Source organism: Cenococcum geophilum (genome assembly GCF_001692895.1).
Source record: "Cenococcum geophilum 1.58 unplaced genomic scaffold K441scaffold_3, whole genome shotgun sequence".
Classification (NCBI taxonomy): domain Eukaryota; kingdom Fungi; phylum Ascomycota; class Dothideomycetes; order Gloniales; family Gloniaceae; genus Cenococcum; species Cenococcum geophilum.
In genome coordinates, this window is record NW_027137561.1 from 4,449,958 (window position 1) to 4,522,046 (window position 72,089).

General features: G+C 36.1%; 4 protein-coding genes across 4 annotated transcripts; 2 read left to right on the forward strand and 2 right to left on the reverse strand.

Annotated features, from left to right (window-relative positions):
- Positions 1 to 23,817: 23,817 nt before the first annotated feature.
- K441DRAFT_652315 (kinase-like protein) lies at positions 23,818 to 26,534 on the reverse strand. Its single transcript, XM_067647350.1, has one exon. It carries the CDS (start codon positions 26,503 to 26,505, stop codon positions 24,145 to 24,147), a length of 2,361 nt encoding a protein of 786 aa, XP_067509496.1. The 5' UTR covers positions 26,506 to 26,534; the 3' UTR covers positions 23,818 to 24,144.
- Positions 26,535 to 27,371: 837 nt separating this feature from the next.
- K441DRAFT_165358 (uncharacterized protein) lies at positions 27,372 to 29,219 on the forward strand. Its single transcript, XM_067640284.1, has 6 exons — positions 27,372 to 27,664; positions 27,730 to 27,814; positions 27,865 to 28,052; positions 28,105 to 28,406; positions 28,460 to 28,897; positions 28,951 to 29,219. Exons 1-6 carry the CDS (start codon positions 27,526 to 27,528, stop codon positions 29,158 to 29,160), a joined length of 1,362 nt encoding a protein of 453 aa, XP_067509497.1. The 5' UTR covers positions 27,372 to 27,525; the 3' UTR covers positions 29,161 to 29,219.
- On the reverse strand, positions 28,997 to 32,710 carry K441DRAFT_652316 (MFS general substrate transporter). Its single transcript, XM_067647351.1, has 19 exons — positions 32,549 to 32,710; positions 32,183 to 32,488; positions 32,073 to 32,098; positions 31,832 to 31,979; positions 31,694 to 31,743; positions 31,607 to 31,628; positions 31,510 to 31,548; positions 31,429 to 31,451; positions 31,334 to 31,375; positions 31,107 to 31,277; positions 30,574 to 31,024; positions 30,473 to 30,521; positions 30,282 to 30,415; positions 30,193 to 30,229; positions 29,979 to 30,146; positions 29,832 to 29,921; positions 29,683 to 29,780; positions 29,536 to 29,621; positions 28,997 to 29,483 (listed from the first exon to the last, which is right to left on the reverse strand). The coding sequence occupies exons 1-19, from the start codon at positions 32,599 to 32,601 to the stop codon at positions 29,278 to 29,280; spliced, it is 2,199 nt and encodes a 732-aa protein (XP_067509498.1). The 5' UTR covers positions 32,602 to 32,710; the 3' UTR covers positions 28,997 to 29,277.
- A 14,653-nt stretch (positions 32,711 to 47,363) lies between these two features.
- On the forward strand, positions 47,364 to 47,513 carry K441DRAFT_435756 (uncharacterized protein; the record flags this gene model as incomplete). The annotated part of the gene is made up of 1 exon (XM_067641654.1): positions 47,364 to 47,513. A coding segment is annotated over one exon (150 nt), but the record flags the coding sequence as incomplete, so codon positions are not given.
- Between the last annotated feature and the right edge of the window lie 24,576 nt (positions 47,514 to 72,089).

The following is a 72,089-nucleotide window of genomic DNA, read 5'->3' on the forward strand; positions in this document are numbered from 1 at the left end:
AGGATTAAAAAACTTAAGGGGTTAAGAATTCGGAGTGCGAATTAGAACACCTATAGATAAGAGGCAAGAAGCTTCTTTATAGATTAGAGAATCTATGGTATAAATAGTAATTAAACTAGGAGACAAATATATAGACCTAGAAGATTTACTAGTTAAACAAAGTATTCGGACTAAAGGTTAAAAAATTAATACTAAAATTAAGAAGTAAGACGACTTTAAGGATTAGAGCGCAAGGCGTAAACTAAAAAAAACTATAGAAGAGTTTAGATAAAGAATTATTATATAGTAAGAATAGAAACTAAATAAGAGATCTAGCATATTGGGACGTATAAAGGATAAAGCACTAGTATAAAGAATTACTAATAGACTAAAAGCAGGCACACTAAGAGCTAAGTGGCTTACTAAATTAGAAGATAAAGAGGATCTAGGGATTTTAACTAGGTTTAAGAAACGATATATAAAGGGCTATTATAATATAGTAATAAGAAGATACTTCCTTACGGACAGACCGTATATACTCTAGCAGCTATACTAAAAGTAATATAGGCAAAGGCACAATAATAAGTGGGAAGATTTCTATATATAGTTAGATAAAAAAGTTATTTAAAACTACCTGATTATAGAGAAGGCTATAACGTATATTAAAGGAGCCTTAATTATAACGTTAAAGGATCTAGAGAAATGTTTAGAGGACTAGAGAAGTAAGAGACGCATTTTAGTACCTGTAAATAAAGTTATAACATTTAAATTAGCATGATAAAGGTTTAAACTTAAGGATAAAGATAAGCTAAGAGTTAACCTAAAGCACCTAGTATACTACACGTTATTATAGATTATATATATGGACAATATATACAAAATGTATAAGAATCTAAAAGAAAAGAATCGGAAATACCCTATAAGGATATACTGGATAACGGACGAGCAATAGTATAGGAATGCTAAATATATATATAGATGGCATTTAGTAAAGGTCTAAGAGGAAGGAAGTTTAGTACTTTAACTAGGAAGATTCCTTATAAAAGAATACTTAGATAAATAATAGTGGTGGGAATACTTAGAAAATACGTGTCTATAGTATATAGAAGATAAAAAGCGAACTAGGTATTAGCTAAAGAGCGAGCTAAGTGTACTAGGATTAAGCAGCTAATAGTTAGAAAAAGTAGAGGCTTATAGGACTAAAGGGAGCCAGTAGTAAAGCCTTAGACCCTTAAAGGAATTTAAAGATAATACCTAAATTTATAAATTAATTAGTAAGATTAGCAGTTTAAAGCGCTAATAGATAGTAGAGTAACGCGAAACTATATCTTACTAGCAATAGTTAAGAGAATAGGACTACTTTATAGATAAAAGGAGCAACCTTACCTATTAGTTATAATTTTAGGAGATCTAATAACCTATAGAGGAGGGATTATTAATCTTAAAACAGGACCTATTTAGATAACTATTAAAGGGAGATAAATTAAGATGTCTTTTAATATCCTACTATTGGGACGGGACGAGGCAGTATTAGATATACCTTAGTTATAGGAATATAATCTAAGGATTAATTAGATTATAGGTTAGGTTAATATTAAAGATACTTAACGCTATAAGATGCAATAATAAGCTAAGTTAGTATAGTACTAAGTAGGAGCAACCTATAAAGAAATAGAAAAAGGACTAAGCTATATACTAAAGAGATACCATAAGTACGGTAAGAAACTATAGTTATTAAAAAGTAAGAAACTATTAGAATATATAATATAGGATTATAAAATAGAGTTAGAACTAGGAATAAGTCTAAGGTTTTTTCCAATCTATAAGCTTACCGAAGAAGAAGGTAGAGCGTTAAAAGAGTTTATCTAGGAAAATCTATAAAAGGGATATATTAGACCATTATAGTTATTAGCGGGTTATCTAGTACTATTTATATTAAAGAAGAATAGTAAACTAAGGCTGTATATTAACTATAGATAGTTAAACAGTATTACTAAAAAGGATAGGTATTCTTTACCCTTAATTAGCGAAATCTAAGATAGGATAGGTAATGCGTAAATCTTTATAAAGATAGATCTAAGATAGGCGTACTATTAGATTAGGATTAAGGAAGGTAATAAATAAAAGGCAGCCTTTAGGTTAAAGGAAGAACTATATAAACTATTAGTTATACAATTCGGGCTTATAAATATACTAGCAACGTTCTAAAAGCGTATTAATAATATATTAGGAGAATACTTAGATGAATTTATTATAGTATATCTTAATAATATTATTATCTACTTAATAACTAAGGAAGAATACGGGGAATATATTAAATGGGTTTTAAAGAGACTATAAGAAGAACAGATGCTAGTAGCAATTAAGAAATACGAGTTCTTTACTAGGAAGACCGATTTTATTAGATTTATTATTAAACTAGGCTAACTTAGTATAGATCTAAAGAAGATTAAGGCTATAGTGAATTGGTAGGAACTAGAGAATGTTATATAGTTAAGATTATTTCTAGGGTTTTATAATTACTGTAGAAGGTTTATAGTGTAGTAGTTAAAGGATATTAAGCCATTTATAAGGTTAATAAAGAAAAAAGAACTATAGGTATAGGGAGAGGAGTAAAAAGAACTTTTTAAGAAAGTTAAAGAGTTGTTTACCTAGGAGCTAGTTCTTAAGATCTATTAACTAAGACTAAAGACGGTTATAAAGACGGATATATTAGACTATATACTAGGGGTATACTTTATATAAAGGCATTAAGATAAATGGCACCTAGTAGCATACTATAGTTGAAAGATAACACCACCGGAGTTAAACTATAATATCTATAATAAAGAGTTATTAGGTATAGTTATAGCATTAAAGAAATAAAGAGTATTCTTATAAGGTATAGAGAAACTATTTATAGTTAAGACGGATTATAACAACCTAATAGGATTTCTAATAATAAAGGAACTTAACTAAAGATAGGTTAGATAGGTAGAGATGCTTATAGAATACTATTTTAAGATTTAGTATACTAAAGGTACAGATAATACGCAGGTAGATGCTCTAAGCTATAAAGCTAAACTATAAAATAAGGAAAAGCTATTAGGGGCTTTATTGTAAAAAGATATAGACAGATTAATTAGGTACAATTATTTAAAAATCGCAGTAACTTAAGAAAATAATGAACTAGAGAAAGTTTACGAGACACTAAAAAGCTTTTAGGTATAAAGAATTCTAGAAGTATAGCTAAAAAATCTACAGACGGATATATACGAAAATTAAGAAGTAAAGTATATCCTAAGAAGCATAGCAGAGCAGTTTATAGAAGACTTCTATAAGGGACTAATTTAAGGACATAATGGAGCTATAGGCTTAGTGTTAAGACTTTAAAAGGAGTACATTATTAACGGAATCTAAAGGATAGCTAGAAAGGTTATAAAGGAATATCTAAATTATTAAAGGAATAAACTAATAAGGTATAAGCCATATAGAGGGCTATAACCTATTAAAATACTAAAAAGACCATAGGAGGTTATATTATGGGACTTTATTATTAAGTTACTAAAATTAAAAGATCCTATTACCGGATAAGATTATAATATAATTTTAGTAATAATAGACAAGCTTATAAAGTGGGGATACTTTATAGTATATATAGAAGAAATCTTAGTAGAAGATATCGCTAGAATCTATATTAAAGAAGTGTTTATAAGATATAGAGTACTAAGTAAGATTATATTAGATAGAGATCTAAGATTTATAGTAGTATTTTAGAAAGTATTCTTAGCAGAGTAAGGAGTTTAAGTAGCAACTTCTACCGTATACTATCCGTAGACAGATAGCTAAATAGAAAGATTAAATTAAACACTAGAGCAGTATCTAAGGCATTATATTAATTATATATAAAATAATTAGGTATTACTGTTACTAGTTATATAGTTTATATATAATATAACACCTTAAGAAGGAATAGGTATATTACTATTTAAGGCAAATTACGGATATAAGCTAAGAATATTATTATTACTATAGTAAGTAAAGAAAATAAGTAGTATAGCTAAAGAAAGAATAAAGACGTTAATAAATCTTTATATAAACCTTATAGAATTAGTAAAGAAAGTATAAAAAAAAATAAAAAAGTACTATAATGCTAAGAGATCTAAGGGACTAGATCTTAAGGAGGGAGATAAAGTATAGTTACTACACAAAAATTTTAAAAGTTAACGACTAAGTAAGAAGTTAGACTATGTTAAACTAAAACCTTTTAAAATTACATAGAAGATTTTACTAGTTATATTTAAGTTAAACTTACTAGCTAAAATAAAGATCTACCCTATATAGCATATTATAATGTTAGAGCCAGTATATAGAAATATTAAGCTATTAGTCTATAAAGCAGACACGTATAGAGGATAAGAAGAAGATAAATAGTAAGTATTAAAGATCGTTAATTATAAGGATATTAACGACAAAATATAGTATAAGGTTAAGTAGATAGGCTACACTAAGACTACCTAGAAGCTATTAGAGAATTTAAAAAACGTTATAGAAAAGGTATAGGAGTATTAGAAGAAATTAGGTTAGGTAGTATTAATAAAAAAAGATTACTAAAGAATAAGTCACCTAAGGGGGACCTAAGAAGAGCAGTTGCTGAACTACTTAGATCTATTTCCTTCTTTATTAAAGGAGAGTCCATTTTTTTATCGCCTAGTTTCTATAAACCTTATTTTATAAGTTTTTACTCCTTAGAACGAACCTTTTTATAAACCTTCTTAAGACAAAGTAGATAAGTAGATGCCGTAATTTAAGCATTTAGGGCCTTCTATTCCGCGTTATAGGAACGTTTTAACTTAGCAAGGGCTTATAACAGTTTACTATCTAGCTGTATAGTAGCAGATTAAATATAAAACCCTAAGATAAATTAATTAGGGAACTAGACGACTATTAAGAGTAATAGGTTACGTATATTTAGTATTAGAAGTAGAGCGAACGTTATAGGATAAATAAATATTCGCTTTAATACACTCTAAGTAAGAGGACGGTTATTATAAAGATGGGTTCGCTAACGTAATATAAATTAACCCCTCTTTTAAATAACGAGAATATAGAGACGGTATAATCTTACTAAGAGATAATATTACAGTAATAGTGCAAGCACGACGTTAGGCGTGTAAAGAAGAAATTACTTTAGGCATAATAAGCAATAATATTAACTAAATTAATTAGACGGATATTATACCTCTAGTAAATAACTTAGAGATATTTTAAATCTTTAAGGATAAAGATAAAGAGGAGAGAGATAGTATTACGGACGCTTTAAGTATAATATTATAACTACTTAAAGAAAAGATAAAAGAAGCTAGTTAGTTAATTTAGGTATGGTCTAGGATAAAGCCAATAAAACTATATAATAAGGAATAGTAACTAAGGTTATATAATATACTACGTATTAAACGGGAGGAATAAGAGAAACTTACGTACCTTACGTATAAGACGTATATTATATATAAGAAGGATTTTATAAAAGTACGGTTGTGTATTTAAGGACCCTTAGTCCCTACCTAGATAGTTTCTTCCTTATAGTAATTCTTAGAATATAATTGGAGTTAATCTATTAGGCAACTACTCCACTAGTTGTTATTACGTTGTTAACTTTTATACTTACATTTCCTACACACCTAGCCTATTGATGAGCCTATTGTAGTTCTTGCTATAAGGTTCCGTTATACAAAGCCCTAGGGGCTTAAGAAGCAACTAAGATTAATTAACGATTAAGACAAAACCAAGATTAATTAATGATTAAGACAAGATCAAGATTATAATCAACCCATTTCATCAATGAACTGCTCTATATGCACTTTCTGACAGTTATGAGCCCGGTCCGCCGACTCAAGAAGCTATTCAGCTATTACTCAATCATTTAAAGAAATTCTACCTCATCGTCAGACTCTGACACCTCATCGTCAAGGACGCAGACTCTGACAGAAATTCTACCTCAATTGTCACAGGACGATTCTGACACGAGACTCCACGAGATTCCACGAGATTCCACCTCAATCGTCACAGGACGATCCTGATAACAAGAACGATCCTAATGACAAGGACGATCCTAATGATAAGGACGATCCTAACGACAAAAATACCATCTCAATTCCTCCTTTGCCTATTAGTCAAATAACTCCACCGCCGAGTTCATCGACTACAATCATCCTCAATAAGCCAGAAGACTGGGAATAATGGCTATAGCAACTCCGAGCCCTCATAGATTAGCAAATTTGGGCCCACGTTAACCCAGCCACAGAAGCACCTTAAGAAGGTTTACTTAAAAAACTACTTTATCTAAAGGTTATAGATTTTAATAAGAATATAACCTTATATACACAGCTCTTAATAAATTAATAGAAAGCGTATAAGAATAGTAGATAATACTATAACTAGAATATAAAGTATTTCCTAAGATAGGAAGATTATCTTTAATAGATCTATACCTAGATTATATCTACAGTATTAATTTAGAAGAAGCTACTACTTAACCCTTCCTTAACTATTAAAGAATAGCTATCTTAGTTAAAGAAGAACACAAAACCTACCTTATTATTTATTAGAAAGAAGGTATAATACTAGTATATAGAAGCTCTTAAGGGGTTTAAATACTTATTAAAGTTAAACTAATAGCTAGATTAGTAAAAATATATAATAATATTAAAAGAGAAGTATAAGATCCCTTAAATATTAGATAGAATCTAGCTTTAAGATTTAGTAGAAGTTATTTAACCTTTTAGTAACGCCTACTATATAAAGTATACTACCGAGTTAAATAACTCTTAAAAATTAAGATCTTCTAAATACTATAGGGTAGTAAAGGAGCTATAAGAAGGACTTAAAATACCCTTAAAGAAAGCTAATACTACTATAAGAGAAAGTACCTTTAATATAGACTTTATAGAGTAAGCTATTAAGGATCACTTTAATACTACTAATAGTTTATAAAGAGGAAAGGCCTTAGTATATAATAGACGCTAAAAGAAAGCTAGGATACTAGTAGATAAGGAGATGTCCTATAAAAAGCCAACGCTTAAGTACTTAGCGTATAGAATATGAGGACACTCCCTTTAAAACTATTAGTGTTTATTTAAAGATAAAAAACCTATAGAAGTTATAATAGGAGATACTCGCATTAATAGGGCACTAAAGAAGGTAGAAAAGAATAACATTTTTACTAACTAAGTTATAAAGATCAGACTTAAAGAATAAGAAGATAAGGCTTAATAATAATAGGATAAGAGCTAAGAGATAGTTAAGATTAAGGGAGAAGCTAACGTGATATTCCTAGAATTATATTATACTAGTTAACTTTATCTACTAAAGCTATTAACTATTCTTAACTTAGGAACTACTCTCTATATCTTTAATAACCTTTTTCATTTTTATAATTTTAGAAAAGCTTTAAGATATAAATATATTATTGCCAGCAGCTTAGAAGTGCCTATACTAGGCTACGGCAATATTATTATCTAAGTTATAAAACTAAATAAGAGCAAAGGAATCCTACGTCTTAAGGACGTTGCCTTTTATATAGACTTTAATACAAACCTAGTGTTGTTCTATCTACTTTAAAAATAAGGGTTCTACTAGGATAATAAAGGAGATAACAATCTTCTAGTTCGGAAGGATAATACAATCTTATATTAAATAGAAGAACGTTACGGATAATAGACTATTAAGTATGTCCAATTAGAAAGCCTAAAATCAGCTTTTAATTTAAGCCGACTGCTATACCGCTAACGGAAGCGCAGAGTATCGTTAAGAGACGCTCGTCTAGATTTAAAAGGTAATGTATATCTATAGCATCTGCGTCTAGGTTATTTAGGACATATAAGCCTTTACTATTTAGGTTTTAACGCCTTAGGAGTTAAGCTTTAAGGCCCAAAAACGACAGAATATTAATATTACAGTTTTGCTAAAATTAAGCGTTAGGTCTTATATTCTCGCTTATAAAAAGGTTTGGATTTTTTGGGGGCTTAGCGCCCCCAAAAAAAAAGTCGAAGTTAACTAATTTGAAGTTTACCACCTACAATAAGCTACTATACCTATATTATGCTCTAGCAAAGTGTCGCAGGGCTTAAATAAGCTTGAAACTTAAATAACGTGGCTCCCGGGGTTTTGCACGAGCCCTGAGTTTTGCACGATTTGAACATCAAAATTCACCAAAATGCCAACTTGGTAGTAAATAACTAGTTAAAGCCATCACAAGTTATTACATTGTTAGTAAGGAGTCTTAAAATAATTAAAAGATAGATAAGTCTATTTAAAGTCGATTTCTAGGTATTTTAATACCTTAGCTGCATTTTAAAGTTGCTTGATGGTAACTTGCTATCGGTCGCAAAAATTAGAAGCTCGTCTAAAGCCAAACGTCGCGCATTGCCCACCCCATTAAAACAATACACCTACTATAACTCTACTAATACGGCTTTATATTTTATAAATTAGGGCTAGTTTTATAGCTTTAGTAAAGGGCTATAAAATAAGGCCCTATTTATAAAATATAAAGCTGTATTGGTAAAGTTATAGTAGGTGTATTGTTTTGATAGGGGGTAATACGCGACATTCGGCTTTGGGCGAGCTTCTGATTTTTTGCGACCAATAGTAAAAAAAAAGGACTTTATAGGCCTTTACGCAGGCTTCTAGGCTATAATAAAAGCCGCCAGTTTACTAGGCTATTTAAGCAGCTTATAAGTAGTCTTTTATATTTAATATATAAGGTTTAAACGGCATAGCTGTTGTTTAATAATAAATTTAAAAGTTAATGTTTAATGTTCAAAGTTCAGATGCGGCAATATTCTACTTTAGGAAACCCATTAGCTTAAAAAGGGAAGCGGTCTACTAGTTCGTGCAAAACTCAGGGCTCGTGCAAAACCCCGGGAGCCACGTTATCTAAGCATTAGAATAAGGGCAAAGCGTTAATGCAGAAGGTAGTAAAGCCTTTGGCCGATTGAGTCCCTCCTAATAGCCTACCTAATATTATACCCTATATTACTACCAAACAGCTTCCTAATATAACCCGTATTATAAAGGCTCTACTACATACCTAATTCTTATTTACACGAACACCTGCCTGCCGAAAAAGTGGCCGCTAATTAACTCTATGGCCGAACTCCCTTACTAATGCAAATAAGAAGGCTTTAAACTTCTCTATATATTAATCCTCTCTATATATAGGTGATATAGAGGCATGGCGGCGTTGCCACTGCTTTAATAAGTGGAAAGACGGCTTAATTAGATTATAATCGGGGGGGAGGTATAGAAGAAGGATGTTAAACTTATTGTAAGCTTTAAGGACGCCCTAAATATAAATTAGGTAAAGCTCTATAGAGACTAAATCTATACTTACCGCAATGTGATGCGTACGGTAGTTATCCATCACTATAACTAATTAGGGCCCTGGAAAAGGTGTATACTAAGGAAAAACTACCTCCCTAAGCTACTATAAGAATATATCGCCGGTAACTAAGCCTTGAACAATAAGCGTCCTATTAAGGTAGCCCGTGATAGTAAGTGCTGGCAGTATGCTCTAGCGGGTGCTACGCCTAAGTAGCTATACGTTGATTGCTAGTAGGCCTCTTAGTGTAAAGCCGTACTTCCTTAATAAGGTCCTTTTGTTTACAGCGCTCTTATCTACGTATACTAGCTAGTCCTTAGTAAAAGCAGCTATATTAATATAGTACTACAAGCGTTTTCCTTTATCGCGCTAGCTTATAACTCACTAAGCGACCTTTTAGGTAAAATCTATACGCTTAATTGTATAACAGATAGTTAATTCTAATACCTATTGTCTAAATAAGGTTTCGCAATACAGTTGCACGCGATTACGTGAGCTAAGCGAGCTTAGGAATTCCACTAAATTCCACCTATAGAATAGGAGAATCAATTAAGTATTAATTAAATCAGTTACTACCCCTATACTATTGCAATAGCAATACGTATCACTGGAAGTAATACTGACACTAATCAGTAATTATAGATTAGAAGACGTACTACCTACAAAAAAAGACAAGCTTAATTAGTCTCTGCTATAGGCCTCTACCGACCCCGTTTGCTAAGGAGTATTAGTCGACATATATTTAAAAAGTCAACCCCTCTTCTTAAGAGGCCCTTAATTCTTTATATACAGCCTTTAGGTACTTAAAGAACCAACCCCTATCTAATAGGCCCTTAGTTCGCGTCTATTACGCACTCTAAAGGTATTAGGTACTTAAGGAACCAACCCCTATTTAATAGGCCCTTAGTCCGTATCTACTACGCGTTTAGAACCCAAAATTAAACCTAATAAGGAGTATTAGGCCCTCTAAAAGGCTTTAGGTACTTAAGGAACTAACCCTTTTAATAGGCCCTTAGTTCGCGTCTATTACGCATTTATATTAATTCGCGTTTATTACGCGTTTAGAACCTAAAATTAAACTTAATAAGAGTTACAAGACAAGAATTAATATATTAAACGTTAGGGCACAAGTTAGAGAAGGATAGAGGAGATAGAGCAAAGGGCTTAATGTATAGTCTAAAGATATTAATAAAGGAGAAATTAGTAAATTTATATAGCATAAGATTATAGAATATGGATTTTATAATATAACAGATAATAACCTATAGGAGCTCTACCGTAATAACTTTAATACCTTTATACTAGAAGTCTTTAAGAATTGCAACTAAACAACTATTTATAACCTCCAATACTTCCTTTAAGTTTATAGAGTATAGGTTAAGAAGAACAGATATATTACAGTCCTATAGTTACTCTTTAATACCTTACAAGAAGAGGATCCTAAAGAATAGACTAAGCTTAAGATTAAGGAGTATATAGTAACTAAAGGGAAGTTTAATTTAGGATAAATTAACTACCTTCTTAAGAATAACTTTACTAGTACTAGTACTATTAAAACCCTAACCTTAACCTCACTAACTATAAACCCTACCCTACTTACGATACCACCTATAAACCCTGTCCTACCTATAATACTACCTATATAACCTACCTCGCTAATATAATAAAACCAACCTTATATTAATCTACCAACAATAATAGGACTATCCGGATAGAACTAAAACTAGGGTTTTGGCAAGGAGTTAATAAACCTTATAAAAATATATACGGAAGACAACAAGTACAGTAGAGAAGATAATAATTTTAACTTTAAACTTACCATCTTCTATAACCTCTATAGTAGAGCTGATGTACCCTAAGAAGCCAAAGTTAAAGCCTACCCTATAATGTTACGCGGCCTAGCACTTAACCACTACTATACTAACCTTAAGAATGTTAGTCTAGCCCTTTTATTTAACCAAATCTATAACGCCATACGCAACTACTTTAAGGGACCTAAGTATAGGCGTGGTATACTAGGGTAATAGAACTTAATAACCCTAAGGTCTATAATAAGCAAAGGCAAGAATACTAGAAAACCAACCCTAGACTGCCTATAATTGCTTATTAAAGAACTAAGACACCTCTAGTATAGTCTTAACCTAGACTTATATACTAATAAGTTCCTCGATAATAAACTTATTAACGCTTGTTAGGAGCTACTAGCTTATTAATATACCTGCTTTAAACCTTCTAATAGCCTAACTGGCTTAATTAATAACCTATAATCTTCTATTACAACTTTTAAAAAGTTAAATAATAAGAACCCCTAAGCCTTCTTTACTAACTGCTGTTACTATAAGCAGTACCCCCAACTACTATTTTAACTATATAATAGACCACTTAACTAATATATACTACCTAAAAAGCGCTACTTTATCTGCTATAAGGAAGGTTACTAGTTATCTAAACACTTAAGAGAAGAACGCGATAAATTAAAGAAGAAGTTTAAGGATAGATTTAACTGCTGCTTTAATAGACACGCTAAGTAATATATTACTAAGTATAAGGGAATAGATTATAATAATAAACTTAATTTAGAATCTATTAATAACGTAATAAAAGCTCTTATAATTAATATTAAGTTACTACTAGTATCCCTAATTTAGGAATAAACTAAATTATTCCTTACCTCTTTTAAAATAATATAGCACGAAGGAGCTATTAATACTATAACTAACTTAGCGGACTAATCCTTTACCTATATAATTACCGGCACTAACCTAACTACTTACTACAACGACTTAGACCTATTTGCCTATGTTACTACTAGCTAATATACCTCTAACGAGTTCTATAGAGTAATAATTAACACTAGAGCTTTAAAGAGATTAATAGTAGGTTACGGATAATACCTCGTATATAGAAAGACCTATAATACCATTATTAATACCTTAAAGGCCGGCGCTATTAACGTCTAGTTTAGTATTAGCTCTACCCCTTCTATTAGCTCCGTTATAGTTAATACACTAGTTAGCAATATTAAGTTTTATATTATAAAGGCTAATATACCCTTCCTACTATATCTTGTAGATATGGATATACTAAAGGTCTATTATAATAACCTTAAAAACGTCCTAGTTACCCCAATAAAATTAGTACTAATAGTTCGCTAATTTAGTTACCCCTTCTTATTATAAAAAGAGTTACTACGGTTATTTATAACCTACTTATTTAATTAAAACCCCTGCTACCTAACTACTACTAAACTCCGCTAACTCTACCGCCGCTTTGGATATCCATTGGTAGATAAACTATATAAAGTACTAGAACGCTCTAGCTATAATAATATTAATAAGCAGGTTATTAACTACCTTACTAAGTACTATTCCTACTGCTAGAAACACAGCAAATCCCCTAGATGGTTTAAGTTTATATTATAAAAAGACCAAGATTCTAACTTTAACTATTCTATTTTTATTAATATTATGTATATTAATAGAAACCCTATCCTCTATATTATTAATAAAGCTACCAGATTTTAAGCCGCGAGATAGCTATATAATGTCTCTGTAAAGTATACCTAGGATACCCTACAACTATGCTAAATTAATACCTATATTAGACCACCTAACTATATTACCTATAATGCCGGGAAGAACTTTATAAGTAAGGAGTTCTAATAACACGCTATAGTAATAGCTATATTAACTAAGAGTGTTCTAGTAAAAGCTTACTAGTTTATTAGAATAATAGAAAGAGCTTATCTAACCCTACGCTAAGTATACTAGATAATTATAGAGGAGCTATAAAACTTAGGAATAGCTAAGGAATTAGCTCTGCAAATAGTAGTAAAAGCCGCCAATAATATAGCTAGCCTAGACGGCTTAGTCCTAATACTACTTATCTTTAGTACCTACCCTTAAATAAGCAAACTTAACCTACTAGCACCCTCTATTACACAATAAGCGGTAGCTATAAAGAAGGCAATAGAGGAGATTATAAGGATTAGGGTAAAGAAGTAAGTTAATAATATACTAAACTAATAAAACGGTCCATCTATTACTATAATCCACAACCTCCCCCTTAACTTAAAAGTACTTGTATAGCGCAAAGGTAATACTAGATAGAGCGGTAGATGGACTAGCCTATTTAAGTTACTTAGAATTAACGGAGAAATATGTAAGGTATAGCTCTCTAGTAGACCTACCGATTTTAGAACTATAGCAGTAAAGCTATACCTATAATCTAAACTAGAAGAACCTAATAAGGAACTAAAGGAAGAACTAACTAAAGAACTAACTAAGGAACTAACTAAGGAACTAACTAAGGAACTAGCAGCTAGTATACCCCTCTAAAGATTAAAATAGATATAATGATCGCTAATAAAGTCCTAGCAAAACATTGCAAATATATTAATATTTATTAACAACAGCCTAACGAAACCTTTAAGTGTACCTTACCGCCATTTATAGAGTCTTAACGTAAGGAGATAAACGGTTTACTTAAAAAAGGCGTCTTTAAGTTTATTAATACAGCAGACGTCCTAGAAGGAGTTAAAATCTTTAACTCCTAATTTATTAATAAGATTAAGAACGCCGGAATAAATAAGGCCTTTAAGAAGTCTAGACTAGTTATATAAGCCTATAATAACTCTAGCAAAGACCTAGTTTTAATATAATTACTAACTATTTAATATATTAGCTAGAGAATTATCCTAGTACTTATAGCAACCCTATAGGGAAATAAAAGAAGACTAGCTTCTTTATACTTATGTAATATCTTATAAGCTTACGTATAGTCCAGTACCCACCTAAATAGAGACTTCTTTATACGCCCGCTACTAGAACTTAGACTAAAGAATAGATTAATTTTAAGAGTTATTAAACTACTTTATAGTATCCCGGAAGCGGGTAACTATTAGTTTAATATATACTACTATTACTACCTTAACAAGCTATGGATAAACCAGTTAATATATAACCCCTACTTATTATATATAACTAACAACGGCTTTAGAATTATAGGATTATAGACTAATAATATACTATTCCTTACTAATAAAACCTTTATAGAGGCTAAAGAAGTTAGGCTTTAGGAGGCAAAGTTCCTAATAAAAAAAAGAGAGAAGCTTATACTAAATACCCCAATTAAGTTTAATAGAGGCTATATTAAGTAAGAAAAGGATTTAATAGCCCTTACCTAGGAACATTAATACTAGAACCTAAAGTTAATTACTATAAAGGCTATAGACCTAACTAGCTCTAGAGGGGAAGTCCGTAAGGCAGTTACACTAAAGGACTAGTACGTTGCTTAGAGAGTAAGAGGAGCCTATATCGCTATAGTCTACTAACTAGAAGCTGCCTTTAATTTCTTATTTATAACATAAGTTATTAATCTAAAAGAGGAGCACGCGAAGCAGCTTAATAAGCGGCTATAGTGGCAGATTAATAACCCCTTAAGAGGGCTTTATTTTATATAACTTAATACTAGTAAAGACTCTCTTAAACTAATAATTTTTATAGACTTATCCTTTGCTAATAACTATAACCTCTTATCCTAAATTGGCTTTGTTATTACACTTATAAATAAAGATAATAAGGCTAATATCCTCCACTGGTTATCTATTAAATGTAAGCGGGTTATATAAAGTATCTTAGCATCTAAACTATATAGAATAGCATACAGATTTGACACTAAAGCTGCGATTAAAGCAACTATTAAGAAAATCCTATAACTTAAATAACTACCGGTTATCCTTTATACTAATTTAAAATCTCTATATAATTGCTTAGTTAAACTTAGGATAATATAAGAAAAACGACTTATAGTTAACCTAATATATCTACAACAATTATATAAAAGAAGAGAGATAGTAGAAATTAAATGGATTAATAAAGGCAGTAATCCTATAGACGCTATAATAAAATTAAAGCCTTACTAGGCGTTAAAGGACCTAATTAATACGAATATAATTAAGCTACAGGTCACCAAGTAGGTAAAGAAAGGAGAAGATGCAAAGATATAAGGCTAATTGCTAAGGCGCTAGTAGTAAGCGAGCCAATAGCAATTTTCCATCCCGGGGATAGAAAATCGTAATTAGTCACTTCAGCAACATAGCAGAATTTAGCAGAATTTGGCAGAACATGATAGAATTTAGTGGAATATGGCAGAATTTAGCAGAACTTAATGGAACCTGGCAGAATCTGGCAGAATTTAGCAGGTAGTGCGCTTAAGCACCATCACAAAACTAAATGCCCCCAGTGTCTGAACAAGGTTTCGCAATACAGTTGCACGCGATCACGTGAGCTAAGCGAGCTCAGGAAATCCACCAAATTCCACCTATAGAATAGGAGAATCAATCAAGCATCAATTAAATTAGTTACCACCCCTACACTATTGCAATAGCAATACGTATCACCGGAAGTGATACCGACACCTATATATTATGATTCATAAGGATCTGGTGTCGTATTTCGTCAAGGTAGTAAGTAGGCGCACGCATAAGCAACTTAACGACGTCGTCCTCTATAGCAGGTGTAATTAATCGAGTTCTTCCAGATAGAGGTAGTGCTTATACAGTGAGATAGGCAGCTCCGTGCTCTTTTAAATTTTTACAAAGCAAATAGACAGTAGATCGAGCAACTTCTGGATGGCTAGTGACTATATAAATAGGTTTTATAAAGCTAAAGTAGTTGCTTTCGATACTGTGAGCAATATCGGCAGGAACGCGTGACGGCATAACGGCGGCGGTAAGGTACGGTAAAATGAGACCTGCAACACGACAGCCTTAGTATATATTACTATTCTAGATATTATCTAGACCTACCAAAGACTTCGTGGTTGATCTATAGGTAGTTAGCTTCAAATTAATTAAATTTGGGTTTTTTTTTGTGGGCGCCAAGCCCCTAAAAAATCCGAACCTTTCTGCAAGTGAGAATAAAGGTTCTTAGAACGGAATATTAATAAACCTCGTCTTAACCTCTATATTAACTAGACTAACCTTAAGGAAGCGCAAAGCCTGCCTAGTAGAGGAGGCTTGCCAGCATAAATACCACCAGGTTTAAATGGCTTAATTACAGTTAGGCTTAGCCGCTTTGGCCTTACAAGCTACCGTAATAGCTACTACAACTAATGACCTTAGTAAGCCTCTCCCCCTTAGCGTAAAGTTGTTTAAACTCTACCTTCCTAGCGTTACAAAAAGGGATTACCTAGATATTTTTAAAGGCACTTTTAATCTAGTAAACCTTGCCTACCTTTAAGTCTATACTGTTTGGATTAAGATTGCTAATAAGATATAGATTAAGAATAGTACCCTAGTTATAAGGAAGGTAAAAATTAATAGGAAGCTATTTACAGATAAAGGTGTCTGGTTTAAAGGCTTTACTAACTATATAGTTATTACTGGCACCCTCTATATATGCCCGCCAGACCTTATTGCTAGCATGCTTCTTTAGATAAAAATAATTTGCACCTTATCTATTTAGTATATCTAAGTAGGTTATATACTCGATCTAGTACTTAACTATTATACCTTTATAATAACTAATAGCCAATTAAAGTCTGCCAATTGGCAAATGCTAGCCTAATATACAGTACTATATCTTATAATATCTAGTACTATTAGCTTTGCCGCCTTAAAGAGACCTAGGTTAAATACCTCCTATACCTCCTATACCTATTATAAGTTTAATAGTAAAGGCTGTAATAATACAGCTTATAAATACCTGTATAAGTGCTTAAAGTGTAGTAAAGATCACGCCGTATTATTTAAAGCTTGTACCTAGGAATAGCAAGGCAAACCTTATAAAGTAGGGTCTAGCCTAATTATAATATTAACTTTAATTACACGCCTAGGACCTAGGCTTAATATGTCACTATTATTCCCTACTTTTATAAAGGTAAAGACTTTTTACCACTCTCTATTACCCCTAAGGATCTTAGTATAGTACTCTCTTTTATCTAACTACTTAGGCAATCTACTAGCCATTTTAGTAGGCATCCTAACCTATAGCTATAAGATAGGAGCTAAATCTATCCTTACCCTAAAATCTTATAGGAACTATAACTTCTCTTAGGGTAATGCTGACCTTATCTTTATAAAGATAATATTAGACCTTATAAAAGGACATATTAGAATCGCGATAGGGCCTATTATAGTTTTACCTCTTAGCCTAGTGCCAAAATCAGACAGAAGATACTACTAAATTTATAATCTCTTTTTTTTTTTAGTATCTTTAGTTAATAACGCAATCTTAAAAGAATATAGAGTACTAATATACACTACAGTTACCGCTATTTAGGCCTATGTTATTTTTGCAGGCCGTGGATATTTACTACTTAAGAGAAATATTAAAGACATGTTCTATATAGTCCCCCTATCCTATAGGGCAAGAACATTAATAGGCTTTTCCTAGGAAGGTATTACTTACTAAAAATACTGCCTATCCTTTAGTCTTTAAACTGCACCGCTTATATTTAACCTCTTTATAAAAGGCCTGTATTAGATACTTTATTTACAACTACTTTATAAGTTAAAACACTACCTAAATGACTTTATTTTTATTCTTACCAACCTAAATAATTTAGCGGCTGTTACCCAGACTTATATCTCTATTACTAACTCTCTAGATATCCTTTAAAATAGCTTTAAAAATACAGCGGGAACTATTGTTAAAGTTTTAAAATATACTATTAACACTGTATAAATGCAAACTTAATTATCACCACAGAAACAATTATATATTATTAAGAAGGTCACTACCGTACTTTAATACGGCTTATTATTATTCCTTTAAGCCTAGCAGCTTATAGGCTACCTTGTATAGTACACCTATATAATTAAGCTTAGTTGATCTTACTCTAGATCCCTCTAGGTCTTTATTACTACTTAGCTAAAGACTTTAGTAAATAAGTATAAACCTAGGCAATTCAGCACTAAGTTGTAAAATAACTTATATGTTTGGCTTAACCTACTTACTATAAGCAATAGGGTATTGTTTTTTAACAATATTAGGCGTGCCTATATTTATATCTTTACTAATACCTCTACCCAGTTTTGGTTTGGCGGCTTTTACTTCTTTAAGGAATTTAAATATAAAAATAACTGGCAGTGGTATATTACCAATCTCCCTTAATCTTAGGTATTTAGCATATTGCCTAAGCCTAGTTAATAAGTAGATTATATCAATCCAAAAGAGATATATGCTATTGCTTACGCATTTAATCTATAGTCTATTAACTGGCAGCATAGCACGCTATCTATTTACACTAATAGTATAGTGGTTTACTAGGGTATTAAAAAGACTATTCTTTATAGTATAGCAAACAAATCAATTTATAAGATTATGCTAGCTGCTATAGCTTATAATACTATAATATCCGCAAAGTAAATCCTAAGTGATTTAATTAGCTTAGCTAATATACTATCTTAATTCCAGGCTGTAGCTATCCATTAGTTCTGCCCATATTAGGCCTTTAATTTACTACTACTAAAGCTAATAAGTTTTAACTAGGTGCTATAAACCCAATAAACTACTTACAACCGCCTATAAACTTTAAAGATAATATTAATGCGCCATTTAACCTCTACGCACTCCTTCTCTAGTATGGCCTTATATTAGTAATCTATAAAAACTATTCCTTAGCAGTTAACAGCTAGGAGTTATACTATATATTTAAAGGAGTCTTTCCCTACCTGGCTAAGCTATATAAATTAGGTAAATGGATTACCTGCTACGTGTTTAGCACCTCCTAGCTATAAATAGGCAGGCTTAAGGCTAAAACCTTATAAGCCTATATCTCTGCAATTTACTTACATTGTATAGATTATAGCATCTTAATTATAGTATTGAAGGATCCTATAGTACACTAATTACTTACTAAAGCAGCCGCTATCTCTCCCTTAGTAAAAAAGGATAAGCAGCCTATTACTAGGGATATTTTTGCCCAGGTAGTAATATATAACCTATTACTACTAAATATTAATACCAATGCCGCATTCACCCTTGCATTTGCTAGATTTTTATAGATAGGTAAGATTATATATGTTATAGCGGAGCTTAAGAACCAAATGACCTTCCTAGCGAGAAAGGCCACCTAACACGATATTACTTTTACGCCTAGTGGGATAATATTCTGCCTTAAATAGAGTAAAGCCGACAAGTAACACCAGGGCGTTAATGTCACTATTTTAGTAGTAGGCGGCCTATTATACTTAGTTGCTGCTATAATAAAGCTGTTTAATAGGGACTTTTAACCCCTTAACTCCCCCTTATTTAGTCTTAATAGTAAACCCTTTACCTCTTTAGGGATTTATAAGATCCTTTTCTCCTATCTAATAGCTACTAATATTAACCTAAGTAGGTACTTAAACCACTCTTTTTACTAGGGCGCTGCCCAGTTTACTAAAGATTTAGGGTGTTTATATTAGTAAATTTAGTAACTAGGTTAGTAGTTATTAGAAGCCTTTTGCCTATATATTAAAACTAAGACTGCTAACCCCCATTGCCTTAACTCTTACTTCTAGCATAGTGTACCACTCTTAGCATAAGGATTACTAGGTAGTAGGTTAAGATAAGGCATTAATAGGTCTGCAGATTATAGCAAAATGCAATAATATAATAGAATATAGAAGAATGCAATAAGGTAGCAAAATATAATAGAATCTGGTAATATAACAGAAGATGGCAGAATCTGGTAATGTAGCAGAATCTAGTAGAATCTAGTAATATGGCAGAATATAGCAGAATCTAGTAATGTGGCAAAATATGGCAAAATATAGCAGAATTTAGTAATATCTTATTAGGTATAGGAGCTTCGCTTAGGGGCATCTAGTTACTTTAAAGTAAATCCTTAACAGGTTTAAGTACTAGGTACTAGCAAAACTGCTAAAAATTAGCCCTAGAGTGACCTTATAGCCCTATACCTCCCAATTATATAATAAAAATTAAAATATCCCCTTACGTGACTATAATAGATAGATACTAGTGTCTATATATTGCTTAGCAGTGTCTATCTTAGTAATATATAATGCTAAGACCTCTTACAATATTCGCGAATATTAAACGCAGTCACTATCCCTTGCAACGTCAGGGTCCTCAGAGTAAGTGGTCCGTGCGGGAAAACCCACAAATTTCTAAGTACAGGCACCGAATCCAGCTAATTTGATTGGTTAGTTCTTATCGATAACCTGAGGACCTATTTTGACGTTGCAAGGGATATAGCTAATTTACTTTTCCTACCCACTATCCCTTGTACTTAGTATGCATTATATATAGATAGCACTTTAAGGCGATTCTTTAATAGGTGCTAGGAGCTAGCAAAACCGCCAAGACCTTACTTTAGTGCGACTACTACAAGTTAGATAGTTTTGCAGCTATAGGCTTGCGGTTAGGGATATCTAGTTACTTTAGGGTAAATCCTTAGCAGGTTTAAGTGCTAGGTACTAGCAAAACCGTTAAGAACTAGCCCTAGAGTGACCTTATAGCCCTGCGCCTCCTAATTATATAGTAAAAATTAAAATATCCCCTTACGTAACTGTAATAGATAAATACCTTATATATAGCTTAAATAAGTCAAGGATTAAGTCATAGACCCTACGGTCAGGACTCTATATTTATGTATATATTCCACCTAATTTCTATAGATTTAGAATTAAGAAGCTAGTGCCTTAGCTGCCCTAACCGCCTACTAAACTGCTACTAATTAAAAGATTTAGGTAGTAAAGTTACTGTTAAGTGTTACTACCCAGATCCTAGCCGTAAAAGTAATTTATTTAGGAGTTATAAAGGTAATTTAAATAAGGACTTAAGAGGTAGGGTTACCTAGGGAGAAGAGCAAGTTAGTGTTAAGTTAGTGGTAGATAGTAAATAAATATCCTAGGCGCTTTAATACCGAAGTACTCTAAGATATATTACCGTACGGTTATATTATCGTATTTGGTGAGTCCTATAATACTAATTTATAACTTAGATATACTGGAAAATGCTATATTGTCTATGCTGTTAAGAAAGCGGCCGAGGGAGGCGATTTAGGGGAGGTCGTTTATCTAATAGACCCGAATCTACTGTAATAACTTGTTCCTTTCCTATTCTTCTAACTCTTAAGTATTATAGTGCTTACCGGCTTCCGGCTTAAGTAAGTGTTTAATTAAATAGCTACCTATATTACCGCAATCGCGTTCTTATTTCTTAGCTTCTCGTAAGCCTTCTATTTAACTAACTGGGTTTCCTAAGGCGTGGCGGCAGAAGTAACTAAGGTAGGAGCGTCTATTTTGGATAAGAATCTTAGTGTAAAGTGTAGGGAGCTATTGCCACGTATTTATATAGAGCTTGGGTGGCGATTAAGCGGTGTTGATTGACGTGATGTTGATCTTGGCGGTGACGAAAGTACGTGCCCCTCCGTTTAACCGTGCGGCAGCCTGCGGGGCATGCCGGGATGGGGGTGTATTAGTAAACGTTGCGTTTGTATGGCTTTTACTAGTAAAATAGGTGCCCGAGTAGTGCCGTGGCTACCGCCTGCTAAGCCGCCGCTGATCAAAAGATTTAGGCAGTAAAGTTACTGCCAAGAGTTACTGCCCGGATCCTAGTCGATGAAGAAACCTGGCTAATGGCTCCACCCCTACCCTGGATAGTTTGCCTTATCGCTTTAACTTTCCTGCAACCGAATGAATCCTATCTACTACGTATACTAATGCGGAAAGCCTAGCAACTCCTTAATATAAAGTCTATCGAAAAATATAATACTCTTTTTAGCGCACCTATCGCCGTTAACGTTAACATATATTAATTCGTGTGTCATTTATCGCAGCCACAGTAGGGTTAATATACAGAGACAGTTTAAGGGCTTACATTGTGTAAATCGGTTAGGATCCGGGCAGTAACTCTTGGCAGTAACTTTACTGCCCGAATCTTTTGATTAGCGGCGGCTTAGCAAGCGGTTAAGGTAGCCAAGGCACTACTTAGGCACCTATTTTACTAGTAAAAGCCATATAAATGTAATGTTCACCAAATACCCCCTTACCCCGGCATGCCCCGCAGGCTGCCGCACGGTTAAACGGAGGTGCACGTCACCGCCACGTCAATTAACACCGCTTAATCGCCACCCAAACTCTATATAAATACGTGCCAATGGCTCCCTACGCTCTACACCAAGATTCTTATTCAAAATGGACGCTCCTACCTTAGTTACTCCTGCCGCCGCGCCGCAGGAAACCCAGTTAGTTAAATAGAAGGCTTACAAGAAGCTAAGAAATGAGAACGCGATTACGGTAATGCAGGCAGCTATTCAATCAATCTCTCCCGAACACTTGCTCAGGCCGGAAGTTGGTAAACACTACGACACTTTCTGGCCTTCTAAATAGGTGTATCTTGTAGCTTTAAAGAAAGAACTGGAAAGGAACAAGTTGCCGCAGTGGATTCGGGTCTATTGGACCTCCCCCAAATCGCCTCCTTCGGCCCTAATCCCGGCAGCACAGACAATGTAGCATTTTCCGGTACATCTAAGTTACAAATTAGTATAGTGGGACCCACCGAATACGATAATCTAACCGTACGGTAGCATGTCTCGGAGTACTTCGGTATTAAAGCGCCTGGGATGTTTACCTATTTGCCATCTACTACTAACTTAATACTGACTTGCTCTTCTCCCTAGGTAACCCTACCTCTTAAGTCCTTGTTTAACTTACCTTTACAACTCCCAAACAAATTGCTTTTGCACGTCGATTTACCTCTAGCTTCTGTGTTTGCACCAATACAACATTCTCTATAAACCAGCTCTGCATGCCGCTATTAACCGTGGTAACAACAAATACCGGCAAGATAGTTCCAATTATACACTCAATTATGTCTCCTTACACTAGTATCCTCTGGCCAGGACTCTGAAGATTCCGACGACTCCCTTACGTAGCTAAATACTTAGGACTTTAGGTCATCGCAATTCGAGACACAAGCTACAGTTATTCTACCCATGCGACTAAGCAATTAAGTGCACGGCAGGCTAAGCCTAGTTTGGAAATTGCATACTGGCTCGGAGTTAACTGGAGACATAGCTATTCAACTGTGTTTGGCGACTCTGGCAAATGCAACCGTTCCCAATCGATAGTGCTTCAGTATAATCCACTACCATGCTTTATTAAAGCCGTTACCTTATACTGTACTTAATATGTCTACAAAGGAGTCCTCTGCAACTTGATTAGGGTCTGCTATTAATATTAATAATATTGGTGGGGGGCGGTCGGATTACGTTCCCTAATAAGATTTTGTATATTTTGGCGATCGCGATCCAAAATCTAAACTTATAAATATGGGGTGTCTCTGCCACTGCAGTGGCAGAGGCACCCCAAGTTCAACACCACGCCAAGTATTACGACTTTCCTACAGTGACCGAGCAACCCCAAATTATGTTAGGCTAGCTCCAAATCAAAGCAATTGTAGAACTTATATATTTCCACGTGCAACACCATGCCAAGGATCACGATGTAAATTGCTCGGATATAGCTTTACTACGATGCAACGGCTCTACGCCAATCGATTGATCTACGGCTCTAAAATCTAGATCTACAACACTAAAAACAAGCTCTAAGCCACTGATTTTACACCGGCAGAACGAAACTTAGCAAGAGATCCGGGCAGTAAAGTTACTGCCAAGAGTTACTGCCCGGATCCTGACCGCGTGTAAATGATGACACAGCCTTTGCGCCATTTTAAGCACTTGCACCCAAAAACTTACCAAGTGAGTCGGACTAGGAATAGGGCTGCGTACAATTAAGGACTAGGCAATGGACTAGGACAAATTCGGTTTTCCCGCCAGGTGAATTCAGCTCATTATCGCCGCCTTTTCAATTCGCGCTTAATATCATCCTTTACGTCGTGGGACAGCGAATTCTTAACTTTATCAAACTTCGCCTTGTCGATAATGACATTCTCGTACTTCAAGAGTGCTCGTATAGCATGTGGCTTCCCGCCATTAGCAATGGACAGGGTGAAAGGTGTCCGACCGTCTTTGTCTTTCTCATTGGGGTTGATATTGGTGTCCCTCATCAATTCCTCTACGAGCGTTTTGTTGTTCTTCAGCACCGCGCGATGGAGAGGCGCATAACCGCAGCCGGGGCACCGAGGGCTTAGCTGCTCTGGGTCCTGATATTTCGCGGCACGGATGGCATCCAGCATGCTTTCAATTTCGCACCCAGGCTTGAGTGCAGAACATAGATGCGTACAACGACTTGCAGATGCCTCGCTGAGCTGTAGACTACGTGATGCGCTACTTGTAGACCCTCTTCCGAAGGTTTCGTCGAGTGACTGAGGCTGTTGAGCCGGGGTTGGTGGTGACCTTGGACTACCATCAGAGGAGTTTCTTGGTCTCGATTCATATCCCCTAAGCGTTGTAACCTCGCAGTGAAAGTTTGGATCGATCGAGAAACCAGACCAGGTAATGAATGGTTCTAATGTTGTGACATTGTCCGATCTCTGTTCCATAGATCCCTGAGAAATGTTGTAGGCCGAATCGATGGTGGCTTCATCAGCACTTGAGTCCGTCGAAGACGATCTGAGGGATGCAACTTTTTCGGTCCCAGTTGAGTAGAATCCTCGTAATTTCCATAGATGCTCTTGAAGCATCGACGCTTTGGTCTTCTTGCGTCGTTGTCTGTCAATAAGGAAAGTGTTCTCCTCCAAATAGCGCAGGGCAAGATCGACGCATCTGCCTTCGTGTCTATTCTCCCTGTGTTCGCTCCTACGTCTCGCTCTTTGACGAAGAATCGAGAACCACTCGGTGACCCCCTCATAGAGCCTCCTAGTAGTTTCTGGTCCACTACGCTCGGTCCGGTAAAAGTAGTCTATTTCGGCCTCCGGGGCCGCATCGTCTCCACCACGATTTCTTTTTTCCCAAAATTCATTTACTCCTCTAGGTCCGTCGTCGAGATATGAGTATAGAATAGCTAATACACAACCGACAGACCATATGTCGCTCTCATACCCGGTCCTGCTCCGAGGAGAACCGTCCACTTCTGGAGCCTGATACGTTCCCGGACCTCCAGTCGGCCGAGCGGAAGAAAACTGGTTAAAACCCTGCGGGTCAATCTGCAAAAAATAGCCAGAGGATGACATAGATGGAACAGGCAGATTCTTCCCGTGAGCAAACCCAAAATCTGCCAGTTTCCAGACCACCTTCTCGCCTTCCTTTACAAGAAGGACATTGTCCGGTTTGATGTCCCAATGATACATAGCGTAGTCCGTATCCAGTTGTTCGTGTATGAATGCTAGAGCACCGACCAAGTCGCAGGCGTTCCCTACGAGTTGCGCCTTCTCTGACATGGTCTCAGGAGCAAGTTGCTCGTCGCGATAAGCGCTGTTGAGGAAATCCCATAGGTTCATCTCCGCAAGGGGGAAGAATATATAGTTCTGATCGCGACCGCCTCCAAGATGAAGCTCAAGACTACCAAGATGGTACATGATGTTCTTGTTGTATCTCCGTGCATTTTTCATTTTCTTAAGCAGCTTCAGTTCGGAACTGAAATTGCCTGTATCGGTAGCATGGCTTGTTTGCTCGCTCTTATGAAATACCTTCTGGGCAAGCCATTTGTGGGAGTCATTGACCATGGTTCTATCGTCCGTCCTCCAATGGCCATTCGCAATCTTGATCTTATATACAGTGCCGGATGCCCCATGCCCAATGGGTTGCGGGATTTCGACGTAGGGAAGTCGGCAATGAGCCTCGTCGCCCAGGTACTCTATGTCCTTACCCTCCACGAAGACAAGAGCAGAGAATATGTATTGATTGTCAGTGAAGCTTTTGTCGAACGGAGATCCGAAAAGCCTCTCTGCTTCCGTAGACTCGATGGGTATTTGGCTATTCATTAGGGGTGGTAGAGGGAGGTTGCCATTCATCAGCCTCTCGATGCTGAACCTGTCCTTGCAATATACTAGCGTCGCGACCGCCGCGAGTAATCCTTGAGAAGGATCGTCATCTGGACCTCGAAGTTTCTTAACTAGCTTAGCGGCGAGAGTAGGATTTTGAGGGATGAATGCCTGAACTAATCTTTCCAGCTCATTGACTCCAAGGATGGTCCTCAAGGATCCCACCGGCAGGAATACTCTCGTCCTATCGCCTTTGTGGACAAGTTGCTTCTCCAACTCACTGGCCAGCTCTCGGACTATCGGCGGAACGCCTTGGAGAGCCGCAGCCATCGTCATTAAAAAGCTGCCTCGGCAAATCCTCCATCGCCAATTCTATATGCATCAGCGCTTCCATGCGGCTGGAATATGCCAACACAGAGATGCGGGGCTGTACAGCACGTGATATTACNCCCGCCGAATTCGTGAAGTCGTTCGTTCGCACAATGTTGCAGCCTTGTGTTTTATGAACCAATCAATTACTAACACGTGATCTCTTTCATTGGAAAGGAGAGCCGCAGCCGGTCATGATGCCATAGCCACGATCGTACGACCTGTAGCCTGGTTGCCTACAATCCCACCTGGTGCATATATAGTTGCACTAAACGCTACAGCGCCGAAAAGCTAGCCTGGGCCAACTTTGGCGCATTCCGAGGCTCACTTTGGTTACCAGATGAAACGAATGCGCCTCGAGAAGTATCTCTCAACTGTGGTTGCAACATCATGATTCGTCAAACATTGGTCGGTCGCTACTACAGCGATTACACAAAGTTACTGGATTGTTTGCAGAAGGTTTTCCCAGGCCAAGCAGACTTTAGGCTTCGTGTTTGTATCCCTTTTTCGATTCTGTCGTCGGCCTTTCGTGAGCTCACTGGTGCATAGCTTACAAACAATACATGGTCATTTATGGTTCCTCGTGAGGTCACTGAAGTAAGTCGTCATGCTCTTACATATTACCTACATTGTATTCCTATTCTAATTGTTGCAAGGCTGAGCTCAGGTAAATGAACCTATTATTAGCTTTGAAAGCCTGTCTGCGTCGGCTTACTCTAACTGGTTGGTTAGGGATGCGAGGGATTGACTCCACAGCGCTAAGCCTACATATGTGGCTGCAACGCCTCGCACCGGTCAGAACTATCCGGCAAGGCCCCCGAGAATCAGGACAATAGATTACCTCACAATAAAGCCCTGAGAAAGATTGCTCATCCAACAGGAACGAGTGTAGAAGTGATTTGGAACCTTCCTCTATCTCTTGTAGAGCGATTAATTAATTTGAGCACATTCTACTACATTCTGAAAATGTGATCTGCTATAATGCCTTCATCGGATTTCCTATCCCTCGCCACCAACGCCAATAATTTCCTTTCCTCATTTGAAAAAGAGGCGTCCTCGTGTACAGATAGCGGGGCAAATGCTTGTGTAGATGTCCTCGACTTCGGCACGCGTGATCAAGGTGCGTGATGGCAACTCTTATGCCAACTGCGATAGGCAATACTCATGAACAAGATGAACATGCAGTTCGGAACAGACGATTTACTGGGAGAAAGGAACTAGAGGAGTTTTTCAGAAATGATGTGCCTTCCGCGGATAGCATTCGGATATTGTAAGGCCAAATACTCGTAACAGCTGTCGCTGAGCTAAACACGCACGTAGCTTCATCTGCCAGCGAGATTCGTGGAGTCCGCTCAATGTCACAAAGGATATGCTAGAGTGCATGGTCAACCATCACAGTATAATGCTGCAGGTTTATGACCTCATTCGCTGTTTTAAAAACCGTAACATCCAGACAGACGACACTTTCTGCTGTCCAGTACGGACACGACGTACATCACAAACTTCGGGTAAGAGCTCTTCCTCACATAATTAAGTCGTATTAATCTAAGGAGCTTCTAGAAATTTGCTACAGTTACCGATATGCTGATATTAAGATGAAAGCGGGCGCAGAATCCTGGGTCGTCAGGCAGAGCGGTGTTTATCATAAATACGTCAAGGAGAGCAACCAATCAACATGGATCATGCTATCTCCAATGCCTTCTTCATCAATTGAGAAAAAAATTAAGGAGGGAATTCGGGATTCAGACGCGAGGTCTGAGGTTTTGTCCAACCATATGCTATTACATCCAATGCTCCTTTCAACATGCCTCCCTAACTGGAGGTGCTACTTCGAACCGTTCGATCATGAACTGGCAGATAAAGTAAGTGCACGGACGATAAGTTAGCTTTGTGCACTATTATCTGATATTTCTAGTATAACCAAATCGCGACAACGCGCCTCGATGAACCGTTATCCCTCGACGACGAAGCATTACGGCGTGTTCATCACCTCGAGCAAGAGTTACAACCACTACATGCAAACTTCAAACATTTTGAGAGAATTTTGACTCATTTGCAGGAAATAAACAATAGATGTTTTCATCTCAATACAAAAAAGGAGGACATCAATGATACGTTGATAAATTTTGTCACAGAGTTGTCTGCCTACAACGAAAACGCGGAATTCTTGGTCCGGCGGGCTCAAGGGATCGCCAAACAGATATCGCAGACGTTAGGCTTGAAAAATCAGAGTATTGCTCAGGAGCAGAGCGAAAATGTTTTCAAGCTTACCAAGTCAACCGTTGATGATTCAGTGACTGTGCGAGTAATCACTTTGGTAACGTTATTTTATCTTCCATCTTCGTTTATTGCAGTAGGTTGAGTCCGATTCTTTCTTGTCTGTAACAGGATATTGACAAGTGGCAGACTGTTATGGGCATGAATTTCTTCGTTCAGGACCTAGAGACTCACCGCATTATTGTTTCCCCCCAATTTTGGATCTATTTCAGTGTATCAATCCCGCTAACTATAATTACAATCATCTTTTGGAGGTGGCAGGCACGCACAGGTTTCATAACAAAAAGGCTTGCAAAAAGGACTGACATCGCAGAAAAGAGTGCATCTGATATGGCATAATAACGAGACAACACTTTGCTTCTGTAACATATAGAGATTCATAATCGTTCGTCTACCAAATAGTGCCCTTTTTAGGCGCTGATTCGTGGCCCCTCCAATCTCCCTGAAGAACGAGTCCTATTCCTGCAAATGTCTGAGCGGTATGTCATTAGTACTGCCGATTCCAGCTGTGCTTTGCTGCCCTTCCAGTTGTTGCTCGTCAGTCTGCTCGGGATACTCGTCCAGCGGGATTTTCCGGCCCGGGTTTTGCTGCAAAAGAAGCTTCAAGTAATAGCTTATCTCATACATGCGGTATTCAAAGGCAACATTTGTTCCCTTCTGGACTATAGGGCCGTTATTTTCAATTAAAATGAACTTGGCAGCTACTAAACCTACAGATTTCATGTATGCTGTCGAGGCTTTTCTTATGCGTGTCCGGTACAAGCACAAAACATGCAATCCAACTAAGCAAGTTTAATCCACTGCCAAAAATTTTAGCGGGCTATATGATTTAAAGGAATAAACAAGGTATCGAGAACCTACGCGAATAAACCGAATACGCCTTCTAAATGCATTTTACTCTTTACCATAGGCATGGTAAATATCGACAAGATACCAGCGCAGAAGAAGTTGAGTAGAACCTAGGGTCTGGGTTCAGTAACTTTAATAATCAAACCCTTCGGATGGCTCACTGCAAAGCTCATTCCAAGCTCACGGGTCAAGAGCGGATAGACTTCCGCACTAACAACGAAAGCTGCTGGTCCCTCTCCGATCGAGTAAGCCTTTTAGAAAGGTCAGCATCCCGCTTGCAGTTCTCCAGGGTCAAATGATGTTCATACGGCAGTAAATAGAATGGAGAGTGCTTTGAATGCCGCCTTGGGATTGTACTGCACAGGGTATTGTATTTGACCACTCTGGTCATGTGGAAATGCTAAAAGAACCATGGCACAGATAGTTAGTAGTGTTGCCATTGCGGGGAAAGAAATATTAAGGAGGAAGCGGCGACCCTGATGGAGTCAGTAAGGAACGTATCTTTGGCGACAGGACGGCTACCTTGCTTTCTATCAATGGGAATACCGCCCACGTGCAACTACAGAACCATTTAGTAGAAGTCCGCTTATGAATAATCTGACTTCACTCACATGAAATTAAATGCGCCAATTAGCAGCGACATAGACAAAACTTCCCGCTCCGTTTGTGCAGGGATACTGTCTCCTACGGGTATTCCTAGAGAATCCGCATATATTGTTGATGATAGGAAGGCTAAAATATTAAACTAGGGGTAGTTAGAAATAAAAAATCGTACTTGCAAGCTGGCTAGGTATGTACTCACTCCACAAGCCTGCTGCGCTATCATCACAGCGGCACTGGCATACATAGCCCTAGATGGAGTCAGCTTTCGCCTTTCGATTGACGACTTCCACTAGCTCTTACCTGCGAACCCTTCCTCGTTTCCGCAGGAGTTGTAGACGCTGCCTAAAAGTTGTCGGCGTAAAGAAGTCTGAGCGCTGGGACTGCATACGCCATCGCGACGAAAATACTAGCTCTAGTGCGAACAATATACGGGCTCCAAAACTTTCCGGTACAATGGCGCTTTTTCGCTTAGTGCGATCTCCATCGGAGCTTCTAGGGTCTACCGAGACACCGTTGCTATCGTGGTTGGTAGCTCCAGAAGCAACCAAAACGGACTCACTACTCGAAACGTTTGATCTGCTATTCCTATAGTCAATGGATCTGAGTAGCCATGGTATTTCCTCCTTCAATCGTAGACAGCTTAGGTAGAGATCGCCACAGGCCACAATTGGACTCGGGAGGTTATGGAGATGAATGAAAGCTTCGAGGGCATCTCCAATCCGATTTTGTTTGATATACCATCGAGGGGATTCTATAGCCAGGAAGACGGATCATTATTGGTTCTTATATAATAAAAAGCAGAGAAAGAGAGGTGCGTTTTGAGAATGCCTTACCCACGCAGAAGTAAACAAGGGAGAGGAATATGAATGCTGGGAAGGCTGGCGCCAGAACCATGATACGCCAGTTTGAATCGCTGGAATTTAGTTTATACACCAAACGGTTTACCGCAAATCCTAAGAATATCCCGAAAGTATCGAACAATTGCCAGCACGTTAATAGCATCCCTGGAATCCGGTTAAACTTTCAATTCTCTTTACGATTCGCTCCCATTTTATCTCACCTCTTATCTCGTCCGGAGAGATCTCGGAGATATATATCGATACTGGGGTATGTAAATCAATCTATGCCTCGAGGGCACAAGATAGTGCTGCTCACCGACTGATGCCTTCGCTCCCATGCTGATTTAATAGTTAATGCATTATATCTAATTTCGATACCGATAATTTAAATTCTTACCCGATTCCAAGTAGCAGTCTACATGCAAGCAGTTCTTGCCTAAGACAATATCGTAAGGTTAAAACTTTGTGTGATTAGAGTAGCAACGTATTCATACCAAGTTCTCGTGCAAGCAGCCCCTATCAAAAATTGCCAGTGTCAGCAAACTCTAACCGCATCGAAAACTGTAGACCTTGCTACTCACCGATAACCGAGGCTAGGCTAAATATGCCCGCCACTGTTAGAGCTCCTCGCCTATGTTGAGCGAACAACTATATTAGCCAGTCTTTCTCAAGAATTTAGTCGAGACGCGCGCCGTAGGGGTAGTTGCTGCAATTCTCACCTCCCAGCAAGCTTATCGTTCACCGCATCAGAGAAAATACAGCCTATCGAAGCGGAAAAAAATGGCGCTGCGAGAATTGCACTAAATATCCAATTGGATCCTCCCCTACCCTTTATCTTGAAGTCAATGGGCCAGCGGAGGTTAGCCCCTATTCTCAGAGTCAGCGCTCCCTGCGCTAGTGCTAACAGTCGATACTGAGATGCGATGAACGGCACGAGTAACATCTTGTTTTTTTACGTACCATTCATAGAAGATTGATCCCAGCCCCTGTAAATAATTAGTATATATCTGTGGTAGATTAAACAGGAAAACGGCTTCAAAATCGCCAATGAAATTGCCAGTAGGGCTTACTGGGTTATGGCTGCAACGATACAGGTCATCATTACAAGTTTATGAGGCTTGCTTAACCCTTTAATATGTTCCCACGAAGTGGGCGGTTTCGCTCTCTTAAAGGAAAGTCTCTCATCCTCTGTTAAACCCTCAGTCTCTTGGCCGTTACGAATCCTCGTGAGTGTCGCGTCCAAATCTTTAAATCCAATTGCCCCTTTCGCAAAAACGGATTCTGGTACATAATCCTTCAGGTTGTGTTCCGTCCAAAATGCCCCGGCACGTTCTTCGATATCCTCATCTTCCATTTCCTCCAAAGGGTTGGAGGCACTATGTTGCGCCGTACGGTTAACCAATCAGCCGCTCGTATTTAGGGAAGGATTGACTAACGGTGCCCTTGGTGGATCATTGTGTGTCGGATTCGGCGTTTGAGAGGCCGACATGGTGGATGTTATGAGGAAACGAAGTGGTTATACAACGGTCGCTGCACTTCATGGGCAAATTCTGCTCTACGTCGTAGAAGCAAAAATTTTCGCGAAAAGGCAATAAGGCTGTGGAAAGTCTGCTCTTCGAGGCATGAGATTACTTAAGAATGATCCCCGTTTTGAATGAGCCAATAGTAAGGCGGTACGGCGTAACCGAGCTGGATACTTATCCCGGGGTACAGCTGAGCATGGTCCGGAAAAAGTTGAACGTGGTCGCCGATAGGATCAGCGAAAGCTGGGCGTGGTCACCGATGGAGCCATCGGAAAAAGGTTAGCGGTACCCATCCCTTCGTATATACAGCATCCGGTGGTTAGCGCCTTACTAGCGACGCCTCTCAGGCGGAGACCCTTATACGGATTAGTATGAGGTTCCCTGTCTTGGCAGCGAGCTTTATAATACCTCAATATCAAAAATATATAAAGCTTTTCAAAATAAATGATTGTATGGTAGATTGCCTATATATAAATATTTCTGAAGTTACAGTAGCCAAATGAGTGTTAAAATCAACCCTTAGCAATTAAATGAGTGTCCAAATGTCTCCTATAAGCCCCTGATCTTCCTCTAAGCTTTCTACTGTCCTCTACTACTTGGTAGGTCAGCCTTCTGCTTTAATTACTGCCTGTAGGCGTGTAGGTATAGAAGTAACCCAGTTCTTAAAGAAGTAAGCCTCTAGGTTCTCCTATGTAGATTTAATTGCTGCCTGTATTGGTTTTTTTAAGGTTAGGCAAGGCTTCTACTAAGCTATTTAAGCCTTTATCTGATTCTAAATGCCCTTACTTAGGTTAAGATCTGGGCTGTTTGCTGGCTAATTAAATAACTTAATATTGTCTTCCTGGAATTGGATAATAGTAATATAAGCTTTATAGTAGGTAGCGTTGTCTATTTATATAATTATTAGGGTGGTTCTAAGTTTGTAATTAGGGAAATATATAGCGTACTTAATATTATAAAAGTTGTAGAATTCTTTAAGCTTTAAATAGATATAATTTAGGAAGCCTTAAATAGTAATATTACCCTATTCTGCCTTATTCCAGAATAGTAGAGGGCCCTTTTTTGTACCGCAGAATGCAGCCTATACTATTGTATAAGGTATATTACTAAATTTAGGATAGAGGCAGGCAGGATTAAATTGTTTACTAGGTCTTCTAAAGATAAAGAGTTGCTAGTGGCCACTGCGGTGTATAGCTGTCACGGTACTGGCAGAAAACGGCAGAACTTGGCTGGCAGAACTTGGCAGAACTTGCGGTCACGTGACTACAGGACCACATAAAAGAACCCTACTTCGACCGGCGCTGCTCTTCTTCTCCTTTCCTTTCTCTAGCTTTAGATCCTCGTTTACAGACAATCCAATCGTACAGGCTTGCATGCGTCCTTCTTGCTGTGCTCGTGCCTCGATTGACTGAGTCGCTAACAATAGCTGCCTTATCTGTCTATATAACTCTCCACTAATCCTCTACTTAGGAGTGACGGTAAGCCAATATAAACGCCAATTGGGCGTGGTAGTGAGCTGTAGTAAGCCAGGGCTTTGCTTGAGCGACGCATTATTAGAAGCCTTCCTTAAGATATTAAGTAACTATAGAATTAGAATAAGGTACTCCTACGTAGAAGGAAAGCTCTAAGTAGGTAAGACAACGTGCCTAGTTATTCAACTTTAGGAAATTAACTAGACAATATTAAATAGGTAAGCCGTATATAAGAGCGTTACGGTAACCTCTACGCGTTAGGGTATATGCTTTATTAATAATATAGTAGATAGTAGAATATAGTTGCTTAACTAATGCAGCAATGCAAGAGATAGGGTTTTGAAGGTAGTAATAGAGGCCTTTAATTGTGCATTTTAGGGAGTAAGGAATAAGTACTTAAGCGTTACTTTCCTTAAGCTATTAGCAACGTTAAATACGTTCTATAGCTTGCTCCTTTTATTCCTATTCCTCGCGTCTTTCCCGTTGATTAAGACGAGCAATTGCTTAATAAATGCGACGGTTTGAGGTAGTAGGCGTTAGAGTAAAACTAGATGCAGCAGAGTAAGTAGAGGGAGTATTTAGCACAGTTATACTACTAAAGAAGTTAAAGAAGCTTTTAAAGCTAGGAAGGCGAAGTGGAGCTCTAGGAGGATTAGGTAAAGTAGGTTTTAGAGTTCCTTTTATATGGGAAGGATTGTACCTAGGAGAAGGCATAATAAATACCTTTAAGGATAGAATCTAAAAGATTTTAGTTAAAACTTATTATAGGAATATATAAATTTAATATAAAAGTGGTAAGAATAGTATTAACTTATAACAGGCGCAAATAAACATTTTTATATTTAAATCTATAGAGCCCTTACAATTTCGCCAAGACCTAATATTTATCCAAACTTAAAAACCTTATCTGTAACCACCGCTATTAATATCTATTTTAATAGCGTGATTGGTATATCTAAGGGCCTATTTCTAACTTTTATAATATTAGCTAGGAAAAAAGCAAGTCATTTTTAAACTTTGTTACCACTAAAAAAGTTATTTAGAGGCTTAAGGAACGTTATAATAGAGGCTTAAGGAAGTTAAGGATTGTTATAAATAACATGTCAGTGGCTTAGAAGAGGGATAGGAAACTAAAAGACATATTGTTAATTAGTAGAGACTTCCTAAGTTAGGTTCCTTACCGCGTGGAGTTTACCAATATACCTAATTATAATGCGGCTGGCAGAGGCGTTAAAAAGCTTTAAATTGACTATTAGGTAAGGTTGTTCGGCAGTCTCTTTTTAATATTCAGCTGCTAAGACGAAATGCACTGAATTTAGGTTAGTTAGTGGCTTAATTATAACGCTAACCACTAAAATTAACAGGATGCTTATCTCAGTAAGCGACTTAGCCGGTAACCAAGATAGTAAATCTCGCTAGTACTTAACTAGTATAGCTTTACTATACCCTTACTAGTGTGATAGAATTAGGGTTAGTTAGGATTACTTAATAATACTATCTTAGTTGCCGTCTAAGGGCCTTTAGTGCGAAAATGTATAAGTGCCGACTTAGCAGTCAAACGCGATGCTACTAAAGAGTAATATATCTCTACTAGTTAACTAGTTAACCACTTTAAAAGGTAATTAATTTTATTTTAAGGGCCACTTTATTTATCTATGTACTTATTTATAAGATAAAGTTCTAAAATTACGGGTCGAAATTTCTTAACGTGATATTTTACGACGACTTATAAATCCTCTCTTAATGCCTTAAAGCAAGCGGTATTACCAACGCCAACGTGGTGACTTGCGCTATAACCCCTTAACTCCTCTAGCCTCTTTAACTCCTCCTAAGGCCTAGTTATATACTGCCTAAATAAAATATATATTAACCTTAACTATCCCACAGCTCTGGAGGCTTATATTAGATAGTTTCGAACCCTAGAATATTAAGCATCAGACGGAAATACTTACCCGTGCTATATGCCGACTCCTTAGGGGAAAGAATCCCTATACTTAGTAGGTTAGGGCGCTTTGCCAACTGGTTTATAAAATAGGGGACACCATACTTATTACAAAAACTAGCTTTAGTAAAAGTATTATATTCTATACTTTCTTAGTCTTAACTAGCCAGATTATAATATAGCTTATCCTATTAAGTAAGCTAGGGGGGGAATAGGTTAAGTTAATTTGTTAATACCCTAGTACAAACCCATATTTAATATTAGCGGATATAAAATTCCAGAACCCTTAACTGCTCGAGGATATTAAGAACGGTGTATATACCTATATACTACTTAGGCTAGAGCAAGCTATATCTCCTAAATTCTAGAAGATCCTACAGGATCTATCCTTTTAGTATTAAGTTAGACTAGTAGCTATTAATAAGTGTTATATACTCTACCAGTGGAAAGAGTTTTAGAGCGACTTTATTTTAATCTATAAGCTACGCCGGTCTCTCCTATTAAGTATTATTTTCTTTAGCTGCTCTATAACTATAGACATTAAGACGGAGCAAGTAGGAAAAAAAATAGTAGGTTTTAGCCGGAGGGAACTAAACCGGGTATATTAAAAATTATTTATACGTCTATTAACCAACCGGATATCTTAATTTATGTGTTTCCGATACCAAAAGGAAAGATAAACTGCTATAAGCAGTTATACTTCTTACTTAACTAAGCAGTTAAGTCTTTAGGCGGTGGCTTAACCCCTTAGAAAATCCTAAAAATAATTATATTTCTTGACGGTAGAAGACGTATCGCAGTAGTCTCTTAGTACCTTAAGGAGTCTCTTATCTAAAAGGGCTACTCAGCACGTCTTATAAACTAGATAGTTAGGATATATACATCTTATATAGCGAAGTATAATCAGGATAGGATATATAATATCTTCCGCAGTAAACAGTTAGATATTTAAATTATAGTAGCTATAACTACTTTCGGAATAGGTATAGATATCCTGGATATTTATATAGTTGTCTAATAGAATTTCCTAATTATAGATAATATTAGAGATCTATAGTAGAGGTTTAGTTGTATAGTAAGGGGTTATAATAAAACCGGAGTAGCTGTATTCTTTGTGCCATATTAGGTGTTTAATCGGTTAGGATATTAGGAGTTAACTTAAGAAGAAGTTACTAGTTAAATAACGTCTAAGCCAAAACGTAGACGTAATATACTCTTACGCGATCGCCGGGTAAGTCGGTTATAGTAATTATTTTCTTAAGGGAGCAGTCGCGAGTCCGATTTAGATTATAATAGTAACTTATTAGACTAGTACCCTTATTTAAACTAGGAACTTAACGGCATAGCTACTAACTAGTTAACTAGTAAGAATAAAGTTTATCCCTAGATAAAGCAGGAGATTAAAAGTAGGGACTCTATAAACGATTATTAGAGGGCTATGCTAAATAGCAACTGCTACTATAAATACCTACTTAAGTTTCTCTAGGAGGACAAATGTGATCCTAAGATATAAGCTCTAAAGGCACTATAAGAGAGTTGCTGTAACGGTATAGGTTATAACCCTAATTTTCTTATTATAACCACTGCGCCGACTACTCCTATCTTCCTTTAAAAACTAACCTTAGGCTTAAAGCAAGGTATTACTCTCCAATAGCTGGTTAAGTGGTATTAAGTATAAGCGGATAAGTTGGTTCTAATAGAAGAGAGATTTACTCCAATGCCTTCTTTATATTTCTTACCTAGTTACTACTAGTGGGTAATTACATATGCCTTTAATAAGGTTACCTCAGTTACTAAGTTTCTAATATAAACTATAGAAGATCTCCGCAAGTATTTCCTATTAGATAAATAGAAGCACGCTATAGCTTAGGGAGAGTAGCTAGTTTAGTTCCTTTGCCAGAATATAGATAGCATACTAGCTAAGTAGTTAGAGTCTAGGAAATCTAAGAAACTGGTATCTAGCACTAGTGACTCGTCACCTAGGGCTAGTAGCGCTAGTAATAGTAAGCTTATAGCTAATAAATAAAGGGTATAGGTTGTAGAAAGACAAACTAAAATTAATAATAAGACTGCTTTACTAGTCGCATTATAGCAGAAGAAGCTTATAGAGAACTATATACGCTTATTTAGCTTAATACCAGAATTCCCCTTCTTAACGGTAGTGCTATCTTTAGCTAGAGGAGTTACTCTATCTCCCCTTAACTAGTGTAGTATACCATCCCCTCCGCCACAGTATAACTAGTCGCCAGGACGAGGTTGTAGTAGTTTATACTAGTCGCAGCAGTAAGAAATTAAATGTGAGTAGTTACAGGAACTAGAATCGTAGAGTAGTAAAAGCGTAGTACTAAAGACTAAACTACTGGTGCTAAAGACTTAACTAATAGTGCCGGAGACTTAACTAGTAGACTCGTAGACTGCTTCGCTAACCGATAGTATAGAGCCTAGCTTAGAACCACCTATAACTCCTAGCAGTGGAATTCGTAGAGGTAGGAAAAGAAGGGTAAAGACTGCAGATTTTACTGCCAATAAGATACAGCGGGGTTTAGAGGGTATAGCTTTTATCTCGCATAGGCGGTTAATATTAGCACCTATTAGTAAGAATTTTAGCGGCCTAGTGTTAAAAAACCATAGTAAAGATATAAGAAATGATGGGCGAGATAGGCGTAAGCGGTCGTTAATACTAAAAGCTATATATTTAGGAATATAGGAGGTGTAAATAAGAAGGGCTTAGCATTCCTAGATAGTTTACCTTTATTACGTACTAGTAGGGTATAAGCAGTTAATCTCCAAGTAAACTTTTATATTAAATTAAACCAGAAAGTAGTTAAGGAATTAATTGGCCTATTTATTTAACTATTCCAAAGGCTATAAGTCACCACTTATTTATCCCAAAAAGAGAATTATAAACCTATCTATTAAACTATCTACTAAACTATAATCTACTAGTTATATACGCGATTCCTTAAATAGCTTATAAAATATACTCCTTATTATTATATACGTCTATAAATATAGGCCTAGGCTAACGGGTTAATTAGGAAAGAGCCTAAGTAGTTAATAATAGAGGATTTTAAGTAGCCCAATTATAAGGAGTAAACCACTAGGAGAGAGGCCGGCGAGTTAAAGCGGAAGGAGTCTGAGGGGTTAAAGCTAAAGGAGTAAAGCGTTAGGAGGGAGTCTAAGGAGTTAGGTAAGGATTTATGGAGATACGCAAGAGCGGCTAAATTAAGGAGTTAGGAGGAACTGGTTAATCTACTAGCGGAGGTATACTATTATGCCGCTTTATCCAGTCTAAAAACCAAGCTACCTATTTCTTAGAGTTGCTAGTAAACCGGCCAACCAGTTAACTAAGACTTAAGATATTATTAAAGTAATTAATAACGTGCGTATTGTATTACCGTATAGTAGCAACTTATTAGAGAACAGATTAAGTGGTTATACTTAACAGTTTAGTTAATTGTAAGTGTTAAGACTCGCTACTACTATATATTAAGGTAGAAGGAACGCCAAAGCAGTTAACCTACGTATAATGCCAATTATAATAGCACCTTAATAACTCGCCATATTAAGAAGATTGGTCTAATATTCCTCTGTCAGATAGACTGGTAGTAGTTAGGTAGATATGCTTAAGGCTACGCTATAAAACGCCGGAGCACTACGACCAGTTAATATCAGAGTACCCCTACTAGTTAATATTCGACCTGCGGAGAAGGCATATAGCTATTATTACCTCTCCCTAAGAGGTATAGGCTCCTTATTATCTAATAGCTTAATAGGGTTAGACTGCTACGACTCCTATAAGGCATACGGACGTTACTATCTCTCCCTAAAAAGCAGGGGCTGCTTATTATCTAACTACTATAACTACCGAGACTGCTAAGACTGCTCTTAGCCGGCATTACCCTTATTCTTATTACTGCTAATTTAAGTTAGCCTACTTAAGGAGCCGAAGCGGATAGCATATAACTAAAGAGGCTAGCAGCGGTTAACTGGGTCGCGGTTTATGTCCTAGGTTAACTACTAGCCTACTTAACCCCTATAAGCGACTGCTGCCCACCTATCTATAGCGATAGTATTAAAGGTGCCTATTAACCAGTCCTTAATATTATTTAGAGTCACTATGTTTACGCCCTTAGGTAGAGTCCAGTCACAGAGCCTATTAGAGTAAAGGTAAAGCGATAGCTGTTAAATCCGTGACTTTAGAAACCTAGCGGTATATATCTTAAACGGGTTAAGACAGAGGATATTAAAAAAGTTAACGTTAAGGAGAGAGGAGTTGGGACGGCTAGCGAAGCTATTAAGATTATAAATGCTAACTATAATAAGTGATCTACTATAAGTAGTCAGTAAGACAGTTTTCTTAAAATAATAACGTAAGAGATGTTAGGTATAAACCATATAGTAACTTAAATAGGTGGACTATAAGGAGTAAGGAGTTAGTAAGTAGTTATTAACTATAATAAATAAGGCAAAGAGAGTAGAAATAAGGGCAGTCTTTAACTAGTAGTTATAGAAGAAGTAGTTAACGATAAGCTAAATAAGTAGTTAGGGGGGGAGGAGGGTAGTAAGCAATAAGCCGAATAGGTGGTTAAGGGGTCGAGGGGGTGAAGTGCAGTAGTTAAGTTAAGTGAAGTTAAAGTAAAGCAGTTAATAACCTCTATCTTTAGTATAAAATATATTATTAATTGCCTTTATATAATCTCTAAGTGCTAATAGCTTAGTAGCAGTAGTAGATTACTCTTTATCTTTAAATAAAATAGAAATAATCTTATTAGGTATAGCAACATTTTAAAGATTAAACGAGTAAATCTTTTCTTTAAGAAGCTCTGTATTATTGGCAAGAATATTAGTAAACTTAAATTAACCATTATAATTACTATTAACTGCTCGGATATGTATATAACCCTTAGCTTAGAGATAGTATGTAAGACTAAATATATTAGTAAGTGCTAACTTTTTACTATATTTGGAATCGGCTCTTTAACTAAATAAAGTCTCCAGTATAGTATGCAGTTAAGAAATATACGAACTAGCAAGCGCAACCCATCTAAATATCTTTTTAACATTATAAGTGGAGTTCTTATATAGCTTTATATTAACAGCATAGTAGCAGTTAACATACTCTAGGGCAAGATTAATTACTTTAAAGGTATTTAGTTAACCCGCTAGATTTACTAAACTTAACGTAAGAATTAATTATTAAAGCTTAGCAGTTGCGATCCGATCTATAAGAAGCTATTAAAGATAAAGCATCTCATACCTATACCGTAACTACTTAGCCCTATAGAACCAGACAGAGAGTAGATTAATAAGTTAGCGGATTAAACTAATATCGCTATAACGGATAGCATGCCATAGGACTATAAAAGCTTTAACCTATTAGAGATACCAATATATACTAAAAAACTCCTTGTCGTTATACCTTTAACTAGTCTAAGGGGAGTAGGTAAATGCTTATTATTGTATACGCTTAATTAACTTAAGAAATTAAGATAAAGTAAGCTGTATAATAGTATCGTTATAGGACTCTTTCCTATTATTATTTTTACTATTAACCCCTTAGAACTATCCCTTAGTACTAAATACGCTATACTAGAGTGCAACCACTTAAGCCGTCCAGCCTTATGTAATTAATAGCTTAATAAGATAGAATTTAGCATTTTCTTATAAGATTTCATGCTAGTCCCAGTAGCTAATATTATAAAGGAGTGTGGCCTTTAAGCAAGTGCTAGGAGGATTCTTTTAGTAAGTGTGAACTATAAGGTAGAGGAAACTTTAAAGGATATAAAAGAACGTGGGTAGCCTAAGTAACCAGTCCTAACGGTTAAAAGCTTAACCAGCAAAAGACTGCTTAGTTTTAACGCTTTTAATATATTAAACGGTCTTCTAATTGCCCCAGGCGAGCCAAAGGCGCTGGGTAAAATAACCTAACTTATCGTCCTCTTTAAGGCCAAGTTTGTGGATCTAGATATCCTAATGGACACTATATATACCTTTAATTATACCCTTATTATAAAAGATCGCACCTAACTGTTATAGAGTAGTCTTTTAAGAAGATAGTAGGTTAAGCTTTAGTACTGTAGGAAAAAGACCTAGCTCGCTGCTAAAAATATATTTAACTGCTTATAAATAAAGCTTACGGATAGCAGTCGCAATAAAGTATATTAATAACTGCTGTAAGATATAGTCCCGTCGAAGACCTAGAGATGAGATAATATTGTTAAAAAGAAGCGGTTGTGATAGGTTAAACATTAACTACTTAAGGCTAGTAGTTAGAATCTTAGGACAAAGGATAAGAAGCGTAGTAGTTATATTATATATTCTTATTCCGGAAGACCTAAGTACTTAATCTCTAACGTCGTCCTTAAAATTAAAGTTATTATAGACTAGTAGCGCTTAAGGATTAGCTATAAGGCTTAGCAGCTTATTCTTTTTATTAGTTAGCTATATAAAATATAGGCTAGGGGGTTAAACCTTCCTTTATATTATTAGCAATATCTATAAGGTATTAATTAATATATTTATAACTATTATAGAGACTTAGCCTGGCTAATACCTTAATAACTTAACACTTAATACCACTTCCAAGTAGGTAGATTCCTAATATTTTTATAAAGAAATTGGTAGTAAACCGCGTACAACTCCTATAGATAATAGAAGTAATTAAATATAACTACTACTGGACTATCTTGGAATTGCCTAACCCTTTATAACTGCTTTAGCCCTAGCGTTAATTGCTTATAAGCTTTTTAAGCAGAGTAGTCCATATTAGAGCAGTCAAGTTAATTTTTTCTAATACTTAAGAGAAGTCAACCTTCTCTATAGAGGTAAAGTAGTTAAACTTGTTAAAATATGGCTGCCTAAGCAGTGCATTAAGTTCTTGGATAAGTTTCGTTAAGGAAATATCCCCTACTAATATATAATTAGTTAATTAAAGAGCTGTATAAACCTTAACTTATTTTAAAGCAGAATATAATAATAAGAGCCACTAACTAGTATAGAGGCCACCTAATCTACTACCAACACCCTCTGTAACCCATGCCTTAAGGAATTACTTAATATTAAAGTTATTCTGCTGCTATAGTATTTATATCGCCCGTAGCTTTTAGCGCTAAAAAAGAGCGCTTTACCGTTTTCTAATTCGCCTTTAATAACTAGTAAGGGGTATAGTTGCTTACCTTTAAGGCGATAAAGATATAGAGGATGGTATTAAGGGGGAAATAGAGTTAATATTAGAGAGTAGAGATAAGGACGTATTGGTATTTACTAAAATACTAGAAGCGCGTAACTCGTAAGGAAGTAGTATTCCCATTATAAAAAAGTAATCGATTGTAGAGGAGACTGGTCTAACTCAACTCGTTAGCTTATTAGGTTAAAAAGGTGTTATTAAGGAGTTAAATATATAGGAGGAAGTGTCTCTTATACAAAATTACAAAAATTAAAGTTAAGCGCCATAGAGTTTCGTACTAAAGGCCCTCAGACGGCAGGGCAAACTTAAGGTCGGTAGATAGCTAATTAGTTAAAAAAAAGTGGCGTTTTTTAGAACGGAGACTAGTAATGCTTTAGTATTAGTGAGTGCGCCTTTAGTTTGCCCTTACCGTCTGAGTCGCTTACTAAGATAACAGGATGCTATAAAATGCGCATATACATTACCTCAGCAAGCTTAGACGTGATTCCATTGGTGTGGATTTTCAATCGGTCCGCAAGCTAACTAACTACGTTTGTGCGATACCACCGGAAAAACGTCTAAGGCTGTTTTCCGACACTTGTTAACGGCGTTAGCGATATCCGCGTTACGGAGGTTGCGAATATTGAAATAACTTAATACTAACATTTTATATTACTTCCTAAAGTTAATTAATTATATAACAGAACCTAGGCTTCCAGACTATATTATTTTTATTACTTAGGTATTTTTAGGTTTTATAATGATTTTCGTTAAAAAAAAAACCGCGTTGTTAATAACATTAGAGCTCTATAACTTTACTAAACGCTAGCTAATATATATAAAACCTATATATATTTATAATAGCTACCCTAGAGAACCCATTCTAGCCTAGTGGATATATAGCGTGGGCGTTAAGGTATATAACATCTATTAAAACCTTATTACGCGCTAACTACCAAGTTACAGATATCTAAGTAAATTTATAGTATGCCAGCACTAAAACCTACTAGGCTAAGAGGGAGAAAGTTAAATAAGGTGCTAGAATAGCCGCAGTTGTATTAGGTACTAAATAATTAAATTTAGAGGAGTTATAGAACGAACTAGGAGTGACGGCTATAGGACTTTTAAGATTAGCTTCTTGCGCTTTACGGAGAAAGTAAGGCCTGGTAGCTAAGTAAGGTTAATAAGGCTATTGTATTTTTATATCCGTATCGCGGACGTGCGGAGCAACTTAAAGCCCTTAGGTGGCTACTATTTAAGAAAAAAGATATAATACTTATTATAAAAACCTTATTTGGTAAGAGTATAATAATATAAGCAATGCTATGTCTCCTTTAGGCCTTAATAGTAATTATTATCCTACTACTTAATGTAATTGGCGCGGAATAGAAGGTAAAGATTAAAAAGCTTTTTAGAGTAAGGCCGGTTTATATATACGCCGAGACAATATCCGTATATCTTTTACAGGAAATCCATATTGGAGTATATACCTATATTTTAATATTGCCGGAGCTGTTAGTTAGTAAAAGGTTTTATAAGACTCTTACTAACCCTACCTTTTGTATATATATTAGCTTAATAGTAATTAATAAGGTGCACCTTATGGCTAATTAAGGGGGTTTGTTCCGGAATTTGTATATATAGCTATAGAAAGTGCGGTTGTTATTAGGACGGAAGCCTTGGTTTACTTATACTATAACGCTTAATAATATAATGTTTAAGATTATTTAAGAGTTAGCGGGCTTTTAAAATAATATTAATATAGTATAGATATTAATTAACCGGCCAGATCTATTAATTATTAGAGAATACGTTAAGTAAGAAACCAAAAAGTCCTTTAAGAGCTTATACTTTATTATAAACCGCGTATATACCGCTATATCCGCTAAGCAGAGAATCTAATATACGCCAACTCCCCACTAGATCCTAAAGATAATTATCTTTCTTAATTTAAATGACCTAATATTACTAGGTAGGGACTTAATTTATTTATAGTTGGTATATTATAGGTACTAGAAAGTATAGGCTAGAAGAGCTGTTTAGCTTTATTATATATTATTAGCTATTATGGATAAAGACAGACTATATAAGGAGTTAAGAAAGCCTAACTCTAAATCCGTATTCTACTCTCCTCTAATCTGCTTACCCACGGCGCTAATATTCCTAATTTTAACTGTGTTACGCAGTATTGCATATATAAAGATAAGTCTATTAATATAATATGGCAACGACTTAGACGCGGTGCTTATGGTAGTAGTTAAATAGGTAAGGCGATATTTCTAATTAAGGATTGGTATAAAGGTCTATGTAAGGATATTGCTAGGTTAGCTAAAAATTATAGTTATACTAGCAAAGCCTTCTAATTTCGGCCGAGTTAACTTAGCTGCGAATATTATATTAAGCGATAGGTGTTATAAGAGGACGGGGCTATTAATTTTGCTAGCGATATATCTTTAAGAGTGTCTATATGCAGTAATGCTAATTTTAATGCGTCTGTATCTAATATAGGGCAAGAGCTTAGTCTAGGTAGAATATCCGTAGTCCTACCTATAGATATTCTACTAAAGAAGCTAGCGTGGCGCCTAAAGACTAAAGCTAAGAAAAGAGCAGCTCTCTCTAATTATATATATACTCTTATAAATAAGAAGAAGGGCTGCTTATAAAAGATTATATTAGAGAACTATAAGGAATAGTCTCCGTCTACTAGTGGCTAAGGTTATTACTCTAACTATAATCCTACTTTACGGGCTTTTAAAGAGTTTAATATCCATAAGCTATATATAGAGGGGATTCTAAGGAAGATATAATAAAAGGCCTTTGCTATAAGTATAAAAAACTGGTTCTATAACTGGATAGAGAAGAAATATTAGTATACTATTTAGAATCCGACCTTAAGCTACGTTATATCTAATAAGTAAATTACCGCTCTTTATAGCTACGCCTAGTATATAACTAGCTATAAGGCACTTAAGAAAAACCTACCTAATTGGAATTATAGTTAGCTTAGTAATAATTTAGATAAGTTTATTACCTTTATTTAAGAGGAGGTAGAAAAGGCAAATTAGGTAGAGAGCTAGCTATTAGCATTAGTAAGTAAATTAAAAGATAGCGTAGAGTAGATATTACCACGGTTTAGGGTAGCGGAAAGGCGTATAGTATTAGCAGCTTAAAGTCTGTAAATATAAGTAGCCTAGCTACCTTAATTAATATCCGCCGAAAATCCATATATAGGGCTGCCAATACTATTACCTTTTTAGCCTATATTTAGTAGGAACGCGCAGCTAGCTAGCCTAAACTCTAGCTAGTAGAATACCTTTAGGCCAAGTATACTAAAACCCTATAATGGATATTAGTCCTAGTAACGCAATGGTTGGGTTTAGTTTTTAATATAGGGCGGATATCTAGGATCTTAAAATTAGGTTAGGTATTAAGAGCCCTAGGGAAACAATTAGCGTCAGTTATTATCTAATATTAAGTATTAGCCTCTTAGATATTAGGGTCTATACTATAATAATAGATATCAACTCCCTATAGCTCTAGGATATCTAAGTCTATACTATAGTATTAGAAACTAGTCTCTGGGGTAGGCTTAGCATTATAGCTTATAAGGCAGCTCCATATCTTAACCCTTAAAATAATCCGGATATTAGAGCTTATAGCGCAGTATTAGGTCTTAGCCCTTAGAGTAATCTAGATATTAGAGCTTATAGCGGAGTATTAAATTTAAATCTTTAGAGTAGTCCAAGTATTAGAGCTTATAGTATAATACTAAGTCTTAACTTTTAGATAAGTCTAAGGTTTAATATTCGCAATATAGTACGGAGGTCGCGGCCAAAAGTAATCGGACTCGTAGGGGTCCGTGTTTAAGCCACATAATAGGGGTTCGGCGATAAGCAGAGGCCCCCTTTTCTACCATCTTTGCATCTACTTGCTTTCCTACTTACAGGCTATATATTCGCAATGGCTCTAAAAGGCCTACATAACAATGGACCCCGTGTGCAAGCGCTTACTCTCCTTAGTAAGGGCTTCAAACCTGACGAGATTAAGGCAGATACTGGTCTATCGAAGAGTACGATTTACAACCTATAAAAGAAGGCTTTAAGCCGTGGCTACGACCCTTCTAAGGATTAAAAGATCCTTATTGCTTATATAGAGGATGCACCGAAGGTTGGTAGACCTAAGAAGTGTACTCTAGAAGTAGAAGAAGCGGTAATTAAGATAATCTTAAAGAACTTAACTACACGAGAGCTTTCTACGCAAAAGATAGCTAACACGATTGCCCCTCTAGTTAAAGGAGGGATTTTAGCCCACTCTATTTACCGAATCCTCCGCCGCTAAGGCTATAAGCCTATAAAACCTACTCAAAAACCTGGTTTTATAAAGGAGAATAAGCTCGCATAGTACAATTAGTGCTTAGCTTATAAAGATTGGACTCTTAAGGATTAGAAGAATATAATTTAGTTAGACAAGACTAGCGTTACATAGGGAGGGTAAAGAGGGAGGCTTCGCGTGTAGCGAATAGAAGAGGAGGCCTATTATAATCACTATATTTGTCGCCGGTGGAGGCACTTTAAGGAGTTTATGTTTTGGGGCTGTTTCTCCTATAACTTAAAGGGCCCTTGTTATATTTAGGAGGAAGAGACACTAGCAGAAAAGAAAGAAGCAAAGGAATAAATAGATAAAGTAAATGTAGAGCTAAAGGCATAGTGTAAGCTTAAATAGGAGCTTTCTATACAAATAAGAAGGATGAAAATTACTCGAAATATAAGTAAAAAGAAGCTAAAGTAGAAGTAGTACGAGAAGACTAGTAAACTTAAGAGAAAAGCAAGTAAAGGAGGAATTAATTAGTACCGGTATTATAAGGAGATCTTATAGAAGAAGCTCCTTCCCTTTATAAAGCAGTGCAAGCTCTCTCGTCCTAGTACAATTGTATAAGAGGGTAATGCATCTCTACATACTTATAAGCATTAAGGAAAGGTTTATCAATTATGGGAGATTATAAGAATACTTTGGCTAGCAAACTCTCCTAATTTAAATATAATAGAGCCAGCTTGGTTTTGGATAAAGAGGCAAACTACAAAGTATGGTATAGCAATAAGTAAGGAGCAAATGAAGAAGGATTAGCTAAAAGCATAGAAAGACTTGCTATAAAAGAAGATCTAAGAATGGATAGAGAGGATACCAGAACATATTTAGAAGATAATTAAATTAGAAGGAGGCAATAAGTATAAAGAGGGGCGTAATAAGAGGAAAAGGAACCTAAATAGGGTACGTTAGATAGGTATAAACCTACTAAAAATAGATGCCAAGAGAACCCCCTGTCTTGTGGCGTATACCCCTGCGAGTCCGATTACTTTTGGCCGCGACCTCCGTACTAGATTTCTAATTATGAAAAATTCCAAAGTTTAAGATCTATAGTATAGCACTAGTTCCTAGGTAGTAGGAAATCCGGAAATTTAGAATTTGTAACGCAGTATTAAATCTCCGCTCCTAGAAAATCCTAAGGCTTAGGATTTAGGTTATAATACTAGATCTCCACTCTTAGGAAACTCTAAGGCTTAGGGTTTATAGGCTAGTGCTTAATCTCCGCCCTCTAAACTAGGCGTAGTTTAGAATTTATATGCTAATGCTTAATCCCTACCTTCTAAATTAGGTGCAGCTTAGAATTTATAGTCTAATATTTGATCTCCGCTCTCTAAACTAAGCGCAGCTTAGAACCTACAGCCTAGTGCTTAATCTCTACCTTTAGTTTTAGATATAACGCAGCTTTAGTAGGTTAGTATTCTATATTCCTTAGCGTTTTACTTATTTGTTAACTTAACTAGGACTAGGGTAGAGCTCTAATTAATATCTAGGTATTAAGTGTTGATCTCTATATGCGCATTTAAATAGTCTATTAGATTCTTATCTAGAAAGATACTAAGGTTTATACCTAAAACTCCTAAAACCTGCAGAACCTATATTATATTAGCTATTTAGTTTAAGTGTCTTATAATCCTTATAACTAGATATTATCCGTTTTTCTTAGGCTACTATACCTTAAGACTCTTAGCTAATATTAGATCCGCCTTATAGCAAGAGAAAATAAAAGAACGTATCCGCGCACTTTAAAAGTAAGAAATTCGCTTACTAAGTGAACCTAATATTTGCTTATAACCCTTCTTCAGCACCTTAATTAAGCGGTAATTCTATATTAATGTTATTTTATAAGTTAACTAGACGGCACCTACTTACCTTAATTAGTAGTAACCTAACTATAAAGGATTTGCGCGTTATAAATAAGCGTTTATAAGGTGGTTAATATTTACTAAGGTGAGTTACCATAGCAATTACTTATTAGTAAGCTAATTTAATAAAATTAGTAGCGCGGATATTTACCTTTAATTAACCTCCGCACTTTCTACCTTATAGCATTATACCGCAAACTTTATTATTATTATTTTATCTATTATCTATAATACCTTCTTTTATACCTCTAAACATGTCTAACAGCTATTTAGTTAAGGAACTTAATATACGCGACATTGACGATAAAATAGTTAAGGACGCTTTTAAGGACGCCCTTTCTTTTACTAATCCTTTAGGGTCTCTATCTAAAGAGTTAGCTTTCTAATACTAAATTATACCTATAGCTAATATAATTTTAGGAAATATATACTAAAATACTCTTTATTGGATCTAGCAGAGCACTATAATAAGGCTATTGCGAAATCCGCTAGAAATCTGTTTACCTCTTTACTGCCTAGCTCTTTGCCGCCTACTTCTTTACTACCTACCTCTTTGCCGTCTGCCTCTTCGCCGCCTACTACTTCTAAAAAGTTTAATTATTATTGTGCTTTTGATTCTTTTAAGAGGCAGGCTAATAGAATTGCTGCGTAAAATGTTTAGTATAAGATAGCCTTTAAATCGTATATATTAACTATACTATTTTAGTGTCTTATCTACTAATTTACCTCTTATAGTAACCCAACAGAAATGTTAGAGGTTTTAGATAACAATAAAGAGAGCAATCTTAATAACGCCGACTCTCCTAAAAGCCCTCCTCTATCCTCTTATAATCTCCACAGCCCTCGCAAGCTCCGTAGTACGCAGACGGCCTAAGCTATAACGTTTAATATTAATATAAACGAGCGCCTTCCTATTTAAGTGCCGTTAGTAAATAAATAGTATACCCTAAAAGTTAGTACTTGGGAGAATATAAAGGAAGCTTGCCAGCGGATATATACCTACGTCTAGAATATTAAGGGTAGCTCTAGTATGCTGCGCGATCTGCTATACGCTCTATACGTTAAGTAAGACTATAAATGTCGCGTTTATAGGCAGGACTCTAGACCTTATTTTAGAGGTGTATACTTAAAATATTACTTAGGTAGTAGGTCGTGCGAAAAGGTATATGCTATATATGCTTATAGTATACTATTATTCTATTAGCTAATACGTATATAGGATAGTTTGCTAAGACTAAAGCCGGTCACACCTTAGCGTAAAAAACGTATGTAATTAGCTTCTGCTAGTAATCCGGCTGGAATACCTAGTAAGAAGGTATAATATCCGCATTTTAATAATATAGATATTACTAATATCCGTATAGCTTTGTACCCGCACTATCCCCCCTCTAGAGACCTCCCCTCCTTTAAAGACTTCTACTCTTTTACTAATTCCTAGTACGTCTGGTACTACTTCTAGTACTCTCGCTCGCACGAAATCTATTAGGGTGTATTTAGTAATTGCTGTTTCCGCGCGCGTTAATATAGTTAGTAAATAGGTAACTAATATAGCGAAAGATGTTTAAGCTATAGACCGCCAGTTAAATAAGTTTAGAGATTCTCTAAGTAAAATAAAGGATAAGCTTGCGTTCTTAAGGTATAGTATTACTACACTTATACGCAACACTGGGTTGCCGGATATAGAATTTAAGTAGATATAGGTTAGCTGTTGCTGCGAGTTAGCTGTTATTACAGGTTTAGAGTAATAAAATAGTAGTTCTTACCTCTTTACTACTATATATAAATTAAGTCTCTGCCTTGCATTTAATAGATATACCTAATTAATATTATAATATTCGTATAAGCTAGGATAAAGATATATATATAAGCTAGGATAAAGATATATATATAAGCTAGGATAAAGATATATATATAAGCTAGGATAAAGATATATATATAAGCTAGGATAAAGATATCCGCACAAGCTAAGATAAAGATATTTATATATCCGCACCGCTGATGTTTACTAAGGTAAGTCACCATAGCAGCAATTATTTATTAGTGCGCTGTTTTAATAAAATTTACAGATTAGATATTTACCTTAAATTAACCTCTGTATGTCTTCTTTCTCTACTAACCTTTTACCTTACAGCACCGCACCACAAACTTTATTATTATTGTTTTATCTACTATCCCTTAGCATTCTACTATCTATAATGCCTTTATTTACACCCGTAAACAATATTAATACAAATAATAGCAGCCAGGCAGTTGAGGAACTTAATATACGCGAAATAAATAAGGATGCTGTTAAGTATATAATGGCTACTCTTACTAAGCCTTTGGACTCTGTTTCTAAAGAGTAAGCTTTCTAATACTAAATTATGCCTATAGCTAATATAATTTTAGAAAATATATACTAAAGCGCTCTTTATAGGATTTAGTAGACAATAAAAATATAGATAGAGCCGAATCCGCTAAAAATCCGCGTACCTTTTTGCTGCCTGCCTTTCCGTTGCCTATATCTTTGCTATAGACCACTTTGCCATTAGTTTCTTCGCCGTCCGCTTCTTTGCCGTCCGCCTCTCTGCTGCCGCTACCTAATGCTTCTAAAAGGAGGCTTAATAAGGCTTATTTATCTTCTTTTCTTAGAAAGCAGGCTAAAAAGGCTGCTAATACGAATCTAAAGGCCAAGATAGCCATTAAATTGTATATGTTAGTTATACTGTTTTAATGTCTTATTTACTAACTTACCTCTTATAGTAACCTAATAGAGATATTAGAGATTTTAGATAATAATAAGAGCAATCTTAATAACGCTAACTCTCCTAAAAGCCCTCCTCTATCCTCTTATAATCTCTATAGCCCTTATAATCTCTGCAGCCTTTATAATCTTTATAGTACTATAAATATAAATAAACGCCTTCCTATCTAAGTGCCGTTAGCGAATAAATAGTACACTCTAAAAGCTAGTGTTTAGGAGAATATAAAGGAAAGTTGCTAGCGAATATTAATACATGTCCAGAATATTAAGGGTAGCTTTAGTAAGCTACGTAATCCGCTATATACTCTATATAAGAAGTATAGCTATAAATATTGCGTTTACAAGAAGGACTCTAGGCCTTATTTTAGGGGTGCGTGCTTAAGATATTATAGAGGTAGTAGGTCGTGCGGAAAGGTATATACTAATAGTATACTATTATTCTGTTAGCTAATATGTGTATAGGAAAGTTTACTAAATCTAGAGCCGGTTATACCTTAGGGTAGAAAACATGTAAAATTAACTTCTGCTAATAATCTAGCTAAAATGCCTACTAAGAAGGTATAGTATCCACGTGTTAATAATACGGATATTGCTAATATCCGTATAGCTTCGTTCTTATACTATCCCCGCCCATGCTACTACGCCTCCCCCCCCATTAAGACTCCCACTTATAGTAGTATACACAGCTATAGAGGCACCCGCTCTGCCGCTGCTCCTTTAACTCTTTTACTAATTACTAGCACGTCAGGTGCTACTATTACTGCTGCTACTTCTACTAGTATAAAATCTGTTAGGATGTATTTAGTAATTGCTGTTTCTACGCGTATTAATATAGTTTATAAACGGGTAACTAATATAGCAAAAGATGTTTAAGCTATGGACCGCCGGTTAAATAAGTTTGGAGATTCTCTAAGTAAGATAAAGGATAAGCTTGCATTCCTAAGGTGTAGTGTTACTACACTTATATACAACGCTAGGCTACCGGATATTAAATAAGTAGATATAAGTTAGCTATTGCTGCGGGTTGGCTATTATTATAGGTTTATAGTAATAAAATAGTAGCTTTTACCTTTTTGCTACTATATATGTAGGAATTAAGTCTCCGCCTTAAATTTAATAGATATACTTAATTAATATTATAATATCCGTATAAGCTAAGGTAAAGATATCCATATAAGCTAAGATAAAGATATCTGTATAAGCTAAGATAAAGATATTTATATATCCGCACCATAAAATAGCTAACTGCTATATTATATACTACGTACTAAAAAGATTATACGCTAGCTAGAATTAATATTAATAAAAAGAACTTGCTTAATATATTAAGACAGAAACGTACTATAAGCCTAAGTATTTAAAAGTCCTCCGGTATATTATCTGTAGCTTTATTAAATCCGTCCTTATAAGAGTTGTATAGTAAACTGCTAATATAAGACATCCGTATATTAAAATTAGTAATGCCTCCCTATAAAAGCCGCTCTAATCTAAGTTAAAGAATAGTAGGTACCTTAAACCCAATGTCCCGTATACGCTGACGTATAATTAAGTCCTTAGCAGTTATATCTGTAAGGGACTAGATATTAACCGCAGGAGACTTAATTATATAATTAGATATTATCCGCTTACTAAACGCGTCCTTAAACTTAGTACGAGGAGGTCTAGTATAGCTTATAGTAAGAACACTCTACCTAAATAGAGAGTCTACTCTAAAGGTTAAGTTTCCGCGTAATTGGAGTAACTCCTTTAGCTAAAGATTTAGTAGTTTATTAAGTTAATTAGCTTTAAAAAAGCTATTTAGCTCTCCACGATTACTAATTAGCCTATTTACCAGTACGGCCTGCTAAAGTACTAGATTACACGCCTCCGTTATAATTAACCTCCAGAAGTATATTATTTTAAATATATAGTTATTGCTCCTTAATCCGGCAAAGTAAAGGCAAAGATGGGAAATTATATGCTTTAAAAGGCCAATATCCGCATACTTAATAGCGTATTTTAACACTTTATATGTTTTAACTACCTATAGATACTGAATATAATTAAAGAACTCTATATTAATAATCTAAGTGGGCTGGCTTATAGTAGCGGAGCTGGGTACTATAAGTAATTAATCTATAACCTAAGAACCTCTGCGGGTAGAGGGCTGCGGAGGAACCAATTTATTAGCCTTACGGCCGACTTTAGAGCTAAAACCTGCTACACTGATATCCTTAATATGCTATAAAAACCACTTAGGCGTTAAGAATCTAATATATCTTTTAACCGCACCTTTTTTGTAGATATTAAGCCTATCGCAGATATATATTAAGAAGAGTGTAATAATACGGGCATTAAAACTATGCAGTACTAGCTCCTTAAGATAGTAAAAGGGAGGGCGCTCTATAGGAATATTTTGTCGCTTAAGGTGATTTATATAAGTATAGAGCGTAGAGTACTACTATACATATTGCTTACCACCGAAGAAAGTTCTTATAATTATATATAGGAAGTTTAACTAAAGGTGCTAAAAACCTAAAATAGGTAGTACCTAACGGTGGCTATTATATAAGAGCGCAGCCTCCACCCGCTCCCGCTTATAGGCGTAAATAAGCTTTACGGTTTTCTAATTACCGTATACTAGATATAATCGGTCCTGGAAATCATTGTTATAATTAAGCTGTAGTTGCTCTAAGAAGATCGTCTTAAGTACGCGATAGTTGCTATTTATAGAAGCCTCGCTCTCTATAATAGGGCCTAGGTTTATATAGGTTGTCTTTATTAATAGTAGAATATTTATCTCTGGCATACGCGGATATTTAAGCTTAGTGTTGGATTTAAAAATACTATTTATAGCGGCTGGATACGCGCTTTAGAGAGTATTTGCAATTATAAAAATAGATATCCGATTTTAAACGCTATTATATATATTGCCTAGCGCCTTAGCAATATCCTTAATCTAAAGCTGTACCTAGTTATACAGTATACTTTAAAGAAGGCCGCTAGGGGGAATATAAGATCCGCGAATAAGTTTTCTAGTAGTATGGGAATGGAAAACACTAGTGTCTCTAACTAACTAATATCGCGATCGCTTAAGGTAGTTAAAGTTATTATATATAATATAGATATTATTAAGAGCGGATATTAATTAGAGGTAAGTCTTTAATAACATTAGCGCTAGTATATCCGCCGCTGGTATTATAACTTTCCTTAAAGCGTTCGGCTAAGCCCATCTTTTAGTAGTTAAGTGTTTTATATCTATTAATAAGTCCTAGTCTATAAAGCAGTAATAGAACCCAACACTTTATACCTATGCCTTAAAGATAAAGACTAAGAAGCTAAGTAAAATAGTTAGTAGAGTTTTAAGCGCGGCCTAACGAAAGGATAGACGTAAGAAGAATAATCCGCCCTAGATACGGATTTCGCAATTTATTAGTTCTTAATTGTGCTAATAATCCTTCTATTAGTTAGTAGAGTAGAGGGGTATATTAGCTAATTGTCTTATAGCCCTCTAAGAGTTAAACGTCTTTAAACTCTAGATCTAATTTCTATAGGCCAAAGATAACCGTCTTCTGCTAAAGATTATAAAGCTCTTTATAAAGGATATTTATAACCGCATTAACTAGTTCCGAATAGATACCCGCAGTCTCTATAATCGCGTTATGGGTTTCTTTGTCCCCTAGAAGGGTAATAATAAGATTCTTTGCCTTCTTCTTTTTTGCGCCTTATCTTTTACTAATACTAAGCTGTAGCTACTCTAAAAAAAGGTTACTAAAGGACCATCGCCAGTTCCGTAAATGCTCTATAATAAATAGAACTTTCTCTTCCCTTATTACCGGGCGCGATATCCGCTTAGCGAATACTCCAGTTAGCGTTTAGATAGGCGTCCGCCGGTTAACTAGTATTGTGTTTATTATAGGGATAGGCAATTTAATTATTAATATATTACCCGTTTGGCGGCGCTTTCTGCTTAATATCGCGGGGGCTAATAGGGTAGATATATTAATTAATTATAGAGCTAGTTCTGCAGATTAATTTAACGGTATTTCTAAGATAATAGCTGTTGTGGGGTTATAGATTAATTTTGTTAAAGAAGGTAACTGCTCTATATATAAAACAAGTTGCTTCGCTTAATAAATATTGGCAAAGTCCCTTAGACCATAGAATTAACTTTTTAACAAAAAAGGTTAGCGATATCCGCTTGCGGATATACGTATGTCCGCTAACTGATTCTATGGTCTGAGCTTGCTGAGGTAAGTATATGCATACAGGTCGGCTAGACTACGCTAAAATATCGGCCCGATACAGTTATTTAAAAAAGATCGGTAAAAATCGCCAAGCTATAGCAGCGCGTATTACCCCCCTATTAAAACAATACACCCCCTATAGCCCCACTAATATAGTTCTATATTTTATAAATAGAGGCTCATTTTGTAGCTCTACTCTAGGGCTATAAAATAAGTCCTTATTTATATAATTCAAGGTTATTTTGGCGGAGTTATGAGGGGTGCTTATTTCTAAGAATGGAGGGGTCGGATTAGTCAGCGCAGAGCCTTAATTTAAGTTTTGCAGCCTTTGTAAAGCACCCATATAATTCTACCAATATTGGTCCAATTTATATAAATAGAACCTCGTTTTATAGCCCTAGAATAGAGCTATAAAATAAGCCTATATTTATAAAATATAGAGCTATATTGGTGGGGCTATAGGGGGGATATTGTTTTGATTTGGGGGGGTGATGCGCGCTGCTGCGGCTTGGCGATTTTTACCGATCTTTTTGAAATGACTGTAGGCGAAACCTCCGCCTACTATACCGAATTTGACTTTCCCTCTAACACTTTGACCTTACTCTTTACCTCTCCTTTTATTATAGATCCATTTAAATATATTTTAAATACATTCTAAATATAATATTTATAACGTTAAAGAGCTATATAAGCTATCTGTAACATATTCTAAAGCAATTTTAATAGTTTAGGCTATTTAGGAAGCCTACCTAAGAATAAAAAGGTTCCCTAAGGGGGTAGATGCTTTTACTAAAGTAAGTAGTTCTAAATATATTTAGAATATATTCCTAATATAATTCCAGCGTAGTAATATAGTAGACTTAACTATAGGGGAGGTTTTCTATTAGTACAGTATTTTATTAATTTTAGTAGTTAATATAGCTATATCTATACAGCCTTTTTATAGGGGAAGTTTTAGTATTTTTACTATTTAAGGGAAAGTTAATACACTATACTAACTACTAGATATACTAGGGGGCTATATAATATCTTACCTAATTTTGTTACGGACCTAATAATAGTAGTAGTATAACTACTAAGGGAGGATATAAACAGACTAGTGGTGGAAGCGTAGAAGGCGCTAAAACTAGTCGAACTATAGAATAAGGGGTAACTAAGTTATATAACATATTACGTTACTAGTTTAGTATGTGGGAATATAGGAACGTAGGAATATAGGTAACGTACTAACGTACTAACGTACTAATGTACTTAGTCATTACTATAGGGAGGAGTTATATATTTAAGGAGCCACCGTCTCTACCTAGATAGTTCCTTTCCTTATAGTAAATCTTAGAATATAATTATAGTTAATCTATTAGGCAAACACTCTACCAGTTATTATTATATTATTAACATTTTATTTACCTATATACCTAGCCTATTAATAAGTCTACCATAGTATTTCCTATAAGGCTTCGTTATATATTTACTACCGCGGTTACGGTATTAATAAAGTTAAATAATATACTACCGAAAGCTCTAGTTACAACACTATTAACGGCGGTAACTACCTTAGGTATAAGCGGTAATACTAGTATAAAGGACACTAACTCTTAACTAGTTACGATAGGATAGTTATAGAAAATAGTTAACTAATTATTAAATAATAATAGGATACTTAAAGAAAAGATTAATAGGATAGGCGTAGCTAAGGTTAAGTTACTCTCTATTAAATAATTCTTAGGCGAGAAGTTAAAACTTAAGGGATTTCTTACGTAAATATATTTTAAGGTTATATAAGGAGTAAAACTAGCGACACCTATAGACTAGATAACGTATATAGGACTATTCCTAACAGGAAGAGCACTTAAGTAGTTTAAATCTTACCTTATAGAACTATAGATAAATAGAGCAATAGCTACTAACTATAAAGTATAACATATATTCTTAAAGTAGGAGGCATTTATAGAACAATTAACACAGATATTTAGAGACCCTAAAGTGACAATGACGGTGGAAAGAAAACTTTAAAATCTAGTATAGCAAACCTTAGCAATTAAGTATATAACGTAGTTTTAAATGCTTGCAATATAGGTTAAATAGAATAATAAGGTGCTTATAGTATAGTATAAATAGGGGCTTAAGGTAAAAATCCCCTATAGGTACCAATGCCCATATATTCCACCGCTCTATAGAAACTAATCCCCTACGGCTTACATTCCTATACGGCTTTTACTCTCTTATAGAAACTTTTAGCTATATCTTTCACTCCCCTATGGAACAAATCCCCTATAAATTCCATTCCTATATATAGTAAACCGTATCTTCTACTGCCCTATAAGAACTATACCCTATAGCTCCTACTCCTATATAGCTTTTACTCCCCTATAGAAACTAATAGCGATTTCTTCCACTTCCTTATGGAAACTAACCTTCTATAGCTTGCGGTTCTCTATAGGTTAATACCCGCTTTCTTTATCGCCTTATAGCTTTTAATTTCTTATAGGAACTAACGCTTATATCTTCTACTTCTCTATAGGAACTAATGCCCTATAGCTTCCGTTCTCCTATTTCTAGATCCACAAGCAATTTGCCCGCGCTATAGCCTACCGTATAGCCCTTGTTGTTATAATAGTAAGTAAGTAATTTCAAGAAAGCAATAAGTAATAATGCTACTAGCTATAAGATCTACAAGGCGTATTTAATGCTATATATATATAAGCGAATCTACGCATATAAGTTTAAATTCTTAACTAATCTAGCGCCTTTAAAGTCACTCTTAAAATTTTGGTTTAACGTAAGAGCTATTCTTAAATGCTTATATATAAGTTTCTCCCTCTTACTTTTAGCCAAGCTATAACCAATCTATATAGTATTCTTGATCTAACATAGTATATTAGCATTAGCCTTAAAACTCTTACTTAAATATTGCCTTGCCTATCTTCCGTTTAATTAATAGTCTAAAAGCCGCTCCATATCTTTTTTTAAAGATATTAGTAGTAGTATTAGCTTACTTTAGGAAGGTCTTCTATACCTAATCTCTTGCCGGTCTCTTTAGCTTATTATATTTAAGTATAAGATGTATTCTGCTCTATATAGCTGCGTTAAATACGGTAATTCTGTTTGTTATAAGAAATATAATGCCTTAGAAATACTCCATCTATTATAGGAAGATAAATACTAGGCTGTTACGTTGGATATTATTTAAAGTTCTTTCTATAAGAAAGATATCGGCCTTGTCTAAAAGAAGGACAGCGCTCTAGCGGTAAACGTTCTTAACTATTAGAGCTAGGTTTTGTTTTAAATAAGCTAGATCTATATTAAGGTCTCCCATATAAGCCTTATTATAGTTAGACTGGTATATAAATATACTTATAAAGGGGAATAAACCACATAGAGGGGTCTCCTCTAAGATTCGGCAAGTGCTTTAGCTATTAATATCTTTCCTACCCTAGGTGGGCCACTAAAACGGTTAGCCTTTAAAACAGCTAATACCTTACCAGAAAACTTACTATAGTAAGAAAATTAGGCCTTTCCCCTTCCCTTTAATTAAATTATTAAACTTTAATTTCCTGGACCTAGACTAGTAGCTCTTTACAAGTCCTTAAAGCACCATTTTCTTATCCTCCTTAATTACGAGTAACTTAAATACTAAGGCATTTTATTTAATGTCCTTAATATTAGCGACGGCAAATTCACCTATTAGTGCTTGTATTAGTATATATAATTTGCTGGCTCTAGAAAAAGTATGTAAAAAGCCTAACCCTATTTTTTGTCTGCCAAACTAAAGGCCAGGGCTGTTAGTGGATAGATTAGGTACTTATTGTCTCCTATCTTCTTAGGAACTAAACCCTAATTCTTTATGTCCCCTTGCCAATTGGTTCCTTAATTAATTACGTTTATTCTATACGCATCTATAGCGATTAGCTACTTGCCATAGTTAGGATTCTAATAATAAAATGCTATTACGTCCACTATAATACGGCCGCTTGTAGAAAATCTTAACGGGCTATCTTTAGTCTAGAAAAACGCGATCCCTTTATATTTATAGTAGTTAATGCCTTTCAAAGATATAAACTTCCGGCCATTACTAATAAGATCCTGCTTTATCTCGGCTTGTCTCTTATAACGCTCTAGCGGAAATACCTTAGAGGACGTAATTTTTATAGTTAAACGGAATTCTGGAATAGAGTGGGTGGTTTTTACCTCGCTAAATGCCTTCCTATTATAGCCGAAATAGTAATAGTTAAGTTCGAAGCTCTTTTCGCTATAAAGTAAGGTTTTAAAGTTGCCTAAATTATATATAAGGTATCTTGGTTAATCTAAGCCTTCGTAAATTATAAGGATATGCGTATTTAGTTTAAATAAGGCCCAAAGAAGATTAAAATTAATTTCGCTATGGTCCAGAAGTGGTAGGAGACTATTAGTTATAGGCGCGAAATAGTCTTTAAGGAATCTTAGTACCCCCTAAAGGTGCTTGGCGCCGATTAAGTTGGGAGAAAAACTCTTCTAATATATTTTTAACTAGGGTAGGAAATTAAATATAAGGTTTATAGGAATCTAGAAGTTAAATTAGAATAAGCTATATCTATAAAAAGGTCNACTTACTATAGGNTTNTNTTCNNAAAGNGAGATNGCTTATACGCCGTTTAGCACCACCTATAAGGCGTCTCTTACTTCTCCTAAATTTATGCTTAGGTATATGCTATAGTCTTTCTTATCCTTTTCTAGCTTAAAGTTAGTATTTAAGTTAATATATTTAAAGGCACCTAAGAAACAGACTAAATTTCTTCTAAAGGATATAAATATACTAATTATATATATTATACTTACTTAACGTATCCAGCGAAGTCTCTATAGTTTTATACTGGCAGCTTTATTTATCCTAGCTATAGTAGACGCTATATTAGCGTATTTCTAAGTATATCTTGGGGATTTCGCGAGTATATATCTTATTTAACACCTTAACTTTAACTTTGGAATCTCTTACTTCGCGTATCTCTTTAACCCTTAAACTTATAGGGGGAGGTAAAGAAGGTAGAGGAGGTAGAGAAGGTAGAGGAGGTAGAGAAGGTAGAGGAGGTAGAGAAGGTAGAGGAGGTTAGGCCACTTAGACTATCTTTAATACAGCTACAAGCATTTTAACTATAAGATATTACGCTAACTGCCTATAATATAGATATGTTTAGCTTAGGCTACTAGGGGGGGTATTATAAGGCAGTAAAGGCGCTAGCGTAACGGGCTTAGATACGACTGGCATTATTACTCTATAAAGCTTTAGTAACGTAACACTAATCTAAAAAAGGAGCTAAGTGGAAAGAGGAGCTAGATGGTATTATTTTTTAGGCCAGATCTGCCCTTTCCTTATATAACATAAGCTGTGCTATAAGTGTCTTTATACCCCTCTTCTAGTAATAGGCTACCCTCCCTAATTAATCCTAGCAGACTTTAGTTAAGACACGTTAATATTATCTCTATTGTAGTAAATAAAGCTATAGTATACGTGCTTGCTGTACCTATAGAAATAGTCCCCTAGCTTATATATAGGATTTCAACTCCAGCACTAGAGCGAGCTTAAAAAAGGACATCGCCTAAAGTATAGAAGTGCTCTAATTAACATATAGGAGATAGGTAATGTCTTAGGTTAAATTAAAAATATAAGTGCAGAATTAGTGCTAGTAATGCTAGCTAGATTATAGTAAGCGATCCAGCTATGCATTGTTTAGCTAGGCATTGTTTAGCTAGGGAAAGTGGCACATAATTAGGTTAACCGTCCCGTCCCGTCTCGTCTTGTCTTATCTCTTCCTTTCCCTTCCCTTCCCGTCCCTTCCTCCTTCCCTTCCTCCTTCCCTTTTTATCTCTTCTCGTCCCGCTCTTTCTTATCCCAGCTCTCTTTATCCTTCTCTTTATTCTTAGTTAAACTTCTAATAGCGCCAAATAACTAGTTTTATAAGCTACTTCATCAGGAAAATGTTTATGCCTCCTGACAGTACTGACAGGCTCCTAACAGCTCCTGTCAGGGCTGCCAGGATCTCCAGGAGACACTCACACTCGGCGTCCTGTTAGGAACCTGTCAGGAGGCGCCCGGACCACTAGGACCTCTAGGACCTCCAGGACCTCCAGGACCATCAGGACCATCAGGACCATTAGGACTATTAGGACTATCAGGACTATCAGGACCATCAGGACAATTAGGACAATTAGAACAATCAGGATAATAATTAAATAATAAAAATTCTAGATTTTAAAATAAGATATTTTAATACTCTAGTATTTATAGCAGTTAAAATATAAAAATTAGTTCAATTTTAGGCCCTATTCTATATACAGGATGCTTTAAGCTATCTAAATAATCCAAATCGATCCTTCCTACCTACCCCTATGTCCGTGTCTGTGTCTGTGTCTACTCAGGCGTCGAGCGATCGATTGAGGGGGAAGCCTTCGCAGAGGCTCCAAATCGTCGATTGGCGGTGTTCCCGATAATCCGCCGGTCGTGTACTGATTTCCTAACTAGGCCTAGTGCCTGTCCTACCTGTCCTGCCTGTCCTGCCTGTCCTGCCTGTCCTGCCTGTCCTACCTGTCCTACCTGTCTTACCATCCTACCTGTTCGTGCCTACCTGTCTGTGCCTGCCTGTGCCTGCCTGTGCCTGCCTGTCGTGCCTACCTGTCTATGCCTACCTGTCTGTATCTGTAATTCGGGGGAGAGGTCGGCCCGATCGAAGGCTCTGCTTAATTCGATTACGATTAATTATATTAATTCAAATCGTTCTCTATGGGCGTTCGCTGGCTGTACGTTTGAACGGTGGTCGTCTGGGGTGCCTCCCTAGGAGGCCTTGATTCGATTCGGTGATGGGCCAATATCAAAGCTCTGGTTTAATTTGATCGATTAATTAATTGAATCGTTTGTGGTATTCGCTGGCTGGTTATTCGAAAGGTCGTCGTCTAGTTCTGGTAACGGTCGTCTAGTTCTAGTAACGGTTGTCTGGCTCTAGGACGGTCATCTGGTTCTGGCGACGGTCGTCTAGTTCTGGCGACGGTCATCTGGTTCTGGCGACGGTCGTCTAATTCTGGCGACGGTCATCTGGTTCTGGCGACGGCCGTCTAGTTCTAGCGACGGTCCTCTGCTGGCTGCCGTTCTAGTGCCTCCTAAGGTAGGGAGGATGTAAGGAAGGGTAAAAAATAAGGTAGCTACAAAGGGGGTAGCTTGGCAGAGGCACGTGTAGGGCTATCGGGAATATAGCGGGGACCCGATAGTAATGTGTGTCATGCGGAGCTTCGTGTAGAGCCTCCGTACGCAGAGCTTCGCGCAGAGCCTCGTGCAGAGCCTCGTGCAGAGCCTTTGTACGTAGAGCCTTCGTGTAGAGTTTCGTATAGAGCTTTGCGCAGAGCTTCGTGTGAGGCTTCGTATAGAGCTTTATGCAGAGCTCCGTGCAGAGCCTCTGTACGTAGAGCTTTGTGTAGAGCTTCGTGTAGAGCTTTGTGTAGAGCTTCGTGTAGAGCTTCGTGTAGAGCTTCGTGTAGAGCTTCGTGTAGAGCTTCGTGAGAGCTTCGTGTAGAGCTTCGTGCAGAAGCTCGTGCAGAGCCTCTGTACGCAGAGCTTCGTGTAGAGCCTCGTGTAGAGCCTCGTGCAAAGCTTCGTGCAAAGCTTCGTACAGAGCTTCGTGTAGAGCTTCGTGTAGAGCTTCGTGTAGAGCTTCGTGCAGAGCTTCCGGCAGAGCTTCGTGCAGAGCTTCGTGCAGAGCTTCGTGCAGAGCTTCGTGCAGAGCTTCGTGCAGAGCTTCGTGCAGAGCTTCGTGCAGAGCTTCGTGCAGAGCTTCGTGCAGAGCTTCGTGCAGAGCTTCGTGCAGAGCTTCGTGCAGAGCTTCGTGCCAGAGCTTCGTGCAGAGCTTCGTGCAGAGCTTCGTGCAGAGCTTCGTGCAGAGCTTCGTGCAGAGCTTCGTGCAGAGCTTCGTGCAGAGCCTCGTGCAGAGCCTTAGTAGTGTTGCTTTTTGGGGGGGGGGGTGTCGCTTGGGGGGGTTCCTGTCAGGAGCCTGTCAGGAGCGCATCAGGATGGTAGGGTCCTGTCAGGAGCCTGTCAGGACGATCAGGAGGCCTCCAGGATCTTGGCACCCCAACAAAATGCTGATGTTAAGGAAAAAAGAAAGACGTTTAATGCTAATACGTATCCATTACCCTCCTACCAGAACGACGCGTTTAAATTGTGCCTTAAGGTGCTATAAGAAAATATAATATCCTTAAAGAAACGATTAGGCTCGTAACGAAGTATAAGGCTATATACACGCACTCTATTAACAGACGTTTTCATCGGCTTAGGTCCTAAAGTATTCTTCCTATATACTTTAGCAGCGCTTATCTTAAAGCTGGCAACAGTATTAGTAAAAAACCTCCTCTAAGCGCTTTAAGGATAGTAGGAGAATTGCCCTTACCCCCGCGGTCTTATAGTTGCTATAAGTACACTTTATAAAGCTAATTTAATTAGCAGGTTAATTCCTTCGCCTCTAAAACGTCTGTCTTTAGAGGTAGATCCCTCTACTAGTATAAAAGAGCTTTATATTTTAAATAAGTTATTAATAAATATTAGCCTAAGACTTTTAGTTATTTAGTTATTAGAGAGGCATTCTAAAGCTCTAATTTTTTAGGACGCTTATTAAACGCTTAGTATACAAGTCTTTGGTACTCGTTAATTAGTTACTTATATATTTTAGAGCCAGATTTATTATAAAAGGAAAGTATAATCTTATCTAATAATTCTAAAACTAATAGTTGGATACCTTGTTCCCCAAATTTAATATATTAATACTTATCTAAGATAAACGCCTTTCCTAAGAGTCCTCTAAGCGCCATTATGCTAGCGTATTATTAAGTTATAGATAAACTATTATTAAAGCGTCCCTAGTTGGAATTATAGTAGACTTTAGGTCTATAAAATGACCTTTAATAAGATATTGCATGTATAGTTAATATTAAATAGGAAATCCAATATTGCTAAAGGAGGGCTAGTACTTTTCTTTCTTATTTATAAGGTACTATATAATTAAAAATCTCCCTAAGCTATTTTGCACCGGGATATAGATAAGTAATTTATAGAGAAAGGAAAAGAAGAGAAAAGGACTAGCGGTTATAAATTGCCTGTCTATATACCTGCTAAAAAAGAAAAATAAGGACACTCTCTTTATAATTAGGATCGGCTACTAAGATAGATTTAATATCTCCAATTTGTTTGGTCTAGGGGACCTAGGTATTCCTCTATAAGGAAGCTATAAAAGAAGCTAGAGATTAACTCTTATCTATAAATAAATAGCATATATCGCTTCGGATTACCATTTATTACTACCTTTTTTTAAACTTAATCTCTGCCTTTATAGAGTAAAAAAACTACTACTAACCGAAATATAAAAATACGCCCAAGTTACTAGCCCTATCTCTTCTACACGGCAACCCTGCCCTTTACTTTTATAACTTTAGAAAAAGAGTATACCTATAATAATCTAGCTTTGGCTTGCCGAACGCGTCTTTAATAAGACTTAAGGGCATCTTTAAAATTTAAAGGCCCGCTTTTATAAACCTAGGTAGGCTTCTAAGCCACCTTATATTTACGCCCTAACTTAATTATTCTTTCCCCTAGAATATTATTAATCTTCCATTTATTATCTAAGCTTATTTTATTAATTTTGTCTTTTTTAGTCCGGGTATAACGCTTTATAGTAGGCTCTGGATTTAAAACGTTACTTTAATTACTAATAACGCCACTACTATTACCGTCCTCGCTCTTATTATAAGTACAATTACTAGCCTTATTACGCGACGGTTTAATGCTATAGAGAAGGGTAGGCTTCTAAAGTAAAGGGCTAGTAGGCTGTGGAGTAGATACCGCTTACTAGTTAACTTATAGGTATTAAGAGTTAAGGTTAGGGATAGGAGGGATAGGGGGGCTAGAAGATTAGTCTTTATAATAGGCGAGTGGCCTTTATTACTTTTAGGAACATGGACTATTATTACCCTTACCGCCCTCACCACCCCTATTACTCTTTTTGGCAGGGTTATTAGAATTAGAATTAATAATATTATCCCACTTAAGCTTCCGCTTCCTTAGTATAAAGAATAATTCACCTCCTATATTCTCTTTTTTATAATTACCCTCCTCCCTAATAAGCGGATTGTCTATATATTATAGTTATTAAGTTATAGTAACGATATTTTTAATATCCATAACTTACTAATATTATCTGTATTATTGGCTATTAAGGAGTCTTAGTTAGTTACTACGTAGGTCTCTAACTTCTATATAGCCTAGGGGATAGTTATAATATCGGTTCCCTTAGCTAGGCTATCTATTTCATTAACGTCTTCTACTGTAGGTTTGAGATGGTTATATATAAATACGCCAAAGAGATCTTCCAGCTCCTCTAAAGAAGGTAACTCCTTATCCTTATCGTCCTTATCACTGCGGTTATTTCCGCCACCTAATAATTGTTAAGCAAGGCCGTTATATAGGGGGGAAGTGTATACCTAACCCATAAGGTGCTAGTTAATCGCCGACTTTATTAGCTTTGTTACTAGTATTACCGACTCTATTACCTTTAGCTTTAGGTTCTAAGTCTAGGTTAGCTATATTATCTTTAATAAATATTGGATTCGCTGCTAACTGTTAGACATATTTATAGTTATTAGGGAAAAAAGGAGGGGATAATTACTAAATTACCTTAATTGCTTCCTCTAGCGTCTTAGCTGTTACTTATATTCTTATAAATATCTTTATATTTGTTAAAAGCCTTAGGATCTACAGGTTCCTTATTAGGTGAAATGGTTAAAAAAGGTAATATAAAATAACTTACCTAAGCACAACTAGGCTAAATATTTCACAAAATTATCTCTTAAAGGGAAACGAGGTACTCTCCCCTTTTTCGTCCTCTTTTAGGTATATTATTTACATTTGCCTTAGAAGCCGTAATTGCATAATGCTAAGAAGCCTTTAGTTTTTTAGGTGGTGTAGTGTAGAAGTTAATATTATTAAGTAAAATTCCTAAATAAAAACGAAGGGGTTAAGAAGATACTACTATTGCTACCGCCATTGTTATTAGAATTATTATTGCCTTATGCCTTTCTAATAGCCCTAAAGGACGGGTTACGCTAGGCTTTTAAGTCCATAAATTTACGCTAGTCCCCTCTTCGCTACTAGCTTATATCCGCAGTATCTATACTAAAATAACCCTACTAGCTTAATAACGAATCAAAACGTATAATTTACGCTCCGTTGGCAATTACCGTTTATAACGTATAAAGGTTTGTACGGGCTTAAACTATTATAAGATTAACGCCTATTAGGAAACTGAGATTAAGACCTAACTAACTAAGCTAGCATATTTGGCCTCTAATAGGGGCATCGCACTAAGCCTCCTTATTAAGGAGGTTGGTAGCGAAGTACCTTCTCTATTCTTATTCTTTAGAGTTAGGGCTAGTACTAATATATCCGTTTTTTAACCTAACCATACTAGCAAACTAGATCTCTTATATTAGATCCTTTGTAAGACTATAGTTCCTAGGGTTAGATAAGTAGAGGGCGTGCTATAATTCTGCTATAAGTATTAAAAAACACTTTAAGCAATAAGGGCATCCTTAAATCTCTCCCTAGGATCTAAGGAACTTCCTTAGTCACACTTTACAGAGCCTATAGCCGCTACTTAACCTCCCAAATATATATAAAAGCCTCGCTTTTACCCTTACCTATAGCTAGATGTTATAAATAATATAAGGGGGCAGATAGCGTAAGTAGATTAGGCAATTACGCCCGTATCCATCTTACTGCGCCCTTTTAGCTAATACAGCTACCGTATAAAGTCCGTCTCTATTAGGAGATTAAATGCGCGAATTTTTCTCTAGTATTTATTAGCTAAGAGTAAGATTATAATACCGGCTCCACTAGAAGTTAGGCTGTGCTACTAGATAGGTTATTTACCCCTAGATTCCGCCTTATAAGTCTTAGGTCTATATAAAGGATATTTTCCGTATAACCTATACCTCCTTAGCTAAATAGGGGGCTAGATTAGACTAAAGCCCGGCAGCTTCTCTAATTATTAGGAAAGAGTAAGGTCTAAATTTAGGTTAAGAAGGCGCTAAAAAGGGTAAGGGCTTTTAGCTTTTAGCGGCGCAGCTTTAACTAAGCTAAGTAACTAGCATTAGCCTATAGTTTTGCTAAGGACCCACTTCGGCGTCTAGCTTCGCCTTTATTATAATACTGTAATGCGATACTACCTAATGTATCCCGTAGCTTATAGTAGCTATAACCTATATAATCTATTACTAGGCGGTTCTTAGCATAGCCTTATAGCTAATTATGGCTGTTCCGACAGGGATTAAGTCGTATATTATAGTTATATCTAAGATACTGCTAGAGGTGGAGGTAAAGAAGAGAATAAATAGAAATATTATTCCGGTATACTAATTAGTAGGGGATATAGGTAGGAGGAGAGGAGAGAGAAAAAAGGAGGAATACGGTAGGACCGAAGCATATATTAATATTAGAAGAAAGTATAAATATATCCTATAAAAAGGGCGGAAGAGTTATATTACTAGGTAATTATTAGTATAAAACATGCGGAGATTAGGGAAGGTAGGTAGAGTACCTATATAGACGCTAAGGGGATGGAAAATGCCTTATAGCTAATAGTTAGGGTCTAAGGTAGCACGGTAGCGGGAAAGAAAGGAGGAGATAGAGCGTAAAGGTAAAAGTAGCAAGGGAGAAGGCCTTTTATAGTTAAGGTTAAGGTTAGGTCTTAGCTAAACTAGGGTAGAAAAGCGAGCGCTATAATAAAGCCTTATAGTAGGAACTACGGTAGACTTATTAATAGGTTAGGTATATAGGTAAATAGAAAAGTTAATAATAATAATATAACTAGTAAAGTGGTTGCCTAATAGATTAACTCTAATTATATTCTAAGATTTATTATAAGGAAGGTGTAAGAGGCCAGCCTAACTGGAACGTATGATTATCTAATCGACAGTGTCACCGGTAAGTAGAAGGTAAGTCGAAGGTAAATAGAAGGTAAGTTAAAGGTAGAATAAGTTTCACGTATTAAAGGACAAATGCTTCTGACTACTTCTATTTAGAGACTAATCGCTAGTTCTTCTCTAGAGGAGAACTAGCTCCCTATATAATCTTTTTAAGACGCTAGTAAAACCCTTTACCCCTTATCTGTCTGACTGTGTCTTTTGGGACGTAGATGGAATATAGGTGAGACCTCCTTCTGGAATATAGATGAGACCTCCTTCTGGAACATAGATGAGACCTCCTTCTATCTTATCTAATATGTACCTTCTAGGGAATTCCGTTATAATTGCCTCCCCTTTAAGGGTCTTAGTCCTCTAAGACTTCGCCTCTACTAAGCTTTTATAAAGTTCCGGCTAAAACTACTAGGGAAATTCTTAGTGGAAAGGTACTCTATAATGCGGCTTATAGCTAGTTCTTCACTAGCGTGGAATCTTACTTTGTCCTTAGTTCCTTTACTCTTTTCTTACTATAGTTCCCTATAATGCCTTTGTGATGGAACTAAAATAATAATAATGAAAATTGGATGGGATTTACCTTTCTTATTATAAGAGTTTGTTATAAGTTAATCTGGAGGTTGTCCTGTGCAACGCGTCCACGAGCTACTATCCCTATTTACCTAAAATGGATTCTGATAATGACGTCTTTATTTTAATTTTCTTCTAGTTTATAAGCTATTGCCTCTTACGCGTCTTTTTATTAATAACACCATTTGTCTCGTTTTTTAGCAGACTGTTTCCTCTATATCTCCGCTTTTAGCTTCCGTGTCTCTAGCTGTTCTTTTATAGCTGCTTTGTTCTCTTTTTGTAATATATCTATAAGTAATAGGATCCCTACCTTATCTTCTTATAACAATGCTGACTTCTTAGAGTATTCTCTTATAATAGCTCGTGGTCCCTAGACCGGCGGCAGTATTATTAATTTCCTAGTAACGCCCTAGACAGCGTCTGTTGCTCCTACGGCAGTTTCCCTAAAATGCTGTCGTCGCTATGTTTATGCTCTTACGCAGGATCCTTCCCATGTCTATAAAATGCCTTACTCCAGCGAAAATAAATCTAAGTGCTCCTATTATTGTAGTAGGGGAAAGACCTACGTCCTAGTATTTCCTATTCCGTCCTATTCTAGATTTCGCTAATTGTGCTAGATTCCCGCTATCTATGCGTATAAGACTTATAGGCTCTAACACGCTATCTAAGATTTCCGCTAATATCCTAATAGTGACAGGCGGGGATAGAAGGTGTCTTCCCTTGCTTGTAGACTCTTTAATTTCATAAGGGTTTCTACTACTATAGAGACGCAATGTTTTCGGATATATAGTGTCTAGGAGCGTATATGCGAACAGCTTGTCCTTATTAATAATAACATTTATACTCTTACGCGGGCTACTCTGGCCAGGTGAGTTTCTCTAGTAATTTACTTGGGAACTATACTAACTCCTTTAGCCAATATCTCTCTAATCCCTACTTGGACGCCGATTTGGAACCTAGGGATACTAAGGATAGCGATGAAGGTTAAGATAAACGTTCTCCTCGCTAGTCTCCCGCCTATGCTAGTTCTTCTAGTACCTGTTGTTCTAAGAAGAATATTAGTGGAAGTGCTAATGCTTCTAGGGATGGAGGAGCTAATAATACCGTCGATAATAACGTTGAGATGGAAGAGGAGGCTTCTGTTGCTGCTGCTGGTGTTTAAGTTATTACCTGGCTCTTTCCTTCTTGTAGAATAGCTTTATATAGTGCCTCTTGGGTGCCTCTAGGATGCCCTGTTATTAGGAATTAACTTTATACTTTAGGGATACCTTTATTCTAAGCTTTGGTAACAATCCATATAAATGCAGTGCACTACTATAATCCCTATATATAATAAACGGGTGGTGTTCCTATAGGTGCCTTATAATTCCTTAAAATTTCTAATTCTTTATAGGCTGTCCTTTTACTCCTCTTCGTACTATTGACTTTACTGTATATCTCTGGTGCTAGGCCGGATACTCTCCTTTTATCTCTAGGGGATCTTACTAAATCCCTAAGGCTACTTCTTATAGTGCTACTGCTCCTTCTTGTACAGCGTCTTCTTTAAATAGTATCTTTGGTGGTTTTCCTGTGGATTCCTATGGGCTTCCTCTTATAGGATTCTAGGATCCCTGTTATAATGGCGAAACGTTTCCGTTCTTAATGCCTGTACTTAATTCTATAGTTTTAATTTATGGGGTCTTTCCTATTGCTTTACCTATGGCATATCCGGAACTATTTCTAAGTCTTTACCTTTGGTTCTTAGGAAGGTTTTAATTATGGTGTCGTATCCCGGCTAAAGGTACTCCTTAGGTTCCTAACTGTTATGCGCCTAAAAGTATCCTTCCTAACGAACTAAAAATTCGCGCTTTTTCTAGCGCCATCTTTGGTCTAGAATGTCTTCTATATTCCATTCTAGTTCCCTATTAATTTCGCTAGGTAGGGGCGGTTCCGTACTATCTTTTCTCTAGTATAGCTCTAGCAAGGAAATATAAAATGTGGGATGTATTAGATAAGATTTCGGTAATTCCAATTTATAGGCTTAGTTTCCTTTAGTTTTTTTAACTATCTTAAAGGGTCCAAGCCACTGGTGATCTAGCTTCTTCTTAATGCGTTTTATTTGGATATTTTTTATAAACAGTAA

Coding starts and splice junctions, on each gene's coding strand:
- K441DRAFT_652316 (XM_067647351.1), bottom strand. CDS start 32,601: ATGTCGGCCTCTCAAACGCCGAATCCGACACACAATGATCCACCAAGG. Junction 31,376..31,428: donor GGGAGCGAAGGCATCAGTCG/GTGAGCAGCACT, acceptor TACATACCCCAG/TATCGATATATATCTCCGAG. Junction 29,484..29,535: donor CGACAGCATACATGAAATCT/GTAGGTTTAGTA, acceptor ACGGCCCTATAG/TCCAGAAGGGAACAAATGTT.
- K441DRAFT_165358 (XM_067640284.1), top strand. CDS start 27,526: ATGCCTTCATCGGATTTCCTATCCCTCGCCACCAACGCCAATAATTTC. Junction 28,053..28,104: donor ACGTACATCACAAACTTCGG/GTAAGAGCTCTT, acceptor AGGAGCTTCTAG/AAATTTGCTACAGTTACCGA. Junction 28,898..28,950: donor TTCCATCTTCGTTTATTGCA/GTAGGTTGAGTC, acceptor GACAAGTGGCAG/ACTGTTATGGGCATGAATTT.
- K441DRAFT_652315 (XM_067647350.1), bottom strand. CDS start 26,505: ATGGCTGCGGCTCTCCAAGGCGTTCCGCCGATAGTCCGAGAGCTGGCC.